This window comes from Mustela putorius, unplaced genomic scaffold (assembly GCF_011764305.1).
Source record: "Mustela putorius furo isolate JIRA1106 unplaced genomic scaffold, ASM1176430v1.1 tig00003932_pilon_pilon_pilon:0A:0A, whole genome shotgun sequence".
Taxonomy (NCBI): Eukaryota; Metazoa; Chordata; class Mammalia; order Carnivora; family Mustelidae; genus Mustela; species Mustela putorius.
This window is the reverse complement of record NW_025422077.1, coordinates 8,724,981-8,796,056: the sequence shown is the minus strand read 5'-3', so window position 1 is coordinate 8,796,056 and position 71,076 is coordinate 8,724,981. Positions and strand designations below refer to the sequence as shown.

Sequence of the window (71,076 nt, the reverse complement as noted above, 5' to 3'; positions counted from 1 at the left end):
CTCTGATAGGAGGGAAGGTCCGTGCAAACGTGTTTTCAGGTGAGTGGGCTTGAAACAGCAGTGCCCACTCCTGCCGCCTCAGGGCCAAGTTCAAAGTGTGTCACTGAAGATGGCCTGGGGAATAACAGCACAGTGCCTCACCCATGAACTCGGGAAGAAGATCGGGGCTCTAATAGTAAAACCCATATACAATGCATGTGTTCTAAACACCTATTGGAGTGAACCAAGAGATTTTATAACTAAAATGTCTGAGAACTCGAACTGTAATCAGACTGACCGGATACAAACTCAAAGGCAGATATGAAAGTTAAGAGTTCTTTAATAAGTGGACTAAATTGCATTTTGCTAAATCTGAAGAAATGTGTGCAAGGTGAAGTTATGAGTGTAAATATATCTGCAAGGGGATGGTGTCAGTTTTGAACAAGATTTTTAAAAAAAAAGATATTGACAGGGTTTGTCCATTAATTAATGTTTAATAGAGAGTTTCTGTTTTGAACTCAGGAGGTTTATTTTCTGATTTGAGGTGAGGAAAGGAGATGAATAAGGCTGGTAGTGAATAAATTAACTGATAGTCACTACTATATACATTAGTTTTTTTGCAAGTTATCAAACTGGATTCTGCGCCATGGGACATTTCTATAATAATGTCAAGCTTTTCATTGGCTTGAAGACAGCCAGCCTATCATGAGCCCTTTTCTGTGCCCAACTACCATGATCAAACAGGCATGGGGCACTTTTCTACTTCACAATTGTGTTAAGCATGAGGATGTAAGAAAGGAGACGTTCTCTTCACACAATGTGGAATAATCAGCTTAATATCACAGGCTAAGTGTCAAGTGAGTGCCCCAGAAAGCAAGACAGGCACCGCAGTCAGCATTAGCTTGAGGCAGGAAGAGCACATGTGTGCTTAAGAGAAGTAAGAGACAAGACAGAGAAGGGTCAGATTATAAAAGGCCTTGCATGTTGGGAAAGGGGAGAGCATATAAAGCACTGTAGTGCTTTATTGCAGCATATAAATAAAGCACCAGCACGCCGTGAAGAATCAAAATGAGGGAAAGGGGGGAAAAGTAACTAGAAACTAGAGGTCTAGGTCTCAGGGTCAAATCAGACAAGCGGCACTAACTCTGTCCTCATGCAAGGAAACAGCAGCATGGTTTGGGATCATCAACCTTCTCCTGTTCTCATTGTTTCTCTTTTGTAGCAACTCGCCAGGTGGCCTCAGCGGAGTATCAGGAGCATTAGAACATTGAACTGTTTCTGTTTTCATACAGTACTCATTCAAGATTTAAACTGTTTCCTAAAGGTTTTCTGTTTATTCCATAAGGATCTTGATTCTGGTTCATAGAACAATTAAATCCTCGAGATAAGTAGAGGTCATTTCTAGAATATGCACTTTCAGTGTCTAAGCTGCTAATCATCTGATTGAGTCTGAACATAGGCACTGTAACTTGAAGGACAGACAGCAAAGGAGATCCACTACTGAGTGAATCCTGGTTCAAGTCACCCAGTTCCTGGGAAGCAGTACGTGTTTGCTGCCGCATGTCAGAGTTCCTGATTTTTCAGACTCGAAAATCTGATCAGTCCAAGACCTTCAGAGCTGACCGGCCTCTTAGGATGGAGTTCCACTAACCTGACTCAAAAAATACTGGTGTATAAGCCCAAGTTCAAATGTGGTAACTAATAATTACACAACCACAGAGCTGTCTTCTGCCCTTTTCCTATGAGAAGAATTCCTGTTAAGACTAAATTCATTGGGAGATTGTTAAGTGAGCAGAGAATCAAATCAAGGGGAGTAAGTCATATATATATATATGTGTGTGTGTGTGTGAATGACATATATATGTCATATATATGTTTTATAACAAAGGGACAGTAACCATATAGCCAACACCCTCTTCCCTCTTAGAAGAGCTACCTTACTTTAGATATTTCTGTGCTTACATTGCTAGCCACTTCCTTTCTATGCACAGGTTTTTCTTGAAGTATATAGATACTGTTAATAAGACTACAGAAAAGGGGCGCCTGGGTGGCTCAGTGGGTTAAAGCTTCTGCCTTCGGCTCAGGTCATGATCCAAGGGTCCTGGGATTGAGCCCCACATTGGGCTCTCTTCTCAGCAGGGAGCCTGCCTCTCTGCCTACTTGTGATCTCTGTCTGTCAAATAAATAAATAAAATCTTAAAAAAAAGGAGAAGACTACAGAAAACCTCCTATTCTTCCAGAACCTGCCTTGAAAGTATTCTACCTCTAAGTTGTGTCTACAGATATTCTATCTGTCTTGACTGAATCATATCCCCCCAAAAGATATGCTGAAGTCCTAACTCTCAGTCAGAAATTCCCTAACTCTCTGTGTGAAAGTGGCCTTATTTGGAAATGGGGTCTTTACAGATGTAATCAAATTAAGACAGGGTCATTAGGATGGGTCCCAATTCAATATGGCTGCCATGCACTTAAGAAGAGAGAAACCTGAAACACAGAGGGTGAACACCAGGTATTGACAGAGGCAGAGTCTGGAGTGAGGCATCTGCGAGCCAAGGACTGTCAGGGTTGACAGCCATCACCAGAAGCTAGAAAGAGGCAAGGAAGTTTCTTCCCTGTAGGTCTCAGAAAGGGCATGGCTCTATCAGCACCTAATACTGACTTACAGTTCCCAGAACAATGACAGAATTGATTTCTGCTGTTTCGAGCCACCCAGTCCTGTGGCACTTCGTTATGGCAGCCCGAGGAAACAAATGCACTATTTGGGTATATACTTATTGGGGTACTTCATGATCATAGTGTCTGGGTGGTATGTTTACAAAGATCTTCAACGGGGTATTTGCTCTATAAAGCTGGTTACAAATGAAAATCTTCATTGTCTCAAATCTACACAGAGAATGGGGGGGAATCACAGAAAGGATGGGCGTAGGGGGAGTGGGAGAGCAGTATCATTGTCCGTGAAAGCAGTGGATAAAACATTCTGGCCACCCCGCCTCATGAGGAAGGCAGAGCAAATAAAGGATTAATCCTTTTGTCTGAAAGTCCTTTCAAAATGGCCTGTAATTGCAAACATGGTAAACAATTCTTAGCAAGATGCTAGGTCTTTAACTCCCATTGTACATCCGTCAGCAGTCTTTCAGGCAGATGTTAGATGCTACCAGGCTTCTCTGTTAATTACCGTTCTCAAAGCATGACCCCCAGGTGCTGTACCACAAAGATCTAGCTCAGGTGTAGTCGAGAGAGTGAATGCAGTAAACCATCGCTTCTTACTGTGGCAGTGTTGCTTTTTAAAAAGACTTTACATCCAAGCAGTATTTTACATGCTAAAATTCTTCTGGTTAGATTGGCTAATTAACAACTAGAGGCATTGGTTTTCCGACGTGTATAATGATGCTTGGCTGCATCGCTGAAAAAATATTAGGAAGTCGTGACCATGTTGCTATGAAGAAATGTTATGTTTTGGAAACCTGAAAGTTAAAACAAATAACCCGAGTAATTAATCTGTTTAAGAATTTAAACTGCCTGACTTAGCATGACACCAAGGCCAGGACCTACAAGGAAAAAGACTATCAGATTTGATTATAAAAAATTTAAAGCTTCTTGGGGTACTTGGGGTGGGTCAGTCAGTTGAGATTTGGCCTTTGATATTGGCTCAGGTTATAATCTCAGGGTGGTGAGGCTGAATCCGTCTTCCAACTCAGGTTCCAAGCACTCAGTGGGGAGCGCTGGTCTCCCTCCTCGATCCCTTTACCCCTTGGCCCTCTCACGTGAATAAAGAAGTCTTTAAGACAATTTAAAGCTTCGGGGCGCCTGGATGGCTCAGTGGGTTAAGCCTCTGCCTTCGGCTCAGGTCATGATCCCAGGGTCCTGGGGTCAAGCCCCTCATCGGGCTCTCTGCTCCACGGGGAGCCTGCTTCCCCTGCCCCCCCTCTGCCTGCCTCTCTGCCTACTTGTGATCTCTGTCTGTCAAATAAATAAATAAAATCTTAAAAAACATGTAAAGCTTCTTAATAGGAAAAGATATTTGTTGATTCAACAAATACAAACAACCACAATAGAATATGCTAGACTCTGGAGCCAGCCTCGCTAGGTTCTTATCATCTCTGCCATGGGTCAACACCCATGCCTCTTACTGTACCTTAGTTTCCTCAACTATAATCCAGGGATGAAAATCGTTCTTATCTGAAACAATGGTACTTTCTGAGAGTTATATTAATTAAGACATGCTTGGCAACTGAAACAGAGACTAACACAGGGTAAGCTCTCAGATGCCATTTTATTATATGATATTAGTTTTTAATCATATTTCTCAGGGTATAGTAATAGCCTGAGGGAAGATCTGGAAGGAAATTGTAGTAGCTCCATTCACTTCCAAGGTTATAAACTTTTGTGCTATTTGAATATTTTCGGTAAGTTCCTGTTTTTTTAAAAGATTTTATTTATTTATTTGACAGAGATCACAAGTAGGCAGAGAGGCAGGCTCCCTGCCAAGCAGAGGGCCCGATGCGGGGCTTGATCCCAGGACCCTGAGATCATGACCTGAGCCGAAGGCTGCGGCTTAACCCACTAAGCCACACAGGCACCCTAACGAACTACTTTAAATCGATTCAGTAGAAGCTTCAGATCACAGAAATGATGACAAGCGCATGACCACATCTCTGGGGCACAGGAGCAGACACAGCACAGACAAAGCAGAGAGCAGACGGATGCATGAGGCTGTGATGGTGCTTTCATGAGTGCTTTCAAGCACTCACAGTGCAAGAAGCCCACAATAAACTTGTTCTGAGAAACTTGTTTTAAGAACGGTGCCCTAAACTGCCAATAGCTTCAGACACACCAAATATTTTTTTTTCTTTTTCTTTCTTGTTCATACATTGTCAGAGTGTTATGGCTTGTTTCCTGGTGGTCCCAAGATGGAACCCTCAGCACCAACCATCTTTCCTTCAAATAACTACATTCAGAGCAAAAAGAAGGTACAGCCCACTCTTTTGTTCTCCCTCTCATTAAGGAACAAAATACTTTCCAGAAGCTTCTCAAGCTGACCAACTGAGTCTCATTGCCTAGAACTAGATTAAAGGTCCATCCCTCAACTAATCATCAGCAAAGGGGAAATAAGAGTGATCCTGCCTTATAATCATAGCATTTCCTATAGTACTCAATAAGGGGTCAAACCCAAGAAGGGGGTCATTTGAACCTCTGATCTGTGGTTGTCCTGTCAGCAGTGCTGGGGACACCCTGGACTTGTGACCAGTGTCTAACGTAGAGGAGCGTAGAAAACAGTCTTGCAGGATTGAGCCCTTAAACTATGGGATCTGGTCCTCCAGTAGACGTTGTTGGAACTGAGTTAAATTGTAGGACACCCAGCTGGTGTTGGAGAATTGCCTGGTAGTGGAGAAACACTACCACCACCACCACACATCAATATTGGTTCTAGAAACTTCGGGGGAACTCTTGTAATTCAACAACAAAACAAAAGAACAAACAACAAACCCCCATACCCTATGCACACATGCAAATAACTCGATTTAAGAATGGGCTAAGGAAAAAAAAATGGGCTAAGGACTTGAAAAAATATATATATTTATATATTGCCGATTATATATTAATCGGCAAAGTATATGTGAGATATTTCACTCAGCCACATCTTGGGGATTTCCTTGTGTTTTGGTGTTGTTTGATAGCATCCACAAGTGTAATTTTCTCCAAGTGCAGCCAAGTGGAGAAGTGATACCTGGGCTCAGAAAACAGCCTTTGGCCCACGAAGGCCCAGTGACCCTTTCTGCCCAGAAGAATGCATTCTGGTGTAACAGAAACTCCAGCTTCCAACTGCTAGACCATCCCCTAAGTTACCTTCTTCCCTCTGACAGACTCTGCTCTTGTGTTCAGAAATTGCCAGCTGTTTCCTAAAGAGTGTGTGTGTGTGTGTGTGTGTGTGTGTGTTGGGTTGGGGGTGTTCTGCCTGTTCCCCTCTCCTCTGGGCCAGGTTTCTTGTTGGGAGCACACGCCCTTTAAGGCCAGAAAATCCCAGATGAGCCACCAGAGAGAGGTTACATCAGAAGCTGCAGAATCGGTAAGCGGCCGAGCTGGGAAGTCGGAACTGTTAACAGGGAAGTCTAGAGGGACCCTCTGTTTCTTACCACTGCTTAGGTAACAGGGTTTCTCTGAGGAAGGACGATCTCACTTGACCCAGTGTTTATCCCAGTCAGGATTGCTTTACACCAAAACAACCTGAGCAGAAGAACAGCTTTCCAAATCCCCTTGCCCCGAGGGGTTATTTTCAGTAAACAAGCAGAGCAGAGCAAAGGCTCTGACCCAAGAGCCCCCTCCATAGCCACATGGCTGACTCCAAGCCCCTTCTCGCCAGGACTGGCACAGATTCTTGCACCGGCAGTGGTGGGTCTTAAGGTTACATCCTCTGCAGACCATTTGCAGGCACGCACACTGTTTAAGAAATTGAGCTCTTCCTATCCAAGAGTGCCTGGTACAGGATAAAAGCCAACTAGCTCACCCCAAGGAGGAGGTGTGCTGAGAAAGGCTGTGAGTTTCAAGGTAGGTCAGGTTAGGCCAAGGGTTAGGTCTCGTGATTGGAGAAGCTGATGCCTGGCCTAACCCTTGAAATGGCATGTTTTTGCCAAGAAAAGGATGTAGGAACAGCTGTGAAAGCAGAACCACGTTTACATACTGATGGAAACGTGAAAGAGCCAGGCGGGCGGGGGAAAACTGCCAAGCAGTTCCGTGTAGCTTGAGTTCTAGTTTGTGACTATTTACTGTACTGGAAGTGAAGCAGGAGAAAAAAAGGCAAGATCTCTCTCTCTCACACACACACAGACACACAGACACACAGACACACACACAGACACAGACGCACAGACATACACACACACACACTACAGAACTTCAAATGTGGACTAAAGTTTTCAGGGGGCACTAGAAGTCCTTGGACCATTGCTAATGGAATCCCAGCATATTCTTGGAATAGTTACTGCGCAGCTGGGGGAGGTTAGAGGAAATTCTGGAGCATCCCAATTCCCTGATTCCCTATTGTTTGTGGTCTCCCCCAGAAACATAATAAAATCTCTGGATGGTAGGGGCACCTGGGTGGCTCAGTGGGTTAAGCCTCTGCCTTCAGTTCAGGTCATGGTCTCAGGGTCCTGGGATCAAGCCCCGAGTCGGGCTCTCTGCTCCACGGGGAGCCTGCTTCCCCCCACTCTCTGCCTGCCTCTCTACCTACTTGTGATCTCTCTCTATCAAATAAATAATAAAAAACCTTAAAAAAAAATCTCTGGATGGTAAACATGCATTTTCACAAAATGGAATGTGTCTGTTTCCTTTCAATGTCCACAGCTGCAAACTTTAGTCTAACATTTACGGTTAGATTTGCAAAAGTGTGGGGCTCCTGGGTGGCTCAGTGGGTTTAAGCCTCTGCCTTCGGCTCAGGTCATGATCCCAGGGTCCTGGGATTGAGCCCTGCATCGGGCTCTCTGCTCGGCAGGGAGCCTTCTTCCTCCTCTCTCTCTCTGCCTGCCTCTCTGCCTACTTGTAATCTGTCTGTCAAATAGATAAATAAATAAATAAATCTTTAGATTTGCAAAAGCATGTGATGCCGAACATGCATCAGCAGGATGTTAACAAGTCAGATGAAAAGAAGGGTTCTATGATGAAATAGGTCTTAAGGAATGGCTCAATCATGAGAAGTTAAATGTCTGTCTTTAAAGCAGGACATCTTAGAGCTTTGTGATACCCTGATGATCACGGTGTCTTTCTGAGAGAAGGACATGGCATATACTGCTTCCCACACTTACTTGGCAGGGCCTTTTATGGGATGTTATCTTGGAAGACCAGTGAGGAACACCAGTCAGGCCCTTAGATATAGACAGCAATAGTGGAAACAAGTTTGAAAGACTGGGTGAAGACAGGGTGATGGAAAGTTTTGAATTCATCTTATTAGATGCCAGTCCATCACCCAAAGATTCAGTGCTGGGAGTGACTGAGCACAGCCATGCCTCGCCTGTGAGTTGGGCTCCAAGGGAAGATCCTGCATCTGTGAAGAAGTGCCAAGAGCATCCCATGAAAGAAAGAGCCAGCCACCCAGCATGATGTTGCCAAGGCCTAGAGGCCAGATCATATCTATCCTGGTCAAATGTAGCCGTCTCTTCTTGATATCCCTTCATTCCTCTGTGTTCTGAACTCCCAAGATTCTAGGGATGCTCAGCTAGCTAGTGGGAAAGTAGATAGGGTGAGGAGAGAGACAAGAAACCAACACCATCAACCCCTTCAATGGGTTCTTCCAGCAGAAGGAAGAGGAGCCTAACTGGGCAAGAGTTTGTTATTACTACTGGACAGGAGGTTGGTGATGATGAGCTTGGGCAGCCCTCTGTACTATCTCAGAATGTCTGAAGAGCTCTAAGACAAGCCCGAGGTTTCATCCAGATGGTAGAATTTTCTTAAAAAGAGCTTAAGAGGAAGAAATCCAGTTTCCTGTTTGTACTTTACTGAGTACAGTGTTTTTTCACTAGGCCAGTTCTACAGGTCTCAGATGGTGGACATGAACCATGGGGCCTGTCCAGCTTGGCTCTTCAGGAAACAGCATTCTATCTACCTGGTTCTGCTGCCATGGCCACGGCATGGATATCACCCCAAACCAGGCCAACTGGGGGACTTCCCTGAGGGTGTAGGAACTGGGATTGTGGGCATGAGCTGGGAGCCTAAGCCATCCCGGGCACCCCCTCTTCTAGCAGTACAAACCAAGGGCATTAACTAATGCAGAGAGGAGTAAGGATGAGATGTGGTGGTGCCTGAGCCCCGGCTCTGGTTCTCCTTGACAGCTGGTTGTATCTCTTCCCTTTTCCTGTCTGGTTGTAGACCACAAACTCTCTTCCTTTTTGCCTAAACAATGCTGAGTTTCTGGCCCTTGTAGCCATGCTTGCTAAGAGGGGAGGGTATCTCTTCAAGGAACCAAAAAGATACCTGCATTAAAACCTACTGAGAAAAACAAAGAGCAGTCGCTGAGATCCAGAAGCCAGCCCAGCACTCACAGCTGGGCCATGCTGTCCTCTTACAGGACAGAAACATCCCCGCAGAATACCAACCTTAGACAAGGCGATGCCGACACCAGAAAATGACACAAAGTGTGATCACTTCCTAATTTTGCATAAGCACAGACAAAAATAAGGTCACCATGCCACCTTCAAAATATCATAAACACTTCTTGGCCAAGCGGCTGCTACTTCTTTATCAAGTACAACTTTATCCTGGTTCTAGTCTCTTCTCTCTACAGATAAGCTTTATTGAGATAAAGGTGCCCCATCTCTATCAGCCTCACAAAATTTCCCCCTCTCTTACAGCATGAAATCTAGAAGGAAACTCTGCTTCCATAAGCCCTCCCCCAAATCACCCAAGGAAAGCCCAAACCTTTCAGACACCTTCTTACCGAGATCCCTCCCACCCCACCCCAACTCCATGCTGTGTATCCTCTTTATTTTGGTGAGTAATAAACCCAACTTGTTCTTGACTGGGAGACACTGACACTCTTCAAGCATCTTTGAGTGTTTGTTTTGTTTGTTTTTAATGTTGGCTTCCTATGAAGCCTTTTGTCTTCCAGAATGTCTAGAAGAGACTTTACTAAAAAAAAAAAATGGTTGGAAGCTTGCAGAAGTACTTAAAGGAACCAGCTGAGCTACAGAAATTTAATTTTTAAATACCTTGGAAGGTGTTGTGGATGCTGTAGTGACAGGCTGAGATCTCACCTTCGGGACCCGGGGACCTATTCCTCCAGCTGCCGGGCGAGTTCACCCCTTGTGCTTCCCAACTGAACTCCTCCTTTGGAATTGCCTTTGGGCAAAGCTTTTTGCTCAAGGGCAGGCTTCCTCCCTAAGACTGCCTACATCCAATATTGATTGGCTGAGATGAGGGTAGAGTGGTTCAGCCCCCTTTCCGGCGTGAAACCTGTAGGGCCATTCCCACTGGGGTCTGTTAGGACCTCTGCTGCCACCCGTGACTGCATCACAGTTCATCATTCTCCCTCTTCCCAATCCAGTTGATTTCACTCCCTCATAAATCAGAGCATACCCCCAAACCTGCTGCAGGTACCTCCCTTTCCCAGGGTCTATTTCCTGGGTAACCGACTCAAGATAAAAGGGAGCTAAGATTTCAAAACTGGCTACCCAGCCATTTTCACACAGACCCAGAAAAGTTCCATCATTGAAAAGTCCCATGACTCCTGCCCAATGTATGCAAGATGGCTTGTTGAGCAGGTGGGGGGAAAGTCACATGACAGCACCAGTGTCTCCCTTGCACAGGCAGATGGAGCAAGGCTGAGGACTTGCAAGAACTAAAAATGGCTAATATATCACCTAGCGTAATTAGCAACTACTGACCCATTGGTTGGCCTTTTTTGGGGGGGGGGGTTACCTTAATATGGATCTCCACATTTGTAGGAAAAAAATAAGTTCTTTAAGTGTCCTTTGTTGAGGTGGGAGTACACCTGGCTGGTTGGACTGTCCAGTTAGAAGTTACATCCTCTATTCAACTAGTTGTTGCATAAATCTAAGTCATAGTCACGGGAAGGAAAAGTATTATAATTTCTGGTTTTGCCAACTGAAACCCATAAAGTTACAATTTCAAAACACCTGACTCCTTAAATCTAAATTCCTTTGCAACGCTCTCTGCAACATGGTTGCCTCCTCTGTGGCATCCCTGTGACCATCCAACACCAAGGTTATGCCTCCCTCCCTTCCATCTCACTGTTCATTCTGCCACCTGCCTCCTCACTCAACAAAATCCTACCCACTTTGAAGGGTTTGATCCTCTTCCATGGAGCCTTTTGTTCAGGTCCATCTTTGATAGTCTCTTCCTACCCTAACTCTTGCCTTGCTTTCTACAACTTGGCTCATATCCTATCGGGTCCCATCATGCTTTGAATGTGGCGAGCCCATGTAGCTGCCCCATGAATACTATTTTTCTAATAGCTGTATTAATATATAATTCATATGCCACAAAATTCACCTGTTTTGAAAATATGATTCAATAATTCTTAGTAAAAACTTACAGGGTTGTACAATCATTACCACATTCCAATTTTAGAACATTTTCATCACCCCCAAAATCTCTTGTACCACCTGTATTTACTCTCTATTCCCATCCCTAGGTCCAGACAACCAATAGTCTGCTTTCTGCCTCTATAGATTGCAAGAAATATTTTTTAAGTTCTTCCTACGGAACATTCTTTACATTTTCCAATGACCACCATCACTCACTATTGAGTTCCCTTTGCAAATAACCCAAAGTAGACATTTGAATAATTAGAACTTGTTAAATAAAACAAGTTAAATAAAACAATAAAACTTGTTAATAAAACAAACCCCCCATCCTCACTAACAAATTGATAGCATTTACTTCTCATTACAATCAAACAAGGTATCATTTTTAGGTAAAATCTAAATCCTAAATTTATCTTTAACTCAGTGTTGATTCAGCTGGAATTTGTTTTGAAAGTGAAAAACAGGAAGAAGATGGAGTGAACAGATAATATGATGGCACCTTGAGAGCAGTCAAACAAGTCACTTTGCTCTTGGAAATTAAATAGGTCAGACAAACATCCTTTTTTGCACTTCCCTCGTTTGGAACCCCAGGGACGAGGACTCCCCCTGAGAACAATTATAAAGGACAGCTTACAGAAGTTCAGGATGTTTCTTCCTGTGTAGGTCAAACACAAGTCAAGGCTCACACCTTTTATTAGCTTGATTTATATTCAGTTAAATGGGCCATCTCTGGTGCATCTCCTCATCTAGTCAACAACTTCAAGAAAATTCAATTTAAATTGTGGCCATTTGATCAACCATCTTATAGGCAAATAAGTAAGAGAATGAAAGCCTTTTCACAAACTGATGAAACATTAATTCATAATAAAAATTCACTTAGAAATATTTTAATGAAATTGAGACCATTGATACATAGATAACATCCAAAGCACATCAAGAAAAACAGTCATTGTGAATCTTATTTTGGCATCATAAAAATTTAATTTAATTTAATTTAATTTAAGTGCTTGTTTGTTTATAGTTTATCATTCCAAAATAGAACAAGATTATTTCATGGGCAATAAACACATTTTAACACAAAATAGCTATAAAACAAGTGTCTTGTGGGCAAGGCTGATGTATAATGGGAAAGTGAAAATGAGTCCTCCGCACATTCACATTGTTGAGAGATATAGATTCTTTCGGAACCAACAATGTAGTGAATATTACTTCTTGCAAGGTTCTGTGAGCTTAGCCCTGAGAATACTGAACAATTTCATTCAAAGTTCCAAAATGTGACACCTCAAATATTCTCTAAATTTAACAAAGAGGTGCTTCTAATATAGAAATTAACTCAGCTTTATCATTTCAACCCTCTCTTATATTTAAATACCAGAACTATAAAAGTTTTAAAAAGCTCTGCTTGTCTATATCCATAATTAGATTCTTTTCATTGTAAGACAAAAATGAAATTTAAAATAATAGTCTTTCTAGAGAAGGACTAACATGTACACAGCATATTTTACATGATAATATATTTCATGTGAATGTACTATACCATGGTCATCATTAATTATATGGGATTATTTAAGATTTTGTTTATCATCATAATTTTCAAGATCAGGAGTCAAAGAATCTCAGTGGGACCAAATGATTTGACCAGGGCCATCTCCTGAGCCTGTGACTAAGAGAAAAGAGTATTTTATTTCCACAAAGCCAATCTACTAATTAATGTTCAGGAAGCAAGCCTTTCTGTAATCCTTTTTTTTTTTTTTTTTTTTTTTGGTAATACTTCTAAATCAGAGAATTGTTTCTCTAACACCTATGGCAGAAACCCAAATATCAGGAAAATATAAGTAAGTATTTATTAAAATATTTATTTTACTAAGTGATCAAAATGAACCGCAAATGTTTTCTGACCATGAATCTGTATATTAAAATGGGATTTAACACTTAACAAAATTGACAGTGAGACAGGCACCACTAAAATAAAAGCCTTCCAATTGAAAAAATACTATACCTAAGCTTTTAAAAATTGGGGTATGTATTTTAAATGTACTCTTTTATAGTTGAAATTATATTGTATCCACTAAAACCATTATCTCTTATTCTACTATGAGTTCATCCAAAAAAAATCCAAATGTAATGGTCAGAAACCTTCTCATAATTCTATATTTTCTTTAAATGAGGAATGTTTTAAAACTTCCTTAAGTTGTCTTAGACCTCAGTAACCAACTGTGCATTCGTTTGTAGAAGATATTCTTATATGTTTATTTTGGGTCCAATTAATTCAGCTGGTGATGAAAGACCAGCAATAGAGAGAGAGAAGAGACAGAATCGTGGGACAATACTCTCTAAATATGAATAAACAGGTCAACATTATTTTCAAATAAAGCCTAAATCGACCGCAAAACTTTTTAAGTTAGGAAAATTACTCCTCTGTTACCTTAGTCTTGAAATAAATTTAATGTATTGAATTTCTAGATCCAAGTGCTACTTGCAATTTATGATGAAAGGCACTTATCCGTTCTTTCTGAACCGGCCAGTTCAAGATGCAGTGCGATTTAAACATCCCTCTTCGTAAACAGAGTGCGTGGTTCAGTTTATGATCTGGAATTTCCTCAAGAAAGATCAATATAATGGAATCCAGATTTTGTTCAATAGCTTGTTGAACTGCCTGGTGCACCTTGAATCTAGGAAAAAAATTATTAAAAAATGTTATATATCAGTATACAGACTTTAACAGCCCAAAGCGTGCATATCCTCCTTAAATTTGTTTTCATCTGTCCCTAATAATCAGCTTATTTTTTAAAGAAATTTATTTTAAAAATTCTTTGAGTTGTGAGTCATAATGTAAGTATATTTAATAATATTTAAAAGCTCTATCAAAAAAATAAGTATACACTTAAAAGTTCACAATGTTCACCTACCTTTTGCATAATGGATCTTTTAATAGATTCTGTGTTATAACAAAAATAGTTTTTCTGCTTCTTTTGATGCTATTAACAATTGATTCAAGTTCAAGGACACCTGCCTCAAAGTCCCTCTCTTCGAGACAAAATTTGAGAGTTCGATCTTTTTCTTCCATTGGAGAGAAGTGTTCCCAGACCCAATCCCGATCTTTATAGGCATGAATTATATAAGCTGCATATTCAAACTGCTCTGGCTGTCTGTCTATTTCTTTGAAACCAAGAATTCGATGCACTAAAACATTCCAATAAAAAGATATCCTCCAGCCTTCAAAATGGATGAGCAGTACAAGGAAGATAAAAATCAATGAGAAACTGGTATTTATTATGAAAAAGAGTTCAAAGGGGGCACTGTCTTTGCAGGGTGATACATCAAAAAGCATCACGCGGAAACCATGATACTGAGGAGGAGTATTGCAGAGGTAATGGCTTGGTAGCTCAGAGATGTTGGTATGGGTCTTGTTAATCCAATTAACGAACCAGGCGATACTTTCACATGTACAATCAAATGGATTAAAGCTCATATCTAAATTACTTAGGTTCCTGAAGACTGGCCCAAAGACGTTCTTCTCAACCGATGTTATGAGATTCTTCTGAAGGTTCAATGACTTTAGAGATGCCTGATTATCAAAGACAGATGGTGGAAATATGTTTAAATTATTTAATCCTAAATCAAGGCTCTTTAATTCAAGCAAGTCCTTGAATGCCTCTGCTGGGATCTCATCAAAGCCATTAGACTCTAAGTTAAGAATGTGGAGGTGAGAAAGACCCTTTAGAAAATGAACAGGACCACCGGGGTTTGCATGTTTCCATAGCCTTGCTAAGTTGTTATGTTGCAAATCCAGAACTTCTAGTTTCTCAAGACCCTCCAACAGTTCAGCATTTATGTTGGCTATATTGTTGTTGCTTAGATCCAGGATAGTCAAATTCCGAAGAGGATGAAAAGGTGAAGGGAAGCTGTCCGCATTTCTAAGGGCCACTCTTCGGAGCATCAGTCGTCGGAGGCTTGGAACCAAGGCAAAAGAGTCGCTCGTCAGTTGCAGGCATTTGTTGTAGGAAAGGTAGATTTCAACGATATTTTCTAGACCTCTCCATTCTTGGCCCGTGAGCTCTTGTCCGATTTCATTAAGGCCAAGGTCGAGCACCTGTAGGTGGCCCAACCAAGAAAAAGCACCACTCTCTATTTTTGAGATTTTGTTTTTGGTTAGATTGAGTGTGACTAAAGGAGACTGAGCGAGGGACAAAAATGTTTCATTGGTTAAAGTTCTCAAACTTGCAAAGGAGTTGGAGAGACTTAAGTGCTTTAGCCTGATCAATCCCGTGAACATATTGCTTTTGATGCCTGGAAGGTTGTTGTCCCCCATGTTAAGATACTCCAAACGTTCTAGCCACTGAAAGGAAAAATCATCAATCTTGGGCTCTGACGCAAGGGAAATGCTTTGTTTAGCAAAAGAGTGTCGCAAATCCAGGTATCTCACGTTGAGAAGCCCATAAAAGGAACGAGAAAACAAATGCTCTATATTATTATACTCCAGGAAGAAATGTTCTAGATGGGGAAGCCAAGCCAGGGAATCGTTCTCAATCACTTTTAAGTTGTTGTGGGAAAGATCAAGCAAGGTGAGATTTGTGTGCTTTAGTCCAAAGAAAGTCATATTGCTGGTTCTGTACAGTTGGGAGTTACTCAGGAATAGATTCTGAATGCTTGTGTTTGACAGTTCCAAGCAAAGCTTCTCTGTGAGGCTGGGGGTCAGCTGAGCATTGTTCAGAGAGAGGCCAAATAATCTTCCAATTGCATGAAAACACCCTGGAGAGATCTAAAGTGGGGCGGGGAAAGGAAAGGAGGTTAGTCACCAAAACTCAGGGCCATCTGCATGATGCCCTTCACCGTCTTCTCCGCCTTCTTCCCTAGCCCTCCACCGCTCAGCTCCTTACTCAGGGGCATCTGCATGATGCCCTTCACCGTCTTCTCCGCCTTCTTCCCTAGCCCTCCACCGCTCAGCTCCTTACTCTCTGCCTCCTGTCCAGCCCTTGCCTTTGTGGGCCACAGCTTACCTTCCATCCATCGCGTAAGGGCCTTTTCTTTAGGGGGCCTCCCCTGACCTCCCAGTCTAGGTGAGGTTCCTAGTGCTTTCACTTGATCTCACTGAGTGTCAATGTGAGTAATGTAAGCTATTTGTAAAGTCACTGCCGGGGCAGGTCCTGTTTCGGTCCTGTTCTCATGAACACATGATAAGAACAGGTAGATTGGATTATGAAACAGTGACACACATACATACCCTTCTGCGACTCTGGGTTCCAGCCTTGCTTTTTGTCTTTCCCCTATGGTTTTTCTTCCTGACTTGACTTCATGATAGTGCCTCCAGCTCCCCGCTGCCCTGTCCCCACTCCCTCACCAGAAGCCTTGGCTGCTGTGGGACTCAGCACCAGAAGAGAGAACAGAAGGCAGGAGAGAAGGAATCCAGAGAGGGGAGTAGCCAGTGCTGGGTGGTGGTTCGACACCAGGAGAGCAAAGAGACTCTAACGCCTACCATGTCATTTGTGAGATGTTGGGCTAATGGAAGAAAAGGCAAAAATGGGGAAGAAAGGGTACTGTACCATAAGAAAAGGGAATTGGACAACGAAGCAGGAAGTTATTGTATTAATTAGGATGAACTTACATGATAGCACTATTTTAAAGCAATCAACATTGAGTTTTTGAATCATCCTTAATGATATAGAGAATGTTCATGATACAATATTACTGTTAAACAGCAGGATACACTGTTGCACAGGGAGGCCATACAGAACGGAAAAGTTGTCAAGAGCGTGGGCTCTGATCTAACACTGCCAGAAACCCAGTTCCGTCACCAGATGATCACTAGTGAGGCCTTGGGCAAGTTCCTCAACACTTCCTCATCTCAATGAGTTAGTTAAGAAAAAATAAAAATAAAAAAATAAATTATTAGATTTTGGAAAAGAACCAGTAGTGCAGTGGTTTAAGCAAGAAAGGCCTGGCACAAATAAGGTAGACACACAGATTAAGAATCACTATTCTACATAATAAAAATCAATTTGGTGTGATGTCACACCATGAATGTTATTTGCCTTTATTTTTGCACTAGTATCAGTATATAAAAATATTATTTCAATGAAAATAAAAATTTCTACGCACACAAAAAGAATAAGTTAGTTTAGGATTATATAAATATATATATATATAGATACACAGTGTATTTTGAATTTGTACTCTGAAATCCACTTGCTGTTGTTTTTCTTATTATTACTTGGAGAAAAGCTGGAGATAAAAATACCCAAATGCTGGGGTGCCTGGGTGACTCAGGAGGTTAAGCCTCTGCTTTTGGCTCAGGTCATGATCTCAGGGTCCTGGGATCGAGCCCCGCATCGGGCTCTCTGCTCAGCGAGGAGCCTGCTTCCTCCTCTCTCTGCCTGCCTCTCTGCCTACTTGTGATCTCTCTGTCAAATAAATAAATAAAATCTTAAAAAAAAATACCCAAATGCTAACACTGGCTGTCTCTGGACTGTGGACTTTTAGATGATTTTTATCCCCCCCATTATTTACATATTTTATAAAACTTCTACAATAAATGTTCTAAATTTTAAAAAATGCTGTTCAAAACTTAGTATGAGTATTGCACAAAATGTTCATTTGTTGTTTGTTTATATTTTATTATCTCAGAACCAATACACAGCCCATTTTTATTCTGAAAATTAATACAGCTTTTAAAAATCTGACTTAGTTTATGGCTTCCAATATTCTTATTCTCAGCCTCTAAAGGAATAAAATACAGATATATCTGTATATGAAAGTAGTTAATGAATTGAATATCATGGATCAAAGAGAAGGTCAGTTAGTTATATTCCATTATAAGAGGATTTTTATAATAATCTAATGCTAGTTATCATTTATGGAGCACTTACATGCCAGGTACTGCTAAATTCGTTACCATACAGCCTATGACATAGTGTTATTATACCAGTTCTATAGCTGGGGAAGTGGAGCATAAAGAACTTGAATAATTTGTCTGATTACACAATTATTAGGACAGAAGCGGAGCTAGCTAACCCAACTCTAAAGACTGTGCTCTTAACCATCATGCTATTTTAATTCTTTCAGAGATTTTGTGGGATAAATAGTACCGTTTCCACTTTACAAATGAGGAGAGGTTTAGTAGGTTCTCCAAGATCCAAGTACTGGTGTATAATTGGAACAGGGGCTGTAACCCATTTCTGTCAGACAGCAGAGCCCCAGCCCCTAACTGCTATCAGAGTCTCTCTTTTTGTGACAATGACATCAAATGGCTCCAAGCAGGAAGTATGAAGGATTTCTGGGAGACATGGCAAACATGATCACCCCTTTCTCTAGGGAATCTTTAAATTCGTATCCACGTGACACAGTTAGGGACTGTCCACACTTAAAGGTAGAACACAAAATAATTTTACCTTACTTCTTACCTCTTTAATTGGATTTGATGACAACTCTAATTTCTTTAAAGAAGAATTACCAAGGAAATCAAGTTCTTCAGGTCTCAGTACTTTAATTTTATTATTTGATAACAGAAGCTCTTGGAGATTTTCCAGTTGGAGCTGACTTCCTAATTTAGTAGACGACAAACCATTATGAGATAGATCTAATTTGATTAAATTCTGAGAAAGAAAAAAGATGAATATAAGTTAGAGTCTGGCCTCCAAAAATAGCTCCTTTAAATGTACCTGAATCTTAGAAATAACTTAGAAGTAACAGCAAAATATCACCTATTATTCTATAGAAAACTGACAGTAAGAGTAATAAAAAATCTTTGTTCCTTCCATGTTGATGCGAGTGGTGGGTATTCATCCTTTCTGATGGCTGGGTAAAGCAGAGAAAGACAATTGTCACATGGTTTTGCTCATATGTGGACCATAAGGAATAGCACAGAGGACATTAGGGGAAGGAAGGGAAAACTGAAGGGGGAGAAATCAAAGGGAGAGGTGAACCGTGAAAGACTACAGACTCTGGGAAACAAAGTGAGGGTTTCAGAGGGGAACGAGATAGGGAGAGGGGGTCGCCTGGTGATGGGTATTAAGGAGGGCACATGCTCTAATGAGCACTGGATGTTATACACAAATAATGAATCATTGAACACTACATCAAAAACTAATGATGTACTGTATGGGGACTAACATAACCAAAAAAAAAAAAAAAAAGAAAGAAAGAAAAAAAATCTCTGTTGTGATTGAAAATACCATTGTTGCAAAGGCTTTGTTTCTTACTGCAAGAATCATTTCAAGAAGAATAGTTTTATTTCTCTTAACAAAATAAAAGGACTTAAGCTCATTTATTCATGATATAAGGAGTATTCATAATAATAATTTCTTTACGATGTAAGGAATATTCTTGTGGCTTACCAAGCACAGGGTGTCATGCATCAGCCTTGAAACTAAACAGAAAAAAAGAAGAAAAAATTTTCTTCTTAAAGAAGTATGAGTAGAACTTTGATGTCCATGAAATCCTAAAAAGATTTTTATGTTGAGAAAGATTGGTAGTTATGTAAGTTTTGCATCATGACTAGTACAGAATATTCATTTTAGTTTGTTTAGTGGGTGCTGTGGGACATTTTACCACCCTTATGCTACATTTTAACACATAAAGTTCTACTCAGGTGAAGGTAATGTAAAGCCGAGATATATTAGGGCAGAATCTTATGTAACACATAATAAACAGAGTAAGAATTTTATTTATGTTTTAAAAATAAAAGAACATTTTGCCAAAGATTACTCTAACCAGATTTTGAGGACTTGGTGTACATGACAAATCATCCACTTCAGCATCTAGGGAGGCACAAGAAAGAATTTTCAAATCACTGGCAAGCAAGTCATTTTATAAATGTTTCTAAGCATATTTAAGTTTGTACACTAATTTTGGGACATGAGGTCAAAGAATGCCAAATTTTTTCCAGGTCCATAAAATGAACGAGACCGGGTTTTAAAAATGGCTTTGGTTTAAGAAAAGTGCTTAATAATTCTCTCAGATTGAGAGACAATAACTTACATTTTCCCAGATGCAAAAGTCAACTAAAGTACTGGGGGAAAAAAAAAAGATGGTGGCCATTGGTAAAGCATTATTGTAAAGAGATTTCGTAAATCAAGAGTACATAATTTTTTACTGAACAATTTGCTTTATCTATCAATTTGTTAACTTCATTTAAGTCAGAATTTGGATATGGCTTTTTTTTTTTTTTTTTTTTACTGCAGGTAATTTATTTGCTCTTTTCCTTGTGGTATATTCTGATTCTTCTCTGGTTATGACAGATCAGATTCTTTTTTCATCTCTACCTCTTGTACCTAAGTTGAATTTTTAATGGGAGGGAGCAAGAGAGGCAAAGTTCCTTAAAATTAAGGCTGAAATTGATTTAAGATGCTATTTTCCCTTTTGAAAACATTTTCAAACATAAATGGCCATACTTGCATGGGAGGTCCCCCTCTTTCCACTTGAGTGAGATTGGTTTTCTTACTCTTCACCTTGATATTGAGATGACATATTTTAAATTTCTTATAGGGAGATGAACCTTTCCATCTTACCTTCAGGCTTTGAAAGGGATTGTTTTGAATATTCTTGATGGAATTGGACATTAGGTGGAGTTCTGTCAAGTTCATACAGAAGACAAAAGTTTGGTCGGAAAGGTGAGATAGCTCATTGTGTTGGAGGTTCAAACTTTCCAGCAGGGGGAGTTTTTGGCACAATTCTGACTCCAGTTTTGAGATAGAGTTGTAGCCTCCATCCAAGATAGTAAGTTGGCTATATCTTGTAAAGTTGGCAGCTGGTAATCTTCGGAGCTGATTATGAGTGAGATTCAACACTGTTATGTTTGCCGGGAGGTCATCAGGCACTTGAGTCAACTTCAGATGACTGCAGTCAGCCACTTCGTGTCTAACGACACATTTATGGGTAGAGGATGTACAGAGAACCCACAGGGACAGCAGTCCCCAAAAGAAGTAGATATGAAAAGGTGAACTCTGGTTCATGTTTCTCCCCTCTAAAAGAAACGTAAACAAGTAAGAGACAACATTAGTAACATAGGCTTTCATAGGTATTGGTATATTCTTTGAAAAACAGATAACCAAAAGTGACTATATATGATCTTTTTACTCACAACTTCTACAGAATACAAGCATCTATTCTATAATCAATATTTCAAATGGAAATAATTCAAATAGCACAGAAGTACAAAAATGGAGCATACAAACTCCCTCTTCACTTTTCACCTTTACCCCAGTTTCAATGCAGCGTCTTTAAAATTTTTTTTAAAATTTAAATTCAGTTAATTAATATATAATGTGTTATTGGTTTCAGAGGTAGAGGTCAGTGATGCATCAGTCTTACATAACACCCAGTACTCATTACATCACGTGCCCTCCTTAATGTCCATCAGCCAATTACTCCATTCACCATCCCCATCCCCTCCAGCAACCCTGTTTGTTTTCTGTGATTAAGAGTCTCCTACATTTGTCTCCTTCTCTGATTTTGTCTTGTTTTATTTTTTCCTCTTTTCTCCTGTGAAATTCTGTTTTGTTTTAAATTCCACATACGAGTGAGATCACATGATAATCGTCTTTCTCTGATCGACATATTTCACTAAGCATAATACCCTCTAGTTCCATCCACATCGTTGCAACTCAATACAGTGTCTTGTTGAAAGAAACAGGATACATGATTTCATTTCTATAACACCAAGATCAATTAGCTTCTTAATCATACTCTTGGGTAAATGGCCGGTTTGGAGGGATATCTCTGACACCTTCTCTTGGGTTATCATCTTGGAATCCATTCCACCATGTTCCTGGGTTAACGTCACTATGGTGGATTTCAGTACCTTCTTTCTTGAAATATTTTTTTTTGACCAAAGTATCTGCTTGAGTAGCTCTTCTTCCTCTTTCCCCAAAATATTTACAGGAGGTTTTACCTATCTATCTTTCTTTTTTTTTTTTTTTTAGATTTTTAAATTTATTTATTTGACAGAGAGAGAGAGAGACATCACAAGTAGGCAGAGAGATAGGCAGAGAGAGAGGGGGAAGTAGGCTCCCTGCTGAGCAGAGAGCCCAAGGAAGGGCTTGATCCCAGGACCCTGAGACGATGACCTGAGCCGAAGGTAGAGGTTTAACTCACTGAGCCACTCAGGTGCCCCGAGGCTTTATCTTTTAGCTTCTGAAATACCTGTTTTTGTTCTTTTGTCATATGATTTTGATGTGTAGGCTATTTGAGGCTTGGAATACTTTTTTAAAATTAAGTGTTTTTGTTTTATTTTGTTTTTTGACAGAGATCACAAATAGGCAGAGAGGCAGGCAGAGACAGAGGGAAAGGGAAGCAGGTTACTTGATGAGCAGAGACCCCGAAGCGGGGCTCAATCCCAGGACCCTGGGATCATGACCTGAGCCGAAGGCAGAGGCTTAACTCACTGAGCCACCCAGGTGCCCTGTCAGTTCTATGCCAATACCCTGTTGTTTTGATTACCATGGCCTACAGTAAACCTTGAATTCCGAAGTGTAAATCCTTCCATTTGTTATTCGTTTCCTAGGTTTTTTTTTTTTTTCCGTGCCACAGTTGATGGGAATTATTTGAAATAGTTTTACTTATTATTTAATTAATTATTCCTCCTAACTGGAGTATACAGTTACAATAGTAGAGGACACATTGTCTTTACTCTGTACTGCTTTACCTGCATCTAGAAAAGTGACTAGACCATATCGAATGTTGGATAAATACATGTTGACTGAATAGCTTTCCCTGGGCAGTTAATCAGCTCGAGAAAACCTCTCTTACCTCCGTCAATGGTCCCAACTTTATTTTGGTGGGATATATGTCTAATGTGATAGTCTCTGGTACGATCAATTACCTAGTTTCACTTTCAGATATTTAAAAATATCAAATACATCTTCAATGTATGGAGCCGGATCAATAAAAATGATAATTAAATAAGTTAGTTTTCCGTAGATCTAAAAGTCATGTCACAAGAAGAATTCCAGAAAAGTTTTAAATAATAAAATCATTTTAGAGGATTAATTGTAAGAAAATAGAACTAGTGCAAGTATTTATAATTGTTCTAATTGGCTTTTAAAACATAGTGATTTTACTTTTTTTTTTTAGATTTTATTTATTTATTTGACACACAGAGAGAGATCACAAGTAGGGAGAGAGGCAGGCAGAGAGAGAAGGGGAAGCAGGCTCCCCGCTGAGCAGAGAGTCCGATGCGGGACTTGATCCCAGGACCCTGGGATCATGACCTGAGCGGAAGGCAGAGGCTTAAACCACTGAGCCACCTAGGTGCCCAATAGTGGTTTTACTTTACTTCTATTCTAATCTAGTTCTCAGAGATAGAAGAAAAGTCTGTTTCTATTAATTATTTTATGGCCTTTATAATACTGGCATTAAGTATTGTGAAAGCCATACCCAATTTTTATATTTATAGGCTATGACAAAGATCACAGCCCAACTAGGAGGCCCCTCACCAAACTACTCAGGTACATGAAAACTTTAGAGCTGAAAATGAATACATTCTGGAAATCAGGGACTAACTTCCCAAATCTGACCTCTCTGAAATCCTCCCAAACCTCTCTTCCTTGTACTATAAGTGCTTCTACTTCTATTTACAACTCACACAAACAGTGCTGCAATATAGTCTCCTCCTTGTCTGGGTGACATTTCTCTGTTTTAGAATGGAAATAGAGATCAAAATTACTGAAAAGGACTAATCTATTTACAAAGAATATCTCTGAAGGACTGAAAGACATTCCCAGATCTGAAAATACATTCATCACATGGAAAGGTACATCACCAAATGGTACGTAGGAAGAGTGAAAAAGGAAAATCCACAGAGTGAATCTTACGAAACTTCAGAATTGTGACCATTTGAAAGAAAAAAAAAATCTTAAAACCTTCAAAGGGGAACATATGATCAATTACTTCCAAATGAAGAAGTACTTTTCATTAGCAACATCAGCCACTAGAAAACAATCGTGATGAGCTTTCAAAATGATCAGGGGAAACAATTTTGAACCTAAAATTTCATTTCTGCCTGAACAACTCAAGATAAGGGGCAAAGCATTTTGAAATATGCAAAGATTCAGTAAGTTTATAACTATGCAAACTGTATGCAAAAATTATTCTGGAATTTGCTTCAGGGAAATAAATGAGAATACAGTTAGAGGATGAAGCAGACAGGAAAAAATTGCTATTGTATGAGACAGAAGCAAAGAAAGCTAAAAAGATGGAAAATAGACACTCAGTGGGTCTTGCAATTTTAGAAAGGCCTTTCAGGGTGCATAGAATTACATGTGTCTGTCTAAGTGAGAGATAATATTGCATCATGATGAAGACATTTGGTCTGGAACCAGACTGGTTGGGAGTTAGAGCTAATCCCTGCTTAGTTTGGATTCTCCGTTTTGGTTCGTACACTTCATAATATTTTCTCCCCGTGAGTGTATACAGATAACACCTAACTGCAGACACACACCAACACACAATCCTATTGTGAAACTGCAAGGTAACTTCGTGAGCTCCTCCTGCTCCAGGCTGACTCGGATTTCCTCCGACTCACCTGCATTTACCAGTGCTGTGGGGAATGATCCTTCTGATCTTCCTATACATCTCAACGCCTATCCACTTGTCACTTTCCTCTACTTTCCTTTATGAGGCCAAAGAAAACCACTTTTGTACTCCCAGGAGCACCTGAAGTGTTTTCTCCTTTTCAAGCACAATATCACAAAATGCCAGCTCCTGTCTCCTTTCTGGCCAACAAATCTGAGAAAAGGAGAGAAATTCTTTCAAGCTCACAGGGCTCTGTAACTTTAAGACAAAGATACGATTTAATTAATTAATTAATTAATTAATTTGAGAGAGAAAGGGCACCTCAGCGGGGGGTTGGGGAGGGGAGACAGGCAGACAGAGGGAAAAGCAGACTCTCCACTGAGCAAGGAATCCCAAACCGGGCTTGATCCCAGAACCTGATCTGGGATCATGACCTGAGCCAAAGGTAGATGCCTAACCAACTGAGCCAGCCAGGTCCCCCCAAAGATATGATTTTTTATTTTTTTAAAAGGCTATTGCAAAATGATCTCCATAAATTTCCTAACGTGCTTTTCCACGTCCGGAAATCCACAAAGGAAAAAAAAAAACCTCATTATTGTACAAAAGTATTGGATTATGTTAATTATAAATTCCTGCTTTTATATGTACTCTAAGTTACGATACACTTCTCCCCACACCTCTGTCATCTCGCTTTCCTTCTCTTCTCCTGTTGATTCTGACTCGATTTCAAGCACCAGATCAAAGAAAGACCAAAGAATGCTGAAACCGACGTGCAGTCCCAGCTCTAGCCAACAGGACAGACCGGATCCCAGTAAGATTTTAAAGATCTACCTTCATTTACTCTGATAACAGCTGGCCGTTCCTTTTTTCATTAGTCCAAATCCAGTCGTTTCCTCCAGGGACGGGCAGCATATTTGCTGCAATCTCGAAAGTGAAACTAAAAAGGGGTGGGGGGGAAGGCAAGCTTCTTACAGTTCTTGGATTCTAACAAGGGCACAAAGGGAAAAAAAGCACATATCACATATCAGCAAGAGAAATACTAAACTGCTTCTCAAAAAATGTCTTGCTTTTCTGCTTTGGGTACAGTCCCTTGGGTTTTACTAAAAGGGTCACAGATTTAGCAACAGAGAAGTTAAAAAAAGTGGGAGCTCTGTTGGTGTGGGCAGGGCTAGTACTCTAGAGGTTAAGCCGGTATCTGTGAGTGATTTCCTCTGTTTTTTTCAGAAGACTGATGCAGAACTGTCGGAACCTAGTAGTGCCGTGGTTGGAGTGAGAAAAAACCTCAATCCCTAATCAAAGCTGAATACTTTCACTTCCCTTATCTTCTTAGCAACCCAGGAAGATAAGTAATGTGAACATTAGCCTTTTTATCCAAGGAGACACCTAGTTCACAGCAGCGGAACTGCTCAAAGGTGCAAAGCCAAAAGCCAGTCCTAACTCGTGCTACTCGTTTCCATAATCAGAGCCTGTTAGGGAGCAAACACGAACACAAAGAAGTCCATTTTCACCAGCTGGTTCTCAACAAGCTTTCCTGACTAGTTAAAGGAATGTGCTTGTCAGGGAAAGGACACATTTCCCGTTATTGATATAATAGGATATAATGTTACCAACCATATTGTTATATAGCAAAATAGAACACTCAGAAGAGACTGTAGAGACCACCTAATTTAACTCCCTTGTTTGAGAAATGAGGAAATAGCACGATGAGGGATTTGCCAAAGGCTATACCAAAGTTACTTCGTTATTCAAACAACTTTAGAAATAAAACAGCTTGGATCAGTTGAAACATGCCCGGAGCTTGACTTGATTGAAGAAATGAGGGCAAGAAAATAGGTCTGTATCATGAAGCAAAATGTCTTCTCCTTGGGTCTCAGTCTTAGTTGGAACCCTCTGATGGTCACTGGGCTCATGGTCGTGCTTTTTTGATTTTTCACTTATCTATAATATAATACCATAAGCAGACAATTGCCCTGAGTAAACCATGGTCCCTCACATCTACCTATTGCAACATGCGGTAGAACATTAATAGTATTCCAAAAGTTTCTTCTCTGTGAGCTCCTTGAAGCCGAACATGGTATGATCTCTGTATTACAACTCTCCAGCCACTCTTCCATGGTAAGCTGGTTCTCTGGCCTCCAATGAACCAGGCTCCTCTTCAGTATTCAGACTTCTGCATGTTTTTTTCCCACATTGACGTTGGGCTTGGCTATGTGACTAGAGTTGGCCAATAGGACATCATTAAGCATGAAGTGAGCCAAGACTTGATAAGCATTTGTACATGGGCACTTAACACTTTTCCTTTCAGAACTCAGTTGCTGTGTGGTTAAAAGCCCAACCTAGCCGTCTGCAAAGGCAACATGGAGGAGAACTAAAAGTCTGGCCAACAACTCCACTGATCACCTAGGAGACAACCAGCCTCAACTTGCTGTCCAGTAAGTAATGAGTGAGCCATATGGGGAGTAGATCTAATTCCAGTTGAGTCACATGGAGAAGATGCCACACAGAGCAGAAATAAGTTTTCCCCAGGTAGGTCCTGCCAAAATTATGGAAGAGTAAACAAATAAATGACTATTGTCCCCAAATTTGAGTGTTTATGTTATGTATCATTAGATAAGTGAAACACATTCCCTCTATAATCTGACACACCCATCTCTTATGCTTTATGACTCTGTGGGCATACTAAATTTTCCATAACGTTGATTGAATTAATGAATGGATTTTTCCAAATACTTATTGATCATCCCATAATGCAACAGTTTACATCCAGATATTACTAGTCCTTAATTCTTGCTAGCTTCTGAATACTTCACAAGTTAGTTTCTCTCCACTGTACATTCCTTGGTTATGCATTAACTTATTTAGCTATTATGGTGGTAGGTGCTATAGTGACAAAGCTCATTTTTCCCCTTTTAAGAGAATTAAATCAAAGTTGTGATATATGCCCATAAATACAAGTCCAGTATTTATTGGTATTTTGTAGCATGCTAGATCAGCAAATCTCAGAATATAAATGAAGCTGCATTATTCCCAGGGGAGCCAAGATCTATAGAATTCTAGAAGCCAAAGTCCTTTAAATTTACTAAATTTTTATTGATTTTACTAAAATCTATATATTTTATAGTTTCTTCCTTCAACTTGAGTGAGCACTTGTTAATGAAAATTGAGTAAGATAGTATATGCAAAGAGCCTGAAAGAATGGTTTGAGAAAAAACAGCAAATTTCAGAGTCTGGCAGTTATAAGCCAAAAGTAATCAGTAACTTATTATTTACAAATTTATGGAACTAAAGACCCTCTGTCCTTTTCTGCCTGCTCCTAGTAATAATTCTTAATAAATTAGACATTGTTTTTAAGTGACAATTGCAGCCTTTTTAATGCTAGGCAAAGAATTTTTTGATGATTGATAATGTATAATCACTAGGAAATCTATTCACTTTATCTTAAGATTTGTAAAGGAAGGTTTAATGATGATTTTCATAATCATCAGCATCTATAAAACTAGACTATTGAAGGCTATATGAGACACTGTCTACAATTTTCCATATAAATTAATTTAGACATGAAGATAGCATCATTGCAATTTCTGACAACATATATGGAGAGCTGAAATTATGGGGAAAATGGACTATGTGAAAAGACAAGCTAATATTAGACAAAATAATTATACTATTGCCAGATTCTACAAGGTCCAAATAGAGAACTAATTATTGAGGAATATTTAAATTTGGGTCAGCACCAAATAGCCAATTGCCAGGGAGCTGTTGGGAATTTAAGAGTCTATATCATGCACAGGTTTTATGTCACATGGTTCTTACGAATTTTTGCAATAAATTGGACTTAGTCAGTCTTCCCTGTGTCAACAAGAAACCAAAGTAAGGCTATACCTTTTCATCAGTAAAATTTCTCATGGGTTTGTAATGTGATTAATGTACTATGGACCCACTTAAAGAGTTAAGTTTGCCTCAAGCACTAGGTAAACAGGCATTTTAAATTGTGCTCACTGGTCTCCCTTCATAGCCTCCTTTTGGAAAGGACATGATCCTACTCCGTATCATCAGAAAATCTAGCAGGCATTTCTTGCTCTTCTTTTGGTTTCTGAACTCTTTCTCTAGCATAAAGGTACAGTTCCTCTTACCAATGTCATTTCCATTTCTGCTCATTGACTTCAGCTGTTTTAAATTAAGCTCATCCAGACAACAAATTCAGCAAGAACTTTGACAAGGGAGGAAATCACACTATGTCCTTTCCACTACTCTAACACATACTGAATAAAATTAAACTTGAACTTCCCTTCTGAAAAAGGAAATCAGCATCTGACACATGGAGCTTCTGGTTTAACATAAAGTTACTTATTTAGTAATTTTTCAAGGTCGTTGCAAAGTGGTGATAGCTTTCAGTCTCTTATAAATCTGTGAAGTCCTTTAGAATGAATGGGGGCTCACTCTCCTTTATCGACAGTGTCATGATACGGCTAAGGGCTCTTCAAACTCTATGCCTTGAATTTAATATTATGTATTAAGATAAAAAATAAAATTCTAGACCCAACTTCATTTTCATTCTATACTTTAAACATCTTAATTAAATTTGATAAGCTGCTGTCCCCTAGGTATCCAAGGAATGGTGTCATAAATGAGAGACAAAACCAATCACACTTAATACTTAAGAAATTTCAAAGTATCAACAGCAACTAATAACTTACTGTAATCAAATTGAACTGGTCTTTGGTGAGAACTAATGCTCATGTAATTGATCCCCATTTTATAATGCAAAATTTGAACCAACAGGGAAAATTAAAAAGCAAGCTCAGAGTTGGAAAGGCTGGGCAATTGTTTTTAACCACACTTCTTGATTCCCACCTAAGAGGAAGCTTAATCTGTTTCATGAGATGGTTTATAATAAGAATATGGGAACTGGTCCTTAAAAAGTGAGAAGTAAAAGTGGAAGAAAGGTGGGGCAAGGAAAAGTTTCCTGTGATAAAGATATGGAGCTAAGAAACACAAACCTAACAAAGTTTAGAAGGCTCCAGTACAGAGTTTATGGCCAATATAAAATACTAGTCTTATTCTTTACTTTATGTAGAAATAAGCCCATATAAGAGTTGAGTATACACTTTAACTTCATCAAAAGAAATTTTTTGCCTGATATGTTGTGTGATATCAGCAAAATGGTGTGATATCAGCAAAGGGTATGATATCCGCAAAATGCCAAACTAGAAAGTTTCAATCCCTTATTTCATGAAAATATCAAAAAACAAGAAACTAATTTAGTTAATGTTACAGTAGCTGTGAAAAAACAGCCAAAGATCTACAGTAACCAAGTGAATTCCCTGTCAATAAAAATGTACCTTAAAAATGATAGGAAATTTCATGGAAATTTTACTCACCATTTCCCTACTCCCTCGTAGCTCAGCACAGTCTTCATCTAGAAGGGGCAGCAACCAAATTCCCAGCTGCAGATCAAACCTACTGGCAATGTTATACCCATTTTGGGGGCTTCCTAAAGGACTAGTTTTCTCATCTAACTCAAATCTCAGTCTAGGGGAAAAGCAGGAGTCAGTGTTTGTGAAAGCTTCAGAAAGATTGTATATACAGAGCACCTGAGGCAAAAGATGACACGTGGGGACATACAATAGACCAGGTAGGGCCCTCAGGAGAAGCTGGAATGAGACTCTTTGGGATTTTAAGACATTCAAAAATAGCCACGTTTATGGAGGAATTGAGAGAGCCACACAGAAAAGACCTGAGTGGACTTTGAGCTTTTATCTTGGGCATATCCCTAAGCTCAGAACACATAGACCCAATTGGTGAGCTCTGCCCCATACAGAGCTGGTTTCCAAGGACTGGGAGAGGTTGCTATTTTTTTCAAATGCCTGATTTTCAAATAGAAGTCATAAGGCATACAGAGAAGCAAGAAAACACGGCCCATTCAAAGAAACAATATAAATCTCCAGACATTCTCCTTGAGAAAACACAGACATTGGATTTACTAGGCAAAGACTTGAAACCAGCTTTCTTAAATATGCTCAAAGAGCTAAAGGAATGGGAGGAGAGGAAGATAGGGCCCCAGTGGGAGGACCGTAGGCTCATCTCACCTCACAAACACAACTAGATAACGACCATATTGTCCTAAATACATCAGAAGTCTACCTGAAGATTGACAGAACAAACTCCGCAACTAAAGGGAGAGAAGAGCCACGCTGGTGAAGGTAGGAAGTGCAGGGATGTGGTTTAGGAGAGAAATGGATCAGTGATACTTCAGAGGGGAGGGAGCCATGGTCACAGAGAAGGGTGAAAGGGTGAGAGGGGGTTAGAGAGAGAGAGAGAGAGAGGAACACACAGGGGAATGTACAAGGAGAACATTTCCCCAAAGCTGTTATCTTAGAAAATGAGAGGGGTTGAATTTCCTGAGTTCTTGCAAGCAGCAGAGCCTAAAGTCTAGAGTTTTAAAGGTCAGCAGATTTGGCTGAGAGAGAGCCCTAATGGCACAGCACTGCTCCTGGAGAGATGGCAACTGAACAATCCAAGGGCATATGGCTTGGGAGCACTGAACTGAGAAGCACCTAAGGCACACAGCAGAGAGAGTATTCACTATTCTGGGAGGGCTTTCCTGAGAGGCAACATTCACAGAGACTCCTCCCCAGGAACAAAGGGGCTGGCTGGTGCCAATTCCTTCCCCCACACGTCAGCATAAACACAGAACCACATGACAGAAGCAGCTCGGTGCCAACACTGGTTGCCTAACTTGGTTTCACCAAATCCCAAACCTCCATGTTCTTCTGGAACTGCCTTTCTCAGTCAAGCTTGTCTCATTCCCAGTGTGGTAGTCCCATCCCCTAGAAGATTAGCACAAACACTTACCTACACCACCTCTCCCAGCTGGAGTTCTGTAGGGCCTCAGTTCTGGTGGAGTTAGTGTTAGGTCTCATTTAACAAGCAATCCAGAGTATACCTTGTTAAAACTGGCCACATTTAGGCCAAGGAGCAAATGCCCACTGTGGGCAAAGAGACCTTTTGCAGATGATTGCTCTGAAGGATAGAAGAGCCAGACACAATATCATAGTTCACACACACAGTGGAGACACTCCCTGAAGAGCTAGACCCTGGGAACTACATGACTTCTTCATTAGGCCATTACTTTCAGGAGCAGGAGACATAACTAGCTTTTCTTACAGAATAAGGCGGAGACTTAGACAAAATGCCAAAATGGAGAAATTTACCCCAAATGAAAGAACAAAAATAAGGCCACAGCCAGAGATCTAAAAGAGACAGATAGAAGTAACATGCCTGAAGGAAATTTAAAGAACCAATCATGGACACCTGAGTGGCTGAGTCGATTAAGCATCTGTGTTTAGTTCAGGTCATGATCCCGGGGTCCTGGGGATTAAGTCCTGCATCAGGTTCTCTGCTCAGTGGGGAGTCTGCTTCTCCCTCTCCCTCTGCTGCTCTCTCCCTGTCAAATAAATAAATAAAATCTTAACAAAAAATAAAGCAACAGTTGTAAGGATACACACTGGGCTTGAGAAAAGAGTAGAAGACATCTTTTACCACAGAGATAAAAGAGTTAAAAAAGAATCAGTCATAAATGAAGAAAGCAGTAGGTGAGATTGGAAACAGGTCAATATAATGAACAACAGGCTGGAAGAAGCAGAGGAATGAATTAGTGATATAGAGGACAAAAAATGGAAAAGTAATGAAGCTAAACAAAAGAGAGAAAGAATAAGGAACATGAAAATAAACTTAGGGAACTCAGTGATTCCATCAAATGTAATAATAATTGTATTATAGGACTCTCAGATGAAAAAGAGAGGAAAGGGGCAGAAAATTTATTTTACAGAATAATAGCAGAAAACTTCTTGGGAAAGAAAACTCTTGGGAAGGAAACATACATCTAGAGAATTCCCATCAAAATCAACAAAAGCAGGACAACAACAAGACATATTGTAATTAAATTTGCAAAATATTGTGGTAAAGAAAAAAAATATTAAAAGTAGTAACACAAAAGAAGACAGTAACATACAAGGGGAAAAACCATAAGGCTAGCTGGAGATTTCCTACCAGAAACATGGCAAGTCAGAAGAGAGCCGCATGACATACTCAAAGTGCTGACTGGGAAAAACCTGCATCCAAGAACAATCTAGCCAGCAAGGCTCTTATTCAGAGTAGAAGGAAAGGTAAAGAGTTTTCCAGAGGAACAAAAACTAAAGGAGTTCATGACCACTAAATCAGCCCTGCAAGAAAATTAAATATTAAAGGGAACTCATTGAGTGCTAAGGAGAGACCAAAAATGACGAAGACAAAGAATCAGAGAAAAGCTCCAGAAACAACTACAAAACAAGTAATACAATGGCAAGAAATAACCTATCAATAATTACTACGAATGTAAATAGACCAAACACTCTAATCAAAAGACATAGGGTGCCAGAATGGATAAAAACAAACAAAGAAACAAACAAACAACCCCCCCCCTCCAAGGACCTATCTATATGCTACCTACAAGAGGCTCATTTTAGACCTAAAGACACCTGCAGATGGAAAGTGAGGGGAAAGAGAAATATTTATCATATAAATGGATGCCCAAAGAAAGCTGAAGCAGCAATATTTGTATCAGACAAACTAAACTTTAAAACAAAGATTGTAAAAAGAGTCAAAGAAGGACATTATATAATCATAAAAAGGACAATCCAACAAAAACATATAACAATCATAAATACTTATGCACCCAACTTGGGAGGACCTAAACATATAAAACAATTAATAACAAACATGAAGGAGCTATTTCAAAATAACAGAATAGTAGTAGGTGTCTTTAACGCCCTACCTATACCAATGGACAGATCATCCAAACAGGAAATCAACAAGGAAACAATGGCTTTGAATGACACACAGGACTTGAGGGACTTAACGGAGACATTCAGAATGTCCCATTCTAAAACAGCAGAATACACATTTTTTTCAAGTGGACATGGAACATTCTCTAGAATCGATCACATATTAGGTCACAAAACAGGCCTCAACAATTACAAAAAGACCGAAGTCATACCATGCAACTTTTCTGACCACAACACTATGACACTAGAAGTCAGCCACAAGAAAAACATCAGAAAGAGCACAAATACATGAAGACTAAACAGCATGCTACTAAACAATGAATGAGTCAACCAAGAAATCAAAGAAGAAATTTAAAAATTCATGGAAACAAGTGAAAATGAAAACAACAGACCAAACCCTTTGGGATGATACAAAAGTGGTCCTTAGAGGGAAGTATATAGCAATACAGGCTTACCTCATGAAGCAAGAAAAATCTCAAATAAACAACCTAACCATACACCTAAAGGAGCTGGAAAAAGAGCAACAAATGCAGCCCCAAACCAGCAGAACGAATGAAATAATAAAGAAGACAGCAGAAAAATAACATAGAAGCTAAAAACAAACAAACAAATAATAGAACAGATTCATGAAACCAGTCACTGCTTCTTTGGAAAAATAAACAAATAGAAACTTAACAAAATGATAAACCTGTAGCTAGATTTATCAAAAAGAAAAGGACCCAAATAAACAACATCATAAATGAGAGAGAAGCAACAGCCAATACCACAGAAATGCAAACATTCATAAGAGATTATGAAAAACTATATGCCAACAAATTGGACAACCTGGAAGAAATGAACTAATTCCTAAACACAGATAAACTACCAAAACTGAATCAGGAAGAAATAGAAAACAGACCAATAACCAGCAAAGAAATTGACGGGGTGCCTGGGTGGCTCAGTTGGTTAAGCTTCTGCCTTCAGCTCAGGTCATGATCTTAGGGTCCTGGGATCGAGCCCCACATCACGCCCCCTGCTTCTCCCTTCCTCACTCCTCCTGCTTGTATTCCCTCTCTCCCTGTCTCTGTCTCTGTCAAATAAATCAATAATAAAATCTTAAAAAAAAAAAAACCAGCCAAGAAATTGAATCAATAATCAAGAAACTCCCAAAAACACAAGTCCAGGACCCGATGTCTTCACAGGTCAATTCTATCAAACATTTATTTTATTTCATTTTTAAAGATTTTATTTATTTATTTGACAGGCAGAGATCACAAGTAGGCAGAGAGGCAGGCAGAAAGAGAGGGAGAAGCAGGCTTCCTGATGAGCAGAGAGCCCAATGTGGGACTCAATCCCAGGACCCTGGGATCATGACCTGAGCCAAAGGCAGAGGCTTTACCCCACTGAGCCACCCAGGCGCCCCAATTCTACCAAACATTTAAAGAAGTTAAATTAAAGAGTTAATATTTATTCTTCCCAAACTGTTCCACAAAATAGAAAAGGAAGGAAAACTTCCAAATTCATTCTATGAGGCCAGAATTATTCTGATACCAAAACCAGATAAAGCCTCCACTAAAAAAGAGAACTACAGGCCAATATCCCTGAAGAACATGGATGCAATAACTCTCAATAAAATACTAGCAAGCCAAATCCAGCAATATATTTAAAAAAATCATTCACCACAATAAAGTGGAATTTCTTCCAGGGTTACAAGCATGGTTCAATATTTGTAAATCAAACAATGTGATATACCACATTAATAAAAGAAAGGATAAGAACCATATAATAATTATAATAGATGCAAAAAAAGCATTTGAGAAAGTACAATAGCCATTCATAATAAAAATCCTCAGCAAAGTAGGTTTAGAGGGAACATAATTCAACATTATAAAGTCCATATATGAAAATCCCACAGATAGGGGCGCCTGGGTGGCTCAGTGGGTTAAGCCGCTGCCTTCGGCTCAGGTCATGATCTCAGGGTCCTGGGATCGAGTCCCACATCGGGCTCTCTGCTCAGCAGGGAGCCTGCTTCCCTCTCTCTCTCTCTGCCTGCCTCTCCATCTACTTGTGATTTCTCTCTGTCAAATAAATAAATAAAATCTTAAAAAAAAAAAAAAAGAAAATCCCACAGATAATATCATCCTCAATGGGAAAAACAGAGAACATTTCTTCTGTGATTAGGAACAAGATAGGGATGTCCACTCACACCAATTTTATTCAACATATACTGAAAGTCCAAGCCACAGCAATTAGACAACAAAAAGCAATAAAATGCATCCAGATGGGCAAGGAAGAAATGAAACTCACTTTTTGTAGATGACATGATACTATATACAGAAACCCTGAACAAACCCACCGAAAAACCTGCTATACTGAAAAGTGATAGTATTGTTAAATGAATTCAGCAAAGGTGCAGAATATTAAATCAATGTACAGAAATCTGTTACATTTCTAGAGGCACCTGGGTGGCACAGTCGGTTAAGCATCCAACTCTTCGTTTTGGCTCAAGTTGTGATCTTGGGCGTCTGGGATTGAGCCCCTCACTGGGCTCTGCACTCCCCGTAGAGTCTGCTTGGATTCTCTCTTCCTCTTCCTCTGTCCCTCTCCCTCCTCCTTCTCTAAAATAAATAAATAAAACTTTAAAAAACAAACAAACAAACAAAAAAGAAATCAATTACATTTCTATACATCAACAAAGAAGCAGCAGAAAGAGAAATCAAGGAATTGATCCTATTTACAATTGCATCAAACCCCCTGAGATACCTAGGATAAAACCAACCTTTAGTTGAAAGACATGTACTCTTAAAACTATAAAACTCTGATGAAAAAAATTGAAGAGGACACAAAGAAATGGAAAGACATTCCATGCTCATGGGTTGGAAGAAAAAAATATTGTTAAAATGTCTATACTACCCAAAGCTATCTACACATTTAACACAATCTCTATCAAAATACCAACAGCATTTTTCACAGGGCTAGAACAAACAACTCTAAAATTTGCATAGAACTACAAAAGACCCCAAATAGCCAAATCATTCATGAAAAAGCAAAGCTGGAGACATCACATTTTGGCATTTCAAACTGTATTACAAAGGTAGTCATCATAACAGTATAGTACTGGCCCCAAAATCTGACACATAGATCAAGAGAACAGAATAGAAAACCCAGAAATAAGCCTGCAACTGTATGATCATATAACTTTCAAAAAAGCAGGAGAGAATATTCAATGCTAAAAAGACTGTCTCTTCAAAAAATGTTGTTGGGGAAACTGGACAGCAACATGGAAAAGAATGAAACTGGACTACTTTCTTACACCATACACAAAAATGAATTCAAAATGGGTTAAACACCTAAATGTGAGACCTAAAACAATAAAAACCCTGGCAAAGGACACAGGCAGTAACCTTTTTGATAAAAGCCATCTATGAAAAACCCACAGCAAATGTCATTCTCAATGGGAAAAAACTGAGAGCTTTTCCCCTAAGGTCAGGAATGTGGCAGGGCTGTCCACTATCACTACTGCTATTCAACATAGTACTAGAAGTCCTAGCCTCAGCAATCAGACAACAAAAAGAAATAAAAGGCATCCAAATCAGCAAAGAAGTCAAACTCTTAAACTTTGCAGATTATATGATACTTTATGTGGAAACCCCAAAAGACTCCACTCCAAAACTGCTTGAACTCACATAGGAATTCAGTAAAGTGTTAGGATATAAAATCAATGCACAGAAATCTGTTGTGTTTCTATACACCAACAAGACAGAAGGAAGAGAAATTAAAGAGTCGATCCCATTCACAATTGCACCCAAACCATAAGATACCTAGGAATAAATCTAACCAAAGAGGCAAAGAATCTGTACTCAGAGGACTATAGAATACTCATGAAATAAATTGAAGAGGACATGAAGAAATGGAAAAATGTTCCATGCTCATCGATTGGAAGAACAAATATTGTAAAAATGTCTATGCTACCTAGAGCAATCTACACATTTAATGCAATCCCTATCAAAAGACCATCAACTTTTTTTCAAAGAAATGGAATAAATAATCCTAAAATTTATATGGAATCAAAAAAGACCCCAAATAGCCAGAGGAATGTTGAAAAAGAAAACCAAAGCTGGTGGCATCACAATTCCAGACTTCAAGCTCTATTACAAAACTGTCATCATCAAGATACTATGGTACTGGCACAAAAAGAGACACATAGATCAATGGAGCTAAATAGAGAACCCAGAAATGGACTCTCAACTCTATGGACAACTAGTCTTCCACAAAGCAGGAAAGAATATCCAATGGAAAAGACAGTCTCTTCAATAAATGGTGTTGGGAAAATTGGACAGCCACATGCATAACAATGAAACGGAACCATTTCCTTACACCACACAGAAGAATAGACTCAAAATGGATGAAAGATCTCAATGTGAGACAGGAATCCCTCCAAATCCTTGAGGAGAACAAAGGCAGCAACCTCTTCAACTTTAGCAGCAGCAACTTCTTCCTAGAAACATCGTCAAAAGCAAGGGAAGCAAGGGCAAAAATGAACTCTTGGGACTTCATCAAGATCAAAAGCTTTTGCACAGCAAAGGAAACAGTCAACAAAACCAAAAGACAACTGACAGAATGGGAGAAGATATTTGCAAATGATATATCAGATAAAGGGCTAGTATCCAAAAATCTATAAAGAACTTAATCAAACTCAACACTGAAAGAACAACTAATCCAATCAAGAAATGGGCAGAAGACATGAACAGACCTTTCTGCAAAGAAGACATCCAAATGGCTAACAGATACATGAAAAAGTGCTCAATATCACTCAACATTAGGGAAAAACAAATCAAAACTACAGTGAGATACCATCTCACACCAGTCAGAATGGCTAAAATTAGCAAGTCAGGTAATGACAAGTGTTGGTGAGGATGCAGAGAAAGGGGAACATTCCTTCATTGTTGGTGGGAATGCAAGCTGGTGCAGCCACTCTGGAAAAGAGTATGGAGTTCCTCAGAAAGTTGAAAATAGAGCTACCCTACCCTACCATTTAATTAAGAAAATTAAACCCAGCAATTGCATTACTGGGTATTTACCCTAAAGATTCAAACGTAATGATCTGAAGGGGCACATGCATCCCAATGTTTACAGAAGCAATGTCCGTAATAGCCAAACTATGGAAAGAGCCTAGATGTCCATCAACAGATAAATGGATAAGGAAGATGTGGTACATATATACAATGGAATATTATGCAGTCATCAAAAAACCTAAAATCTTGCCATTTGCCATGGCATATATGGAACTAGAAGGTATTACACTAAGCGAAATAAGTCAATCAGAGAAAGACAATTATATGATCTCACTGATAGGAGGAATTTGAGAAAGAAGACAGAGGATCATAGGGGAAGGGAGGGAAAAACGAGACAAGAGGAAACCAGAGAGGGAGAAAAACCACAAGAGACTCTTAATTTCAGGAAACAAACTGTGTTGCTATGTGGGGTGGTAGGGATAGGGTGGCTGGGTGATGGACATTGTGGTGGGTATGAGCTATGGTGAGTGCTATGAATTGTGTAAGACTGATGATCACAGACCTGTACCCCTGAAACAAATAACATTATATGTTAATTTAAAAAAATTTAAAATAAGAAAGAAATAAGAAAATAGAGAACTTGAACAATGTTATGAACCAATTAGATCTAGCAGGCATATACAGAACACTCCGCCGAACAAAAGCAGAACACATTTTTTTCAAGTGCACATGGAACACTTTCCAGGATAGACCATATGTTAGGCCACAAGATGAATCTTAATAAACTAAAAGAGACTGAAATCATACAAAATATTTTTTCTGGTTACAACTAAATGAAAAGAAATCAATAACAAAAGGGAAACTGGTAATTTCACCCATATATAGAAATTAAACAACACAGGGGCGCCTGGGTGGCTCAGTTGTTAAGTGTCTGCCTTCAGGTCAGGTTATGATCCTGGGGTCCTGGGATCGAGCCCCACATCGGGCTCCCTGCTCAGCGGGAAGCCTGCTTCTCCCTCTCCCACTTCCCCTGTTGTGTTCCCTCTCTCGCTGTGTCTCTGTCAAATAAATAAATTCTTTAAAAAAATAAAAAGAAATTAAACAACACAGTCTTAATGCAACCAATTGGTCAAATAAGAAATCACAAAGAAAATTAGAAAATATCTTGAGACAAATGAAAATGAAAACACAACATACCAAAACATATGGTATGTAGCAAAACCAGTGTTATGCAAATTGATAGTAGTCAATACTTAGAGTAAGGAAGAAAAAAGTTCTCAAAGTCTAACTTGACATCTTAAAGAACCAGAAAAAGAAGAGAAAATTAAACCCAAATCTAGAAAAAGGCAGGCAATAATAAAGATTAGAGCAATATAAGTGAAATATAGAATAAGAAAACAATAGAGAAAAATCAGTGAAACCAAGAGTTGTGTCCTCGAAAAGATGAACAAAATTGGCAAACCTTCAGCTACAGTGATTAAGAAAAAAAAATCAGTCAAATTATTAAAATCAGAAATGAAAGTGGGGACATTACCACCACTTTCACAAAAATGAAACGAATTATAAGAGAGTTATTATAAATAATTGCACATCAACTGATGGATAACACAATGAGTGGTCAAATTCCTAGAAAAGTTGTGTCTTTTCTAGGAATTTGACCACTCATTGTGTTAAATAAGTCAGTTATTTGTATTGCAACTATCAAGACTGAATCATAAAGAAATAGAAATAAATAGACCTATAACTGGCAATAGTTATTGAATCAGTAATAAAAAACCACCCAACAAAATAAAAAGCTCTAGACCAGATGGCATTACTAGTGAATTCTATCAAATCTTAAAGAATCAAACTCTTAATCAAGCTCTTCCAAAAAAATTAATGAGGGGGGAGCACTTCTAACTCATTTGTTGAGGCCGGCATTACTCTGATGCCAAAGCCAGAGAAAGACACTGTAAGAAAAGAAAACTACAGGCCAATATCCCTCATGAATATCAATGCAAAAATCTTCAATAAAATATTAGCAAACTGAAGTCAACAGTATATGAAAGGGATCACACACCATGACCTAGTAGGATTTATTCTTGGAATTTAAGAATGGCTCAACATAAAAAAATTAAACAACGTCATATACCACTATACCACATATACCATTAACAGATTGAAGGAGAAAACCATAGGATCATCTCTATTGATGCAGAAAAAAGCATTATAAAAACTAAACACATTTTCATGATAAAGCACTCAGCTGTTTAATAAGATTTAAGGATTCTTTGGAGGCCTACCTGGGCGGGGCGCAGTTAATGAGGGGTTCAACTCTTGGTTTCGGCTCAGGTCATGATCTCAGGGTTGTAAGACTTAGCCCTGGATTGGGGCTCAGCGCTCAGTAGAGTCTGATTGTAAGTCTCTCCATCTCTGTCTGGCCCTCTCCCTCCATCTCTTTCTCTCTAAAATAAATAAATAAAGCTTAAAAAAAAGATTCTTTTGATGACAGGAGACAACACAATGTCATGCAGATGAAGGCTAAAGTCTGTTACTTACAGCTGCAAATGAGAGAAGGCTTAGACCTCTTCACACAAAGAATTACCTCAATACAGGATACTGGATCTGTAGTTGGCAGCTTCTGTATCGCAAGCTGTGTCCTTAGCTAGGTTTGGCAGGTTCCTTGGGGACTGACTAATTTGAGTAATTTCAGTGGGCTCTAGTGTATAGGGGCTTTTTCTAGTGGTCTGAAACCTGCTCCCAGGGCAATTAGTATGAGTGTATAGTAGCCTAGAGAACCTGATAAGGGAAGTGAGTTGTAATTAACTCTTCAAGGAGAGCTGACCAGCCCATGGCCAAGGACCTAAAACTGGGTCAAGACAGCATTTTTTAAAAACTATGTTACAATTGACCCCTTGATGTCTTGACATCAGTTTTGAGCTAGTTTTTTTGGGGGGTGGTGGTGGTGGGGAGTTATTTGAATGTCCTAAATAATAAAGGAGACTTCCAAAGATGGAGCATAGTTGCCCTAAACAGCATAGAAAACATTTTATCGTAAGAGCAGAAAAGAAAAAAAGGAGAAGTGTAAGTTTTCGCGGGCCCTCCCGTGGCCCAGTTCCTTATTTATGTGGTATTAACCAGATCTGAAATTGCTGGGCTTCTAATAATATTTTGGTGGAGCTGTAAAGTGTGTTAAAAGCATGCATTATATATTTTTGTGACAATAGTATCTTGGTGTATTTCTTGGGTCAAACTGCCAGTTCTAGCAGTTATGTTGTTGGAGGATAGAAATTAACTGTTTAATATGGTATATGTATGTAAAGGCTAATAGTATTTGTTTATAACCGGTGAGAAGGGATGGTTGTAGGGGACAGGAGCAGAGGACAAAGTGGGAGATTGTGATAGAGGGCTTGAGTAGGGGAGTAAGAGAAGGTAATGGAAAGTGGGAGGTTCTCTCCCCAGGGGGCTGAAGGCTGGAATAATAATTGTCATTAATTTTTAGAATGACATAGATAGTAGCAAGCCCTCTACGATTTCCCTTTAGGCATGCAAGCGCAGGGGTTTTGGCCAAGAGCAAGGTATAGACTAGAATCCTGGACTAAGCAGATAGTGAACACAGGAATCTCTAATCTCTCTATCTCTAATATCAAAGAAAGAAAAGCAATGCATGTCCCATGTCGTTCGTCAGTGCCTTAGGAGAGGCAGCCTGTGGGCATTACTGGGGCAGGAGTCTGAGAATCAGGGGGGAAGCTATCTCTGATGAAAAGAATAATGTCATCTTCAGTATCAAGTCTTGGGCCAGGGTGATGTTGTCTGTGATACAGAACTGGGACCTCCTTCTCAAGGGATATCACTGTGGTTGATGTGACCCAAATTGTAAGGCTTAGCTTTTGCAGAAGTTGAAGGCAATGTGAGCCCTGGGAGATGCACTATCTTTTAAGTCAAGGGGATTTCAGCTAGCAAACATGAGGCCGGCATCCATGAGAGTGTTGTAATTGAACCAAAGCTCTGAACCCGACTAGCACAACTAATGGTCTACTTTACGGTGGCAAAATCTAAAAGCTCCAGGGATCCAAGCTTTTGCCCAGATGGATGCTGAGTGAGATTTTATTGCAAATGGGATTTAAATCCTATGGCCTGATTTGAGTGCATGTGGTTAATAGGGTATGGGATTATTAGTCATCTAAATTGTCTGTGGCTGAGATTGAAACCAGCATTAGTCTGTTAGGTTCTCTAAACCAATGACTAATACGCCCTTTGGGTCTGTCGTCAGTTCTGTTGGTGACGGGCAATCAATCAAGTTTTAGAGCTGCTGGGATTGCATTAGCCAAACTGGATGGCATGTGGACGTCAGCATTTGCCATGTGTGGTTGAAATAATGGCTTCCTTGGAGGGTTTCAGCTTCCAGATCACAGATTTAAAAAAAAACTCCAAGAGCAATGGTAATATGACTAAGAGTCAGTTGAATGTCTATTGTTGCCTGAAGTTGATTTTTTTCTTGGCATGTAGTATCACCAAGGAAGAGTTATCTAGTTTTATCATTATGGGATATGATGATTCCATTATTATCCCTGAATATAATTTTTATTTACTAAGTGGAACTTTTAAAAAATTTTTATTTTATTTTTTATTTTTTTAAAGATTTTATTTATCTACCTGACAGGCAGGGATCACAGGCAGAGAGTCAGGCAGAGAGAGAGGAAAGGAAGCAGGCTCTCCGCTGAGCAGAGAGCCAGACATGGGGCTCGATCCCAAGACCCTGGAATCATGACCTGAGCCAAAGACAGAGGCTTTAACCCACTAGCCACCCAGGTGCCCCTAAGTGGAACTTTTGATCTCCCTTCTTGGTAGTCCATATTATTCTGGAAATGGACCTAGAAAACTAATTTTAATTTTTTGGAGAGAATCAGAATGAGAGACAGATTAATGAACTGTCCCTTAATGACCTGAATATAGGAGAAGGTTTTAGGTGGTGGAAATTTAGGCTCAGATGGGCCCCATATCATAGGCACAGGTATCTGGCCCATGGGACAATCTGGTCTAATGCATCCCAGAAGAATATTTACCATTGTTCTGGCCCCAGCCTGTATAGGATGGGAAGGCTAGAAGATGGATAAAGATAGGGGAGACACTACTAAAGGGCCTCATGTATAAGTCTTCGTATGCAAGGAGAGAGACATCTCCCCCTTTACATTAAGGGATCATGGGAAAGATTATTAAAGTTGGTATGAAGTGTGAGGAAGACAAAGGACCTTGAATTAAGACAGATTAAGACCTGGGAAAGTTATAGATCCATTTAATGGCTCATCTGTCATTTCGTAACTGAAATAGAATGAGGAGCCCTTTAGGCTTCTCAATTAAACCTATTGCCAGGAGGCTAAAGTTTCTATTAAATGTCGTCTATCGGAGCCTAGCGCTGTTTATTTTGAAAAGCGAAATGTGTGTCTTGGTCAATATCAGCAATGTCTGGAATTCCAAGGAGATAAGGAGTGTCCTGGCAAAGCTTGGTATTGTGGCCTTTGCATATATAGAAACATGTATAACTTTGATTTATATTTGGGTGTTAGGAGGCAAGAGATTTCAACAATTCTTTACCCTGAAAGGCACAATGGTCCAAAGGCGATGGTCCAAGAGTTTGTAAAAACATGTGGATGAAACCATTTGCTGATTAGAGTCTCCAGGGCTAAGATGACTACCTGAAGTTTAGCCAATTGTGCTGAGCCTTGGACTCCATCCTTTACCAGGAACAGCCTAGTTAAGAGATGGAAAGTAGCAGCATTCCTCCGAGCTCCATCACATACGATAGTGACAATTCCATCTGTACAGTCTGACCTAAAGGGGCTCCCCCAATAGCCAAGGAGTCCGCAGGAATGGTGACCTGCTCTTGACCATGGCATCTGGCAAGGAACTGGAGACAAGGGAGGACACCGCCTCCTGCAGACAGAAGATGCCAGAGGGTTCAGTTATTGACTAGAGGCCCGTGGGGTCCCATTGTGTCAAGCTGATTTATGAATGTCAAAGACTTGATTTAATTTTAATTTATTGATCATTGTGCAGAATGCTCATGTACACAATGGGATATTTCCCTACTTAAATTTAAGCAGGATCCCCAGGACGTAGCCAACAATTATAGTTTGAGCCTCAATATTGATTAAAAGTCCATGAGGCTTTATGAATTGGTGGACTTTGCAAATGTTTATGTTATCTTAGAACCTATGCGGTAGAAGGACAACAAGACTCTCACACCCTTTAACCTTTTTGTTATATACATTTTAAAGTAAATTATGGATTTCCAGTTGGGTCAAATTATGGACCTCTGTTTTAATTCAAATATATATGCTTACATAATATATAAAAATAAGTAATTTTTAAACTTCTTCCCCCTGCAATCTTATGTTCCTATTAATGGGAGAGGGGACATGGGGGTACTTCTGTCTGCTTAGTCTTGGTGTTTAGTTTCTATCTCTGTCTGAAAAGGAACTGGGGGAATCTTCTAAACGGTTACAGGAAATATGGGGGAAGGTCCTGTGACGTACTTCAAAGGCAGCTGTCTCTCCTTCCCAGGCTTTCCAGTCTACCTCCCACGGACTAAGCTTGTACTTAGAGGGCTATGGCAGCCTGACCTTGGGACAGGGGAGTTCGCCCCCTTCACCCAAGTATCAGTCTTTTGATACTTGGTGCAAGTATCCATGTTGATACATCCAAGTCCATGTTGATACTGGCGCAAGCACCCTGCTTGATTCCAAGCACCCTGGACCCAGGTTCTATATTATTTAAGCAATTGGTTAACTCAGGTAGGTGTTGTGGGGAGGCTGAGATATTGGTGCTATTGTCGCAGGGGCCCCCTTGGGATTAAACATTGGGCTACTGGTCTCTGAGGATGCAACTTACGATTCTCCCAAGAGTCTGGGGAGCATGGTATGGTATTCACTGGCAAGAGCAGCAAGCCAGGAAGCTGCAAAGGAGAGGTTCAGACCCCACCTGACTGACACTGATGTAAAGGCCAGGACAGCAACACTCACAGGAAATAGGGGGACAAACCAGGGTTTGCCCTGAATAATAATAAAGAAACAACAATGCCAAAAATGTGATGGGTCCCTGGGACTAGATCTCTGCCCAAACACAGGCTGGGACCCCAAACACACCAGAACACCTCACCCTGGAAAGTGTAACTCTAGTGGCTTCTCACTCCTATTGCCCTAAGGTGGGTTCCCATCTGGGCTAATGTCTAGCACCCCAGTTTAACCAATTGCCACTGTTTGTTTTTAATACTCCCACATTGAGGATGTTTGGTAAGGAGAGCTATGCCAATCACGGGCTGACACAGCAGCAAGTAACAAGCCTACAACTCAACAGCTGGCAATTCTGTCCTAGGTGCTTTCACAGTCATTTGGAACTAACTTGTAAGACAAGAGCAGCCCATTCATGAAACTACTCCAGAATCAGCAATCCGGCTCAGAGCACCAATTGTTTTATAAGACTTAAAGGTTCTTTTTTTTTCTTTTTTTAAGGAGGGAGAGAGAGAGCTCGAGGGGGGCGGGGAGGGTCAGAGGGGAAAGAGAGAGAGAATCTTAAGCAGCCTCCATGCCCAGCATGGAGCCCGATGCAGGGCTTGATCTCACAACTCTGAAATCATGACCTGAGCCAAAATCAAGATTCAGGCACTTAACCACTTAATCGACCAAGCCACCCATGTGCCCCTAAAGATCCCTTTGATCATAGGATAGAACACAGAGATGCTCAGATGGATGAAAGGCAGCTCCCAATAGGAGAAGGCTTCCAGGCTGACCCACAAAGGGGTTTGCAACTAGGGATAGGGTAACAGCAAGCTGGGCTGCAGGGGGGCAGTTTATGTAAGGCAAGCTGGATGTAGTTAGCCAGTTTTTTGTGGGCTCCCTGTGGGTTCACTAATTTAAATAATTTCAGTGGGCTCTGGGGCACAGGGACTCTCCATAGTGGTCTGGTACCTGGCTGTGGGCCATTAGGCAGATGCATAGTTGTCTAAAGCATGAAAGTTTAATAATGGAAGTGTCTGGGATTGTGTTTATAATCATCTGCTCAAAAAAAGGAACTGGCTGGCCTCTAGCTAGTTCCTCAAAACTGGGTCCAGACAATATTAAAATAAACACCACCATATTAACAAACTGTGGAAAGAGAAAACTTTCTCAACATCATAGAAGTTACTATGAAAACGCCACACCTAACATCATACTCAAGAACAATCTGAAAAGAAAGTAAGAAAATAATTGTATTTATAATTCTACCCCAAACAATCTATAGCTCCAGTGTATATCTACCAAAATCTCAACCACCTCCTTTGTGGAAATAGAAAAATTCATCCTAAAATTCATGTGGAATCTCAAGAGAGACCAATAGCTAAATTAGTCTTGCAAAAGAACAAAGTTGAGGATTCACATTTCAGATTTAAAAACTTATTACAAAATCATCAAAACCATGTGTTACTGGCAAAAAGACAGACGTATGGATCAAAGAAGTAGAATTGCCCAGAACTAAATCCATAAATAAACCTACATATATGTTTGGCTGGTTTTTGACAAGGGTGCCAAGATCATGAAGTGGAGAAAGAACAGTTTTCTAACCAGCAGTGGTTGGAAAGCTGGATATCCATGTGAGAAATAATAAAGTTATACCCTTTTCTTATACCATATCCAAAAGTTAACTCACAATGGATCAAAGACCTAGATGTAAGAGCTAAACTGTAAAACTCTTAGAAGAAAATACAAAGGATAGCCTTCATGACATTGGGTTTGGCCGGGTTTCTTGCATATGACACCAAAAGCAAAAGCAAACAAAGGAAAAATAAATAAATTGGAAGCATTCAAAATTAAAACTTTTGTGCATCACAGAAAACTATCAAGAGAGTAAAAAGGTAACCCACAGAATGGGAGAAAATATTCAAAAATATTTAATAATGGATGAATAATATCCAGAATATACAAAGAACTACAATTCAACCACAAGAATAAAAAGAAAAGAAATGGACAAAGAGGTGTGTCTGGATGGCTCAGTGGGTTAAAGCCTTTGCCTTCGGCTCACGTCATGATCCCAGGGTCCTGGGATTGAGCCCCGCATTGGGCTTTCTGCTCAGCAGGGAGCCTGCATGCTCCTCTTTCTCTGCCTGCCTCTCTGACTACTTGTGATCTCTGTCTGCCAAATAAATAAATGAAATCTTAAAAAAGAAAAAGAAAAGAAATGGACAAAGAACTTGAATAGATATCTTTCTAAAGAAGATATATAAATGTGCAATAAATACACTAAAAGATATTCAACGTCATTAATTATTAGGGAAATGAAAATCAAACTCAAAATGTGATACACCCATTAGGGTGACTATTATAAAAATTATATGAAAAACAGAAAATAATAAGTGTTAGGATATGCAGATATTGAAATACTTGATGAGAAAGTGAAATAGTATAATTGTTCTGGAAAACAATATGGTGGTTTCTAAAAAAATTAAACACAGAAATACCATGTCATCCAGCAATTCCACTTCTAGACATATACCAAAAAAAAATTAAAGCAGGGACTTGAACAAATAGTTGTACACCCATGTTAAACACAGCATTTTTGATGATAGTCAAAAAATGGAAACGACTCATGTGTCCATTGACAGAAGGACAGAGAAACAAAATGGTATATACACATATAATGGAATATTCTTAAGCCTTAAAAGGAAATTCTGACACACAACATGGATGAACCCTGAAAACATTATGCTCAGTGAAGAAGCCAGACCCAAAAGGACAAACGTATGGGTCCACTTAGTCACTAGGATAGGTCAAAGCCGTAGAGATGGAAAGAAGAAGTGTGGTTACTAAGGGTCTGAGAAGCAGGGGTAAAGGCGGAGTTCGTTAGTACAGTTTCAGTTTGAGATATTAAAACAGTGGTGATGGTTGCACAAAGATTTGAATGTAATTAATGCTATTAACTTGTATACTTAAAAGTGGTTAAAAAAGTAAATTTGATGTTATATACATTTACCAATTTTTTTAAGTAAGAAAAAACTTATCAAATAATGGTGCTTCATTCTGAGAATGATCACCGTACCGTACTGGTCATAACAGAATTGAGGCCGCATTATCCAATGTTTTAAGGTATAGTCCCAAATATGTTTATTATTTACATGAACTTGAAAGTTCATTAGTCCTATTTGGAATTCACATAGTAGAGTATCATGTTTAGCTTTCTTCAATAATACTTACTGCAAGAATAAATTTGCAATTTTTCAATGGTAAAATCAGGTCATCCTACTGTTCTAAAACATATTTGAGTTCTAAAATACAATTCTGAGCTATTGAGAAAGACAGATGCAGTGTTAGAAATCATGTGAACTTGGAGCTCACCAAACTTAGATTCAAATCATGACTCAGTCACTTTAAGCTGTTTGACCTTTGGTAAATTACTTAATCTCTCTGACCATGAATTTTCTCTTCTGTCAGTTGGAGGCAATGTACCCAATTTGGAGAATTTCTGTGAGGATTAAGGATAATAAAACTAAATGTTTAGCACCTGGCATTAATAAATTACTACTATTGCTTTTACTCTTCAAGAAATTCTTTTTTTTTTTTAAAGATTTTATTGATTTATTTGACAGAGAGAGAGATCACAAGTAGGCAGAGAGAGTCAGAGAGAGGAAGGGAGGCAGGCTCCCTGCCTAGCAGAGAGTCTGATGTGGGGCTCGATCCCAGGACCCTGGGATCATGACCTGAGCCGAAGGCAGAGGCTTTAACCCACTGAGCCACCCAGGTGTCCCTCTTCAAGAAATTCTTATAAGAAAACTAGATAGGTGGTAGGTACCTCTGAATTTTGAACACTCAAAAAAAATTAATTGTATACAACAGCTTGTTAGCGTGTAAGAAGAATTGCATCATATTAACAATGTGGTTTTTCTCAAGGAGTAACCATAGATACAGTCTAAAGAAAATAGTACCTGTTTTTATCTGTAAAATCACCATCTGGTGGCACTCAGATACTCTTACAGCCTGGTGTCCATATGTCCCCGGGACACACTGCCAGCACATCAAAGGGAAGACTGGTTAAAGAGAGATCATCCATAAAGACTTTATATGACGATAGAAGAGACTTAAAAGTGTAAGTTTTTAAAATAGGCTGTATTTTTAAGTTGTGATAGCTTTTCCAATCTTTTTCCAAAATTTTATGCCCATTATCAAACTACATTCCCCCCAAATAGTTCTTTTTTTTTTTTTTTTAAGATTTTATTTATTTATTTGACAGAGAGATCATAAGTAGGCAGAGAGGGAGGGGAAAGCAGGAGGCAGGTAGAGAGAGAGGGGGAATCAGGCTCCCCACTGAACAGAGATCCTTATGCAGGATTCGATCCCAGGACCCTGAGACCATGACCTGAGCTGAAGACAGAGGCTTAACCCACTGAGCCACCCAGGTGCCGGTGCTGGTGCCGCACCCCTCCCCCCCAAAGTTCTTGAGAAGATACTTAAAATTTGACAAGTTGATCATTAGTAAACAGAATCTCCTGTTTGATGGTGTATTTTAAATGTTGAGTGAAGATGAGCTTTTTTTTCATATTATTTTGGTTTACTTGTATTTCTTTTTTACTGAAGTGTCTGAATATGTAATTTCCCAGCTTTTCTGGTTTTGTATTTTTTCTTATTACTTGTAAGAAGTTTTTGAATATTAAGAAATTAAACTTTCATCATATAAACTGCCATTTCTACCTGGTTTGCTATGTGTCCTTTCTTTTTCTTTTTTTTTTTTTTTTCCAGTGTTGTTTTTAACTATGAGGAGGTTTAATATAATCACATTTTACCCATCTGCTCATAATGTCTGAATTTTGTTTCTAGTTTAGAAAGTCCTTCCCAACCTACACCATTTAATTTAGTAAGTCCATTTCAGGGCATTTGTCTCATAAATATACTTTCCAGAATGAAATGAAAATTATGTTCAAAAACATACTGCACCAATAGGGGATTGGTCAATAACATACGCTAATTCCATAAAGAGAAAATGTGTGGAGTAGTTTAAAAATGAGTATATAGGGGCACATGGATGGCTCAGTGGGATAAGCCTCTGCCCTCGGCTCAGGTCGTGATCCCAGGGTCCTGGGATCGAGCCCTGCTTTGGGTTCTCTGCTCAGCAGGGAGCCTGCTTCCCCCCCCACCCCCACCCCTTGCCTGCCTGCCTCTCTGCCTACTTGTGATCTGCCAAATAAATAAATAAAGTCTTGGAAAAAAATGAGTATACACACACACGCACACACACATATACATATATATGCTTACATATGTGTATATATATATGTATATATATATATATCTTTCCAAAATTATTGGAAAGATTCAGATTTTGGAATTTTGGAAAGATTATCAAGTTATATTGTTAAATGATATAATAAAATTATAAGACAAAATATAGTATGACTCCATTTGTGTAAAAAGAAAAAAGAAAAAGACTTAAACCTAAATCATATTCTTTTATATTCTTAGAAATGGTCTGGAAAGTTACATAAAAGTGTGTGAACAGTGGTTACTTTTTTTTCTTAAAGATTTTAATTATTTATTTGACAGAGAGAGATCACAAGTAGGCAGAGAGGCAGGCAGAGAGAGAGAGGAGGAAGCAGGCTGTGTGCTGTCTTTATAATAAATAATGAATGAATATGAGACAAAATTAGAGGATAAAGAATGAATATTAAGATAGATACACTTTGCAGATATGAGAGTAGCAGCAGATAGTCTCTGAATCTCCCTGAATCACCACAGTAAAGGCACACCCATTAGACTTAAAAACCAAAATCCATGGACCACATAAAAAATAACACAAGTTGACAAAGTATTTTCAAGAACCTTAAAATATCAGAGAGTGTGGATAAGCTGTCAACAGTCATGTTGTGTGTGTGAGAAATCAAAGGGATGTGGATTTGACAAACCTAAGTACAAGAGAACACCAAAATAGTTAACAGTGTGCTGTGAAGGCATGGTGGGTGAATACGAGACCAGCATCTAAACTGCAGAAGTGCCACCTGAGTAGTTCAGTTGAGTAAGCATCAGACTCTTGACTTTGGCTCAGGTCATGATCTCAGGGTCATGAGATTGAGCCCCATGTCAGGTTCCACGCTCAGTGTGGAGTCCACCTATCCTCTCTCTGCTCTTTCCTCCTCTTTCCTTCTCTCAAATAAGAGAATAAATAAAATCTTAAAACAAAAAAAAACAACTTCCGAAGATTCTGGTCAAGCCAATAGTTGGTCAGTAGAAGAGGTCAGACATAAGGTCTGAAGAGACTGAGAAATATTACAACTAAGAACTCTCAAAACTGACCAGTCAGAGCTGAAGCCCAGAACATGTTCTCATACTGAGAAGAAATTCCTAGAAGTGGAGCCAAAATGGAGATGAAGAAAGGAGAAGGTCAAGATAAAAGTGAAAAAGGAGAGCAGGCACAAGAAATCTCAAAAAACAAAGCCATGAGGTTTTTGAATCCTACATGAAAACAACAGAAGATAAAGATCTGTGAGTTTAGAAAGACTTTGTAGAAAATGCTTCCTTTAAAAAACTGAGCACCAAAAACAAAAACAAAAACAAAAACAAAAAACCAAAACTGAGATAAAATCCTATCCAAAGTTGTTCTAAGAAAAAAATTATAAGGAAAGAATACAGTTCCTAGAGACAATAAGAACATGCCAGGAAACCATGCCCATAAGAAAAATCAAAACTGCAAACTACTATGTCAAAATTTGTTATAAGACATCAGGAAAATAATAAGATGTTATAGAACAACTAACCAGAAGTAGAAAAACTTAGAAGTGAAGCCACAGGGCCCAGGAAACAATTAGAATGGAAAGAAAAAAAATCCCTTCAGAAATGAAGTCTAAACTTGACGGAAAAAAAGAGCAAGTAAACACAATGGATAGTGTCTTAAGAGAAATACAAGTTAAAGGAGAAAACTTCTCAAAAAATTGAATTTTTTCTCATTTTCTCATAAAGATATGAGAAAACAACAATTGTTCAAGACAGGAAAACAGTACTGGCATTTGAACGATCAGAACTCCTGAAGAAGAAAACTGACACAAGTGCTCAAGCCTTTCAAGAAAGATATTTCTGGAAGGCAAAAAACACAATTTGAAACCATGTAGTAAAAGCCCCCTGCACCTGGGAATGTTGACGCAGAGGAATCAAAACCAAATCTTGTTCTAGAAAAATTCTTGTTCTAGAATTTAAAGACAAAAACCTTTTGTCACCTAGGCAAGAAGGCTTACGAGAAAGATCACACTATCTGATGATTACAGATGACTTACAAGAGAAAGATCACACTATCTGACTTTTAACAGCAATCTTTTATGCCAAAGAAAATAGAACGACACCTTTAATATATTTGAGGGAAAAAAATGTGAGCCAAAGCTTTTTTACCCATGAAAATGATCAAATATAAAACACACTAGCTATTATCAGCACGCCAAAGTTTTGAGACTATTGTTCACATGAAACCCTTTCTAAAGAACCAATGAATGAATTTCAGACAACCCATATGACTAGAAATAATCCTCAACATACAGGCTAGTGGGGACCATTTAATATACAGTTATTGTATATTAAATATACTAACTGAAAATTAAAAGAAGAATGCAGTTTGCAATGTTCTAACCATACAGTATAGTTACTTTTAAAAATGAGATGATAGAAATAAATTTTCTATTAAAATTTTTAACTGTTTTCTGGAATCACTCACAATGGTAGTATTACTATTAGTATTTTGAAACTGTCTGCTGTATATAATGTGGGATAAGTATGCAAGTAATTATTGGATATTTCAATACAGCATCCTGAAATCTGGCACCTTCTTGAAGCAGAAAGAAGATATAGATGAAATATGGAAGAGTTAAATAAATAAAAATAGGTAGCTCTGACCTTGGATGGGGAATATTAGTATAAAATTTGTCTAGTGACAGACTTAGTATTCTCAGTACTAAGTTATGGTTGTTATACTACTTCCCACCAAAAGAAACAACAGTACAAGAATGATCCTGGGACATTGTATCATTCATTCCTTGTAGCAAGAAAGTTACCAAAGGCCACTGGATCAAGAAATTTATATGCAAATCCTTTTCTCTCATCCTGTTTCAGCAGACTACTTTATTTAGTGAAATGTAGAAAAATGAATAAATTCCAGAAAAGTATATTAATTTCCAGTAAGTATAAAAAAGCAATTGTTTGATATGCATACTTTCTCATACTTCCTCTAGTTCTCATGACCCTTCCCCTCAACCAGTTCAGAACAATCAGCAGTTTTAGAGTTGAAATGGCCTCTTTTCTCCAGATTTTTAGTTCTCTCTCAAGATACGGACAGGCAACTCTTGGAACTTCAGGCAGTCCAGGCAAAAGACATGCTAAAGTGAAGGTTATGCTCAGATGGATTCCCAACAGGCTATTAGAAAGCTATAGGTTTCCACTGCTAGTTAGCAGCCAGAATTGTTTGTTCCACTGTATTAACACAACCACTGCTTTCAGCATAACTGAATCGGAAATCTACACGTGGAGCCTCAAATAGCTAATTTATAGCCTAACTTCTGTAATACAATGCACTCAAAAGTTGGGCAAGTCCTAGATTGGGAACACTAATTGTTGTTCCAACTTCCACCCCTGGAGTGGTACCTGGGATAATTCACAAGTGACAAGGAAGCACTAACGATAATCGTGATCTCTTTTCAAAAAGAAATTTGCAGGCAGACAAAATAAGTGTTATTATGATGTGCATGTGTACTTTGATATATTGCTTAAAGCTTCCTCGTGAAGAGCAAGTAGTCCTTTCATGCAGGTCACACCTTGTCATGGTCTGCCTGAGAAACAACTGAACAGGGACAAAGCCTGGAGAGAGGACAGAGCATGTAGGTAAGGCTTTCCTGCTGTCTCATTTCTACGTCTACCTCCAAACCCCTACATCTAGCTTCCCCAGAATCTAGGTTAACAGTCAGGAATGACAACTTCTAAGATACCAACCGTCAGCCCCATCGTTTGGTTGCAAAACTCAAGGAATGTTTTTGCATTGGTCGTTTGAATCCTCACTTCGTAGGTCTAAGCATACAAGCATAGCTCTCTGTTTCCATCAGTTATCTCTGTTTTTATGGAACCTCAGCTCAGTATAGGATGGTGGCAGCAGTACAGAAGACAAATGGCACACTATCCTTTATTTCTATGCAACCGGATCTAAGATGGACAGGACAACAGGAAGGGGGCTGTCCTGAGCCTCTGTCCTTCCAAAAGAAGTGTGGCATTTTCAATGATCTCCCCCCCCCTTTTTTTTTCCCACAACTGGTCACCAAATGTAAAAGTTGTGAGGTCATGTCAACCTCTAAAATTACACATGGTAGGCATCCATATACATATATACCCACTCCTATGTTCATACTCACAACAGTGCATATACTGTATAGAATGTGGGTTAATTCCTATCACTAATTATTGGAATTCCAATCGTATTATCCTCTGTACCTATGAGAATGAAAATCTTCTTGTGGAAGAAAGAAGATGTAGATACACTATGAAAGAGTTGAGTAAAACGACGTAGTCCTGAACTTGGATTGGGAAGATTGGTATGAATTCCATGCGGAATTCACGCATGGCAAGCACTATCATAGATCTGTGTGTTTATGTTTTAAAGAAAGATTTTCTGTTGAAACCTTGAAAAAAATAACCTGCTCCTCAGAATGAATTTAATAATCAACCTTATAATTCTCTTTAAAAAAAATTCTCCTCTCTTTTACCTTTGAATTTAGTCCTTCAGATGCAATTAGTGGTAGTCTAAATGACATATCCAACTACAAACCAGTCAACTTTCCTTCAGAATACTCATTGAGATTCTCTATAGTGAACATTTTCCAACATTCCAAACATGCAGAAAAGTTGAAAAAATTGTACAGTAAACAGTCTTCTACCCACCACTTTGCTTTTATAATTAATATCTTATTGCATTTGCTTTATTACATAATTCTCCATCTAGCCGTCCCTCTATTAATCTTATTTTTAATACATTTCAAAGGGAGTTTTGAGCATCAGCATGCTTCACCCCTCAAATCTTCAAAAGACATATCATTAACTAGAGTTCAATATTTGCTTATGAATTTTTTGGAATTTGTTTGAATTTTGTTTGCATATAATGAAATGCACAAATCTTGTTTATCAGTCCGTCAATATGAATAAATGCAAATGCCTTGAAGATATAGAACATTATTGGGACACCTGGGTAGCACAGTCAATTAAGGTCTGACTCTTGGTATTGGCTCAGGTCATGATTTCAGGGTCTTGAGATTGAACCCCGAGTTGGGCTCTATGCTCAGGGCAGAATTTGCTTAAGACTCTCTCTCCCTCTACCTCTGCTCCTCCTCCTAATCTGGCTGTGCTCTCTCTTTCTCTAAAAATGAATAAATAAATCTTAAAACAAAGATATAGAACATTATTACTTTGATCCCAGAACGTTCTCTTTCGCTTAATTCCAGTTCATTTTTGCCCTACACTCCTGTCCTAGAAGCAACTATTCTTCTGATGTCTTTTCACCATAAGGAAGCTTTTCTCCATTTCTAAAATTTTAAATAGGTAGAATCATGTATTATGTATATGTATTTCTTTTGCTTAACATAATATATATATTTTTAAAGATCCTATTTATTTATATGGCAGAGAGAGATCACAAGTAGGCTAAGAGGCAGGCAGAGAGAGAGGAGGAAGCAGGCTCCCTGCTGAGCAGAGAGCCCGATGTGGGGCTAGATCCCAGGACCCTGAGACCATGACCTGAGCCGAAGGCAGAGGCTTTAACCCACTGAGACTCCCAGGCGCCCCTTAACATAATGTTTTTAAGATTCATTCATGTTACTGCATGTGTCAGTGGTTTGGTGTTTTTTAATCATTGAATGTTATTCCTATGTATGAGGTCTGTTGTCAGTGTATCTATTCACCTGTCGTATTTTTAGGTTTTGTCTATTAAGAATACAAGTTCTAAAAATCCTTGGGTAAGTCATTTTGTGACCTGGGTTTTCATTTTTCTAAGGTAAATACCTAGGATTGAAATTGTTGGTAGGTATATCTTTCATTTTAAAAGGAAATGCCAGACCTTTGTTAAAGCATCTTAACGATTTTACACTCCCACCAAAAATGCATGAGTTCCAGTGGCTCTGTATCTTTGCCCACACTTGCTTGGCTGGTCTTTATAATCTTAACTACTCTGGTCAGTTGTGTGGTGGTATCTCATAGGCTTTCATTTGCACATCCCTGATAACTAATGTCATTGAGTACTTTTCCACATGACCATATGTATGTCTTTTTTGGTGAGATGTCTGTTAAATTACTTTCTTCATTTTAACGATTAGGTCGTAAGGGCCTATTCAGACAGAGTGATTCAATCCGGTTAAACAATGACTTTGAATGACTTTGTTGTTCATGCAGTAAAACTTAAACTGTCCCTGTCCCACCCTCCCCCCAGGGGACTTACTTAAAAACAAATCCCAGAAACCAGTCCCAGGTAACAAAGCCCAAATACAAGGGTGGGTCAGGCCAGGTGGAGGTATCCAATCAGTGGGGGCGCATACTGTCTCCCTAGCTACCAAGGAGTATGGGCCTGGCCCTTTGGGCGCCTTTTGGGCGCCAATTCTGACCAAGGTGATAGGCTTGGTGACTCTACTATAGAGTCAATTGTAATTCAATTGGTCACTTAAGTGTGACCTAGCATGACTGTGCAGCTTTCTCTGTGTTACAATCTCATTGGCCACCTGTGCACGGCCAGGCCCAACTACATGGCCTTTGCCCTTAAAAGCTAGTCTGTAAGGCAGAGAGAGGTTGCCTCTTTGTAAGAGACGGCCCTGGCCGGTCACTTTGATTCTTGATGCTTGGCATGAAATAAAACTTTGCTTGACCTTCGCTTTGTATCAGTCTCGCTCCTTTGATTATGGACCCAACAAGGTTACTTCTCTTTTCTCTGCAGCTGGCTTATGTGGTGTTCATAGCTGGTCTTCGTGAAACCAGCACTCTGCTTCAAGAGAGACTCCGTTGCCCTGGCCTCTTGCCCAGACATCCTGTGGAGGTCCTTCCAGAAAGCACCTTCTGAACTTCAGTTGGCCTATTATTAGCCTCATGCCACATCATTGGGCCAATAAGAATCTTCCTGGAAATGGGGCCAATGTACTCTTGTTGCGCTTTTGACTTTTGAAAGTACAAATTTATATCCGGCCACATCCCCCAAATTCTCCCTTATATAAATTTGGTAGAATTAAGGAAATAAATCTTCATTTTCATGCTGGCTTCAACTGACTAATGACATCATGTTTGAAGTATGAGAAAAATCAACTACAAAGTCTGAGAAGGGATAGGTAATAACTTTCATATTTCCTCACATAATTGCTTTACTATCAAGCTTAACCACTTTTGGAAATAAAACATACTTTAGTTCTAAGACTATTCTAGTATGCTTTGGAGACCAAAAAAAAAAAAATGCTACTTTGGCTTAACATTCCTTCATGTCCATTCATAAAGAAAATGTTTCCTTTATGTTCCAAACTTGCAGAGTTTGATGACTCAGAGCATTATGGGATGGTTTGGTGCTTGCATAGAACAGAATTCTCAGCAGGAACATAATTAACCAACTTTAACAACAGGAACATAATTAACCAACTTTAGGGCAGTTTAGAGAGTGGAAAAAACCAAATGCAAGTGGAAAGAGCATTTCCCCCCACTTTTGGTTTATGTTTGGGGAAGCTCTAGACATGGCCGAGCAGGGGGCACAGACGCTAGGAATTGGTTTATTTGCTAAGCCAGGAGAGGGCTTGACAATTTTCCCTTTTTCTGAGACTGCCAATCTGCTGTGGCTTCATTAAGTCATTGAGGCCAGGCTTCTGCCGAAAAGACTGTCATTTGCACGGTATTCGTTCTCACAAGATAAGTGTGTTGATAATGTTAGGTCTTGATACCGTGAGCCCATCAGATGGAGATTTCTGTGCCTTGGCATCTGGAAATGCCATAGGAACTTAAAGCCCCCTTCCTTTGCCTCTTAATTTGGGCGTATTCCAAGTTTCAAATGATCGTTTCATCCAGGTTCCATAACTTGCAAGAGCAAGTGCTTATTTCTGGATATAGCTCGAAACTATTCTGAGGAAAATGACAGGAAACAGATTGGAGGTCACAAGGAGGGAATTCAGCTTTCAGATTGATGGCTGGTCATGAATTTGAAGCATTTCTGGTAGGAAGAGGCAATGTGGCACAGCAGCGAGGGGTGGGGAAGCAGGTTCGTCATCAGAAAGACTGAGTTTCACATCATTGTTCTGTCCCTTAATGACTACGTGTGGCCTTGAATGACCTCAATTTCCACATCTGAATAGCGGTCATAGGGAAACCTATGTTTAGAGGACTATTGTAAGGGTTAAATGAAAAAACATAGGCACACATCTGGCATGTAAGTTTACTCAATTAATGGTTATTACTGTTATAAGTAATTTTCAGCAATCATTTAACTTTCCTATCAATATGCTTATTACAATCATATAGACTTATGACAGTGTGTTTTACTTTTTGTATTCATTTGTTTTCACCAGATATGGTTGTGTAAGTATGATAAGCTCTGTCTCCTCCCCCCTCTTCCTTCCTTCCACTTAGAATTGCATACACACTTCTGTATTCTATGATGTAATTGTCAAAAGAGCTGATATTAAAGTCAAACCATAGAGGTTACATTCTTGGCTGTTTTTAATCTCTTTGTATTGGGAGCTAGAATTGCGTCCTGAATCTGAACTTCTAAGTCAGTCAGTGACTGAGTCATAATTATCACCTCGCCTTGGATCTAGGGATTTCCTTGGAGACCTTTCAGAAAATTCATTTGGTGCCAGAAATGCATAATCTGCCTTGCAGGGTTATGCAACAGAAGAGGCTCTTCCTACCTTGCCCTTCATTAAATTTCCTTTTATGTAACATTAGAGTTGCTTTAGGTGGTGAGAGGTGCCAAGGAGCATGTCGTTTCAAGATACGACACTAGATGGAGCAAAAGATCAATTTTTGTTCATGTCCTGAAATTCTATAAATTCCTGCAAAATAAAATTTCGTTTTAGAATTGGGTGACTAAATAGGCTACTTGGAGATTAATTAGACACTTGAGTTTGCTCTTTGTTCCTCCCTTTCCTGTCCTTTGTCTTCTCTATTCCCTCGCTGGGATGTGCAACATGGCTTGAAAGTTGGGTTCCCTTGCCACGGTGGGCAAAGGCTGTGTGTGTGGAGAGGTGTTCCCACTGGTTATCTAGGTGTAGGTAAAAGATATATGGGCCCAGTTTTCCTGTCTTTGCAAACACAGGAAATTGTGTTACATCCACACGTTGTGCTCTTTATCTGCTGGATTTTGGAAGGCTGCTATGTTGGGGTTGGGACCAACCTCTGTCCTTAGAATCTTCCACCCCCCTCATCGGGTCAAGTTCAACAGTGCGCCTACCTGTGTGTGTAACAGCTGTGGCTCCCGCCCATCATCTCCTGGCCTTCCCTGTAGCATCTCTCCCTCTTCTACAACTTCATCTCTGTTCTCTACATCCCTGCAACAAAGACCTACTTTTCATCCGTTCCCCACTGTGTGCAATGAACCAGTTGAATTATGTTAAACTACAGCCACTTACCCAATAGACAGAGTTTATAATGCTTGACCAAGACCAGGTTATTCTTTTGTTCGTCTTCTCTTCTATTTCCTGTATTTCATTTCTTGCACAACCGTCCACAAAATTTATTCCAAATAAGCACTTGTTCAGGTAATGAGTGAATTGCCAAGTGAATGAATGACTAGCTCCATTGGGCTCATCCATTCATCTCTAGCACTTCCTTTCCTGTTCTCTTCCCCACACCACGCCCTACTTCCCTTTCTATTTACCAGTCCTTATCATTCAATTGTCCTTTGTTGGTAATCCCACATAGAGCCCTCGTTGAATTGTTCCCTTTCAAAGTGAATTCATTCATTGTAGTCTTTTCTGTTGATTTCCAGTGGCTTCCATCATTTTAATTCCTATTGTTTTGCGTTCTGTTTCCTACCTTTATTCTGGTTCATAGGCATTAGATTTCTGTTCACTAAAAGAGACAGAGGTATTTATAGAAATGGCAGACTTGGATTCACCTCAGCTTGCAAATGAAATTTGAATTATAGATTATAAAATTAAAACCGAGTTGGTTCCACAACTAGCTGGAGAGTATCAATAAATAAAAAGCAAATTAGTGTTAATTCTTTGGAGGATAGTCAAAAGTCTTAGAGGCAAATAAAAATATTTACAGAGTTGAGAAGGCTGATCATCTCTACTTAGGCAATTCCCAGTCTTTACTAACAGATAACTGATTTCCTGTAATGCAGAAGAATGCATTTATCTACCTACACATTTATCTATAGGTAGATAAATTATTTATATTATTTATATTAACTTCTTATTTATAAATAAGAAATTATATTTATTTTTACATTATATTATTTTATTACAATTTATATTTTTATATTGTATTTTAAAATTCTATTTTATCCATTATTTATATTAAAGTCAGGAGCAAAGTTCCTCCCAGTACGTGCCATGCCATTAAAACAGCCATTGAGGGGCACTTGGGTGGCTCGGTGGGTTGGGCCTCTGCCTTCAGCTCAGGTCATGATCTCAGGGTCCTGGATCGAGCCCCACATCGGGCTCTCTGCTCGGCGGGAAGCCTGCTTCCTCCTCTCTCTCTCTCTCTGCCTGCGTCTCTGCCTACTTGTGATCTCTGTCTGTCAAATAAAAAACAAAAAACAAAAAACAAAAAACAAAAACAGCCATTGAATATGTATACTAAAGCATATTTACTCTTTATATTTGAAATGAAGAACAACTGAGATCTTGATAGGTAAGTGTATATTTAAGAATTATTTATCAGAAAGTCGATATATATAAAAATAAGTTTTTTAATCACCATAAAACATTTCATAACAATTTAATTTTAATTGTAATAACATGTAGGGGATCAGAACGAATTGCCCCAAAATGTGCTACTTTGGCATGTGGATTATTTTGAACTAAAAACAATCAAGGACCAAGGACTCAAGAATAAATGCTGACCTTCCCCCTAACTACCTAAAAGAATTTGGGTACAGGAGCTGCTTCAGGAAGGGAGCTATTATCATAGATACCTACAGTATAATATGGACTAGGTGTGGTAGACAGAGAGGAACATAGCAAAGTCTGTTACAATTTCTTTCTACATTCTGTTGTTTTTGTATGGCCAGCAAAAATTTGTTTACTAAACACTTACTCTTTTCATCTCCCTATGAACTCTTTTCTTCCTCTTTGAAGTCCCAGATTCCTACTCTCTTCTCCTTAGTTCAGGATGACATATATATCTCTTTTTGCCTGACTGTCTTCAGAATCTCTCATGTTTCTATGAATTTTCAATATGTGCAATTAAATTTGATTTTCTTCTATTAATCTGCCTCATGTCATATACCAGCCAGAAGAACCTTATACCAGCCAGAAGAACCTTAGAAGGTATAGAGCAATTTTCACCCCCCAATGCACAAGTGGGTAGATACTTAGATGTTAATTAAGAAAAATAGCTAGAAATATTTTTTTCAAAGTTAAAATCATAAATCTTTAGAAGTATTTCCCTACCTCTGAGGGCGGGGAGTGAAAGGGGAAATGTGCCACAATGTTACAGCAAGGGGACTGGGAATCCATATGTGTATCCAGAATTATCTATACACTGAATATGTAATAACTCTTGTATGTATGTAACAATCTTTATGTATATAGATACTGTTTTAATGAATAAAATAAAATTTGTTTAAAAGGAATGATAGGTTTTTGGTTTTTTGTTTGCTTGCTGTTTGCTTGTTCAAGTAGAGACAATTTCACTGGCTTTCTTCCCCATGTATTTCTGTTCTTTAGAGAATACTAGAAGCTTTGCTTTTGGTAGTTACTTGGTTTCCCTCAGGGTATGTTAAATGTCTTTTTGAATTTCCTGTTTTTGTTTTCTTGAATATCTTCTAGTTTTTGTGATAGCCTGCAAGTCGCAGCAAAGAAGTCAATTATGAATTGATTGCCAGTTCTTCTATTGGTTAATGTAAGACTGGGGATTCACCAAAGAGAGAAACTGAAGTTGACCATCCACCTTCCAAAGCAGTCATTTTAGATCATGGCTGAAAATAAATCAGGATGCTAAACTGACCTGGGTTTGACTGGTGTTCAGACTGATAAAAAGCTCTGCCTTTTCATGGGGGATTATGGGTTAGGGAGAAATTGATGCACCCAATATCTTTTTTTTTTTTTTTTTTTAAAGTTTACTGTTTCAGTGCCGTATAGCAATAGCACAAAGAAAGGACTTTGTTGTCAATGTGACTTCAGGCATCATTTAATTTTTTTTCAAAGGTCCCTTTTTGGCTCTCCAAAATAGATATGTGATTACTGGCTAGCTTTAACTATGTGACTGGGCAGCCAACTTACTCATATTTGCATTCAGATATGTAAAACAAAGGTAGCTTCTCCATTTCTCTATAGCTGATCATATCTCACTCCTGAGCATCAACCTGCTGAGGTTGATGATGGGGCAAGATTGTAAGTCAAGATTAGTTCAACCTGATTTATTAATTTAAAATCCCCCTCTTCAGTAGATGCTCACTTTCCTAGATTTCCTCTCTCTCCTTCCTGCCCTCTCCCAACACAAAGGGAACAGACACAGCCCTTAGTTCCCCTCCCTCAAAACTCCTCACATCCTGGGCGCCTGGGTGGCTCAGCCTTTGCCTTCAGTTCAGGTCATGTTCCCGGAGATCAAGCCCCGCTTTGGGCTGTCTGCTCAGCTGGGAGCCTGCTTCCCTCTCTCTCTGTGGCTGCCTCTCTGCCTAACTGTGTTCCAAGACACCCGCCGTCTGTCAAATCAATAAAATATTAAAAAAGCAAAGCAAAACAAAACAAAACAACAACTCTTCACATCCATTACAACCTCCTACTCCAGATCAGGATGGATCTCTGGTCCCTGCCCTCCTAGGTACAAGGTTAACTTCCCCACCACTATGGCAGAAACACTGATCTCTGACATCCAAGCTGGTTCTCTGTATGCTTAGAAGATTCAGAAAATGCTCTCTCTCTCCCTCTGCTCTCCCTCTGTCTCTGTCTCTCCATTTCTCTCACTCACTCTTGCTTGTTTTCTCTTTCTCTTCCCTCCGAATGTCCGGCCTTTGGTTTTATGTTCTTGCTGCTGACAGCGACAAAAATCACCTTTGATTATTAAAGCATTAGAGCTCCACTAGGAATCTACATTTCCCGTGAAACCTTTCGCTTCAATGTCTGAGGTGCCCAGACATTAAGATTTACCAGAACTGGAAATATCTGAAAGAAAATACATTTTCAAAAAACACGGCGCTCAAGTGTGCTTAAATGGATGTCACCATATTTCATATGGGGGGGGGGGAAATCATGCACAGGTTCCTAAGTTGGCCAAATTATATAGCTTCAGGAGGGTAGGTCATAGGGAAGAATTCCCTTTGAAAAAAGAAAACTAATGCAGAAACTGATGTCACCAGGAAGTTTAGAACTTTTTTGTTAATTTCCTCTCTCTCTCTCTCTCTATATATATTTTTTGCTTGTTCATTGCGAGTTGCCTTTGAAATGTGGAAGTCTGACAAATTAATCACTTGAAAGGAAGAGTGTCTCCTTGCCAAGAGCAGGTTTCTCCAGAGCATTGCCTGTTCTCCCTGGGTAGCCAGATGAGAGCAAACAGGCCTCTTTATTCTCCCATAGCAGCACTAGGTGGCCCGGAGCAGGCCCCCCGCCTCATTATTTTGGGGTGGGGCTGGGAGGCCCTGTGAGCGTGACTGACCTTCATTTCGATCCCTTCCTAGTTTAAAAAAAAGAAAAAAAAAAAGAGAGAGTGAGAGAGAAAGAGAAAGAAAGAGAAGGCAAAGTGGGGGTCCTGAACTAAGCAGTGGGAGATTCCCCCCAAAATTAGGAATTCGAATGCACAGACACAGAGCACCAAATTCCTCTCATACCAAAACTGAGAAAAATGCCCCAGCTTTCTGAAATCTGCATAACTTCCCTTCTTGTTAATCTCCCGTTCTGGCTGTTATTCAATAACCGAATCCTTTCTCAGGCTTTTAGCCAGCTTTAAGCTTGTAGAAAGAGGATGAAAAAAGTGCCCCCCGAAGACCTTGGATCTTTTTTCTTCCTCTTCTGTTGCCCGTGAATTGATTTAAAAAGCAAGCTGGCGCAGGTTCCAGGAATTTGTAAATGCCTTACCGAGGGACACAGCACAGTTGCTCGGGTGGTTCAGGCATTTCCAAACATGGTTCTAGCTGATGGCCTGCCCTGCTAGGGGAGGGACCTACCAGCAACGCGTGTTTTCTTACCTGCAGGGAGTTTTGCAACATTTCACTATTTCCTTTCTATTTCTTGGGGGGTTTTGGGGGGCAGAGGGGGTGTTGGGGACACATTTTAGTTCCATAATCAGAACTACTGTGTTTAATTTTTTTTTAAGATTTTATTTATTTGACACAGAGAGAGAGAGAGAGAGAGAGAGAGAGCGCACAAGTAGGCAGAGAGGCAGGCAGAGAGAAAGAGAGGGGGAAGCAGGCTCTCTGCCGAGCAGAGAGTCCTATGTGGGGCTCGATCCCAGGACCCTGAGATCATGACCTGAGCTGAAGGCAGAGGCTTTAACCCACTGAGCCACCCAGGCGCCCCCAGAACTGCTGCGTTTAAAGCAAGGTAACAAAAGCACATGTGATCTCCATTTCCTTCCTGCCCTTTCTTTCAGGGAGGGCAGAAAGTTGAATGGAAAGGTTGTGCCTATATTTTTCCATGGAAAGGGCAATCACTTTCATTTCTGTCTTTTGTTCAATTCTCAAAGGGCCCGCTGATTTATTCAACACTATTTACAGAGGGCCAGGTGTCTGCTAGACCTTGTAGTGTCTGGGGAGGATAGAGCACAGGACAGGTGGGCAGGGGCCTCATAAATGAAAAGAGAGGAGGGAGACATTAAACACATAAAAGTGAACAAACAACCACGTGAGTTAAGTCTTGTTCGAAAGGCTCTGGCCACTGTGAAGGAAATCACTAGTGTGATATCACGGTAGCTAGATGCGGGGCAGGTGCGGTGGATACCGGACCGGCTTTTCCAACGTCTCTTTTGTTCCATGTTTACAGGATCCCTTCCTGAACTGCAGAAGCAGAAAAGCCAAAAATGTGTCTTTAAACGGACACTTCTGAGACTCCCTTGTCCTGTCACACTGCAGCCCGTGTGAGGCAGGGGAGGGAAATGAGCAGCGCCAGGCAGTGGGCACGGGTGAGGAGGTGAGTGTGGGGGCCCGTCTGCTGGGAGAAGCATTAGAGAGTCACCCAGGGCTCAGCCAGAAGCTCCTGGCCTGGTCTCCAGAGCTGGAGGTGTTGGGAGGCAGGCGGCTGTGGCAAGATTTCCACAGAGACACCTCTAGGGCCTGTCAGGCCTCCTGGCCGCTGCTCTTGACTGCAAAGCTTCTAGGAGCCCTGGGCAGGACAGCTTCCTGCCCCTTTTCCTGTGGAAACAGTCTTTCATTTGTATCCAGCGCAAGACCCTCAGGAGCAGACCTGGGCATTTTCCAGGCTCTCCCCCAAGGGTAACAGATCTGCTTCTCCTCCTCCCTTGGCCGCGGAGCACCTTTGTCAAGGACTGTTTCCTGCTCTGCTGTAAATCTTCCTCACATGGACGCTGTGCAAAACTGGGGAAAGGCACCCTATCCTCGAGACTGAGCTTCCTGGGGTTCCAAGTGATCTTACCTGTCTGCACTCCACCTTTAAGAATTCCTTTACCTTTTAACTGTTTTCTTCCAACCTCTGTTTGTGGTGGTTCCCCTCCCCCGGGCGTTGCCTGAGGTGAAACAGCCCTCATCATCCATTTGCCTTCCACTGACTTGTTGCCCTTCAGAACAGTTTACTTGGTTGCCTGACAGCCTAGGCTCCCTGATGTGCTCAAGGAAAGTTATAAATTTGCAGATCACCTGGCTTCCTCTCATTGTTAAAGTGGGAGTGGCATCCTCTTGAAGCGTCTTAAGCAGGAGCAGAATTGTCTTTCCGTCTAGAGATCCCACATGGGGGGGGGTCTGGAGTTAGGGTCTTTCCCGGGCAAGTGATGAAGTACCCACGCTGCTAAAAGCTTCAGGTGTAAACATTTGCGAATTCACTGGGTATTTATTCAATGTCTACTATTGGCTCATCACTAATAAAGAGCAGAGGATAAAAACAATGAGGCGAACGCTCTGTCCCACAGTTGTTCACAGAGAGAGTGACTGCACGCAAACAGATGTTATAAAGTGGGGTGATGAATGCTGTAACAGGAGTGGAACAAACACTATTGGGATAAATAGGACATAGGTCACTGAAGAGGTAAAACTGAGTCATTTCTGGAATTTTCAGTAAGAGTTTTCCAGACAGAAAGGTGAGGAGACATCCTTCAATTCAAAGGTGAGGATGACTCCTTCAATTCCTCATTCAGTAATAAGAACTCCATTTCCTGGGGGTGCGTGGGTGCCTCAGTGGGTGAAGCGTCCAACTCTTGATCTTGACTCAGGTCATGATCTCAGCGTGGTGAGATCGAGCCCCGTTTTGGGCTCCATACTCAGCTCAGAGTCTGCTTGAGATTCTCTCCCTTTCCCTCTGCCCCTGTCCCTGCTCAGGTGCACACTCACTCACTCTCTTCCTCTCTGTCTCTAAAATAAAATAAGTAAATAAAACCTAAATATATATATATATATATATATATATATATATATATATATATAAAAGAACTCCATTTCCTGGTAGTGTTAGCTGAGATCAGAATTCTCTTCTTGAGGTCCAACTGGTTAGCCCACCCTCAACACATGCCTGTGTCCTCCAGGTAAAACTCAACATTTCTGCAAAGTTAGAAGTTTCCTGGTCAACAGGACTAATAACAGAAACTCTAGTAGGTTATATTTGACTAAAGCCAGTATATTCTTCTCAAAAAACCCCAACAACACAGGAATTTGATACTGATTTCTAATATACTATCTTTCACTGTGGCCCTCTATATATTTTTATTAACCTCTAGATTTCTTGTACCCTGGATAGGTGGATTTGGGCCATTAGACATCTGTCAGCATTGTTTAAAAGGAGAAGTGAGGCCATACAGTTGCCAATGTTCTCCTGTTTGGGGTTTTTCACCCAGCTAGGATGGCACAAAATGTCAGGGACCACACAGGAATAGTGGAGCCAGATAAGGAGTCTGATGCCTGCAGGAACATGGGGCATAGGCCAACATTTTGTCCTCGATACGAAAGCTGAGTCTGTGGCAGGCTGGGTTTAGACAGAGTATTAGTGGAGCGAAGGATGTCATCTCCCACTCTGTGGACAAATCCAAGGTCAGAAGATGGTGACAAGGCAGAATCAGTAAACAGGACAGGAAGCTAGATTGCTTGGGTGGCCTCACAAGGCCGCTAAGCAGGTGTGCCAGACCCTACCTGGATGCCTTCAGACTCAGCCCTCTCGTCCGGTCTCCACCAGCCTTTTAACATCATTTTCTGAAAGACACACACAGTACACACCCCAAAACATGCAGACAATAACTTCAAAAGTAGGACAATACAGAGCAAGAAATATCTAGGCAACGGGCAGGTGAGTCTGTGTCCTCGTGATGCTGTAGGATTGACTTCAAAATATTCAACTTGATAGCAATACACTAAAGGTAACTTGAAGCATATTTAAAAAGTTAGATAAAAGGCACAAGTTATTATTCTAAGAAACAGAGAAAAATATTTCAGTGCTTGTGACGTTTCCCTTTTCTTTAACTGCTGACTGATGAAGAGAGAGGATATCAGACTGCTGAAGGGGACAAAAACGTGATGTTGCAGAAAATTCCAGACTTTGGCACTGCGTGTGCTAGCTCATCAATGTCCTTATTTCTTAGTATTTCAGGCAGAGCTGGTGGCTGAGCCCTGCACTGGGGAAATTAATTCCACGTTTCAGGTTGACCAGCTAGCCCTTTCTCGGTTGTCTCAGCATCTCTCCCTCTTGTTATTTTGGAACTTTCAAAGAAGTCTGAAGTTAAAATAGTTGTCAACATTTGCCAGACATGGGCTTAGATATAGCGAGGGTCATTACAAGAGAACCAGAGAATCATTATTCTAAGTCATTGTTTCCCTCCTTGGAAATGTGCCTTCACCTTCCAGCTTCCCAGCACAGTGTATGAGAATGTTCCTTCTTGTTTGGCGTCTGAGTCTGAGATTTCACTGAGAATTTTTTTCAGACTTAGAATTACTCTCTCCACTGTCCGTGATTTCCTTCCAGAGCAAACACATGCATGCTTGTAATAAGGGTTGGGCAAGTGCACTAGATTGTGGTGGGTGCTCTGGGGATATGGGTTAAAAAAAATCCTTAAAGAAAATCCCTGTGAGTGAATCATAAAAGGATAGGGATATACATCTTCCAAAGTTTGAAGTCACCAATAAAGCATTTTCTTCATGGTGAGACGTTCATCAGTAGGGCTAGAGGAGAGCTGACTGCACAATACATAAATTAGTTTTCTACTAATTGTATAATTTTTTTATATTGGTATATATAAATTTATAGACAGAAATGTATGTAAATAATGATATATGAGATATCATTATTATGTTGTATTTCTCTGTGAAAAATACTAAAACAGCAAATTGAATTAAGGAACTATCTTATTTTATATTATTTTTTTAAGTAGCCTCCATGCCCAGTGTGGACCCCAAGGTGGGGCTTGAACTCACGACTCTGAGACTCTGAGATCAATACCTGAGTTGCTATCAAGAGCCGAACACTTAACCAACTGACCCCCAAGGAAGTGTTTTAAATGATAATAGAAGAACATGTATTTTCCTCAGTAATGACATTTGTTCAGAACTTTATACTTCTAAACTGTTTTCACATACTATTACTTTAACCCCCACTATAAACCTATGAAGTGGCCAAGGAGACATTATTTCCTCATTTAAGTGGTGAAAAACTAGACACATATTTAATGGGAATAGAAACATCTTGAATTTGCCATTAGAGAAGCTGAACTATGAATAGAATTGGATACATGACTCACTACCCCAAAGGCAGGATCAGACCATGCAGCCATCATTACCCAGACAAGTCAGACAAAACCAGTATTGTTTGGGCTTGGATTTTATCCAGTAAATTGTATCCGTTGACCGTCTCAGGCAAAAAAGTAAGAATAAAAGCAAGCATCTTGACTTCCAGTTCTGACTCCTGACCACGAGAGGGCAATATTATTCTCTGAATGGCTTGTCCAGCATCTGTTCCAAGAGAAAAGATTGGAACCTTGAAATCAATTTATCCCACATCTTCACAGGGTGTACCTAAACCATAAATATCAGCGATATAGTTTTGAATCTCCAGTTCTAGAAAGTGTCTCATTTTCCAGCTCTAAGCACTCATCATTGGCCTCTACACTAGATAAGTGTTGTTTGGATGGAGACAAGAAGATAGTCTTTCTTTGATTAACTACTCTCTGATTTGAGGCTCCAACTAAAGCTATAGAACCCAGGGCCCTCTTCCTACGTGTGAAGCTATCAATGAGCATTTGTTATCACAGGATCATATATTTTCAGCCTGATTCATTTCCTAGAGAAAGGAAAACCATGAATAGACTGCTTGATCATGGTATCAGGTATCAAAAATTAAAAGGGGGCACAGGAGGAGGAGAGAAAAAAAATTCTCTGCACCTATGATTAAATCCTATATAAAAAGTATACTATATAAAACACTACATAAAAATATATATTGCGTAACCTAAACTATAATATGCTTTCACTGATGTTCAAAATGCTTCCCCAGGTGTGTGCTGCTGGAAGGATGTTTCTGGTACATGACACTCAAGTGTTTCCAGGGGAATATAGAAATAGCCTGTAAAAGTTTTTACTGTGGAAAATAATGATCCCTAGCTTTGTCTGGCTTCATAGCCAGTATGACTCATGCCCTTTAGAAGGCTGACAGAACAGCTACTGATCTACAAAACTTCTGCGACAAGGCGAAGCCACACGCGGCCACACACCTCATCTCACAGGCGACGACTTCGCTCCTATTTTGGATTCCAAGTTTCTCTCTGCTCTGAACTAAATATCTGTATCCCTCCGGCACTCACCTTCTGCTACCTTGTGTTTTAAGTCAATTTCCAGACAGATTAGATTGAGAATTCATTTCAACTCAATGAAGATTTCCTACGAATGTCTTACGCAGTGCTGTGCTATGTATGAAAATCTGTGTGCGTAGGACCCTGGTTTCTACAGGGCTAACCAGTCTGTGAAATCTGCCAATATCCCGTTCATGATGATCTGTTTTGCCTGTCCTGACTCCTTCCCAAAGACGCACACTCTCCAGGCATCTCATCCTGCTTTGATCAGGTTGCTGGGAATCCTTGTGATGTCTCACCAACATCCTCTTACGTTCTGCCTTGCACACCTACCCTGTTCACATGTGTTACCCTCCAAGGCCCATAACAGCAATGTCCTCCTGGCATGGCTGCTATTTGTGTTACACAGAAGAGAACAGTGCCAAGGGATTTCCCCTTTACTGACCCTCCCCGGGGTCTTCAATAAACTGGGGACCTCCTCTCCCACACCTTCCGTATACACCTTCGTACGTCCAGGCCGAGGGGCCAACGAGTCAGAGCTAACCTCCTCCCCTCACCTCTCCTATCCAGCCCGCAGCTGTGACAACCCCTGCTTCACTCCCTGCAGCCCCCAAACTTCCCTCTAGCAGTCATCTCAGGCAGTGCAAATTCCTCTGGG

General features: G+C 39.8%; 1 protein-coding gene and 1 long non-coding RNA gene across 2 annotated transcripts; both read right to left on the bottom strand.

Annotated features, from left to right (window-relative positions):
* Positions 1–11,880: 11,880 nt before the first annotated feature.
* TLR3 (toll like receptor 3) lies at positions 11,881–31,862 on the bottom strand. The gene is made up of 6 exons (XM_013059014.2): positions 29,906–31,862; positions 25,356–27,057; positions 20,522–20,976; positions 18,416–18,607; positions 13,925–15,777; positions 11,881–13,687 (listed from the first exon to the last, which is right to left on the bottom strand). Exons 3-6 carry the CDS (start codon positions 20,963–20,965, stop codon positions 13,459–13,461), a joined length of 2,718 nt encoding a protein of 905 aa, XP_012914468.1. The 5' UTR covers positions 20,966–20,976; positions 25,356–27,057; positions 29,906–31,862; the 3' UTR covers positions 11,881–13,458.
* A 4,036-nt stretch (positions 31,863–35,898) lies between these two features.
* LOC106006344 lies at positions 35,899–41,086 on the bottom strand. Its single transcript, XR_001180326.2, has 3 exons — positions 40,882–41,086; positions 40,626–40,787; positions 35,899–35,946 (listed from the first exon to the last, which is right to left on the bottom strand). It is a non-coding gene; the product is annotated as an uncharacterized LOC106006344 (long non-coding RNA).
* Between the last annotated feature and the right edge of the window lie 29,990 nt (positions 41,087–71,076).

Bases quoted from the DNA above. Each gene is read 5' to 3' on its own strand.
- TLR3 (XM_013059014.2), bottom strand. From the start codon at position 20,965: ATGAACCAGAGTTCACCTTTTCATATCTACTTCTTTTGGGGACTGCTG. The intron at 18,608-20,521 runs GTAAGATGGAAA...TTTCTTTCTCAG, and splicing joins ATCCCTTTCAAAGCCTGAAG to AATTTAATCAAATTAGATCT. The intron at 13,688-13,924 runs GTAGGTGAACAT...TTTTTTTCCTAG, and splicing joins AAAGATCCATTATGCAAAAG to ATTCAAGGTGCACCAGGCAG.